We start from the raw sequence: 72,089 nt of genomic DNA, 5'->3' as shown, positions 1-72,089 counted from the left end.
ACGCACAAGGAAGTAGTTAGGGGCATTTTGGCACCATTTTTAAGGGTTTACGGCCTAAGAAGTTCTTGGGCCGTAAACACCTTGTTCATGTCATTTTTGCGTGATTTAAATGGTATATTGACATGTAGTAAGCTTTAGCACAACCTAGGATAAGAGAACTTACAATTTGGGGTTGAAAACTTGAAGATTTTTGGAGAATTCGGGTCTTGAAGAGAGAGAGGGTAAAGAGAGAGGGGAAAGAGTATGAATGAGGTGCACTCAACCCTTATATAGGGTGAGTTTACTGCCCCGGAGTTTACCGCTCGAGAGCTCCATGTTATGAGGTTTATGACATGATTTTTGGTGTTAGGGCTTTAGTGGTTACCTTCTAAGACTTGATCGGTAAGTGTAAATAGCTCGAAATCCTAAAACGGGTTTTTAAATTGCTAGAAGATCGCATAAATGAATTTGACTTCCAAATAAAATGTTTGACTGTAGAAATTATATATATGAAATATCCGGGTTGTCACAACATACATCCGAAAGATTGTATGACTACATGGAGTGCCAATATCCATTATCTCCGACAGAGATAGTAGATTCACCACGCGATTCTAGCAGTCACTGCAAAAATCTCTAGGAACGAGACTAGACATGAGTACCGCTTACCATCCACAAACCGACGGTCAAAGTGAGAGGACTATACAAACCTTGGAAGATATGCTAAGAGCTTGTGTAATCGATTTTGGTAAAGCATGTGATACTCATTTACCATTAGTCGAATTCTTGTATAACAATAGCTATCACTCCAGCATTAAATTTGCTCCATTCGAAGCCCTCTATGACTGCAAGTGCAGATCACCATTGTGTTGGGCTGAAGTTGGTGACATGCAACTAGCCAAGGGACAAGTACCTGAGAACGCTCTCACATTCCCGAAAATTATAAGAGAAACAATTGAGAAGATTGTACAAATTCGAGAACGACTAAAGGCTTCAAGAGACAGACAAAAGAGTTATGCAGACAAAAGACGGAAGCCCTTGGAGTTTCAGGTCGGGGACCGAGTTCTATTGAAGGTCTCACCCTAGAAAGGGTTAATACGTTTCAGAAAATGTGGGAAACTTAACCCAAGGTATATCGGACCATTCGAGATCCTTGCAAGGATCGGCCCGGTACCATACAAACTTCGACTACCGCAGGAACTCAATAACATACATCCTACCTTTCATATATCAAACTTGAAGAAATGTTTTTCAGATGAGACCCTCGTCGTCCTTATAGACGAAATCGAAATCAACGAGAGTCTCCACTTTATAGAAGACCCAATTGAGGTCATGGATAGACAAATTAAAAGAACAAAACAAAGTCGCATACCCATTGTGAAGGTCCGCTAGAATGTAAAACGGGGACCTGAAAACACTTAGGAGTGCGAAGATCAGATGAAGCAAAAGTATCCGCATCTTTTTCCCTAATCCACAAATATTTATCCTACATTAAATTTCGAGATGAAATTCCCTTTAACGCGGGGATGATGTGACAACCCGATATTTCGAATCAATGTAATGACCTAAAAAGTCAAGAATTGTAATCTCTTTTGATATAATGGAAATATTGTCAAAATAAAATGTTCAAAAATCTGTATTGGGTTGGCTAAACTGATAGTTATCATGTCAAGGTTTTCAGAAATATAAAGAACACTAAAATCTGAGTTATAACGAAGAAGTTATGATTAATCAAAAATTTGTGTCAAAACCGGTAAAACACTAGCAAATGTAAAAAGTGAAATTTCAATAAAATACTTTTTAGTCTTAGGTATCTAACCGAAAGTCATAGATTATACTAAAACGTGAGTGTGCATAAAAAGAACGTCAAAATCCGACTTCGTATAAGGAAGATATGATTTTTCTAAGTTTCGGGATAGCGGTTGGCAGCTAAAAACTCAAAATAGAGATCGATGGATTTTTGGCTGAAACAACCTAAATAAGAGTCGAGGATGTCAACAATAGTACCGCAACGGTAAAAAGTCTGACGAAAACAGACACCGGATGAAGAAGTTATCGATTTATAACGGACTTTTCCTATCCCGGCCTGTTAAAAATATATTATTAAAAATAAATTCAAAATTAGCCGACATAGTCTAAACGAGAGTTGTAGAGCATAATCTCACCTACGCGTGGATATAAATAACGTCGAAAATGGAGCTCGTATGCGGAAGTTAAGGATTTTACAAGTTCAGGACACAAAACTCGAGGCTGTCAGGCAGCTCACGACGTGAGCCACCCATACTCACGACATGAACCTGTGACTGATGGGTTCCAGAGCCTATCAACGAGTTGTCAAGTCTACGAGAGGATCCAGGTCGAACTCACGACGTGAGCCACCCATACTCATGACGTGAACCCTTAGATTTCACCCCAATAAATAGAAACCAGTGTTTTAGTGTTTAGATGCTCATTTCTCTTCCCTCTCGTGCCAAAGCTCTGCGTTTTAACTCTCGAAGCCATCCCAGCACTCCGGTCTTCACATCAAAGTCACGAAGGAAGGTTTTACACCCCTGAGATTCCCTAGAAATCCGTTTTCTCCTGTTGGAGTTCTACTTGGTTTTCATCTCACTTTCTTCAATCCATCAAGTGAGTTCATATCCCTATAACTACGTTTTCAAATGCTCTGTAAATGATTTTATACACTTTTAGGGGGGGGGGGGGAATACAAGTAAACACACGATTATCCTTATGTGAATAACATAAATCTTTTGCTATACTTTTTGTTATAATCAATCATATATGATTTATAACTATCATACGAAAACGTTCTCATGAAACATATCACGATAACACTTTGTCCATTTTGAAATGAAACATGTTATATAAATATCAACCACTTTATTTATATTTTGAGTATAAATATTCAATGACTTTATTACAAATTTTATACTTTACGTACAAAGTCGACACTACACTAGGGTTTACCATACAAGCGAAACACACTTTTGGAAAAACTATAATAGGTATAGTTTACAGGGAAATCATGAGATTTTACATACTATAAGCACTATATCAAGGAAATACATTCAAATACAAGAACAAGTGGACTTTTCATACGTAAATCTATTTGATACTAAGTTTTGTGAGACATTCAATTTCACGTACTTTCAAGTATGCCGTTAAAGTCCTTTATTATATACCATAATCTCTTGTAGGGAGAGCGTGATACTTTTGTATAGATCTATACAGGATTAACAATCCCACACCTAAACTGTTAGCTACAGTTAGACCGGCAGGTCTGGGGTGACAAACGTCATAACATTCCAACGCCTGAAGAACGCTATTACAGGCTGCGTTGGTCAATAGCATGGTTATAAAACTCACATGAAGTATTAAAAACAAAATGATTTAAGGGGTTATCAAATATCTTAGTGATTTTATACATACATAAATCTATTATTCTAGGCATGACAATTACTAATGCATTACAGTTTTGGAACATTTAAACTACCACACACTCATGGAAAAATATTGGATTTTTCAGAAGTAAACACAGTGATTTATACCAAACTAACAAATTTTATACATAAACGCTTATGAACTCACCAGCTGAATTGTTGACACTCTTTCAAAACAACTTGTATTTCTCAGGGATTCAGTAATACAAGTAGACTTCAACTTTTGGAGTAGTAACGCTATGTCGTCAGTTTAAAGCTCATTTTGTCACCATATTGTAATTTGTTTTGAACAATTATCATTCGGTAATGTAACTTTTAAATTATATATATGATGGTTGTTTTACTTTCTTTGCTATGTATTCAATTGTTACGATACTTCATGAAGTCATCTGCCCTCGAACGATTCCGCCGTTCTGGTTTGGGGGTGTGACACATTGTGAATGAAACTTTGACTAAATTTGAACAAATCAAAATTTTGAAAAGACCGAGAATTCGACATCTGATTCTCATTCTAATTTTGCTGATATTGAAGACAATTCTGATAAAATTAATGAAATTAGTGAGCTTAAGGATGTTGATTGTTCTCAGTTGTCTGTCATTAATGTTACATCAAAATCTAAAGGAAAAGAAATATGTAAGAATTCGAATGTTAAGATTGACACTAAAAAACCTTCAACTTCAAAGGTTTGTGATCCTGATTTTGTGGATATCTGAGATAGTCAAACAGATGACAGTGATGATGAAAATGATGACGAAGTTCAACAGAAACTTACTTCAAACAACGATTCAAAAGAAAATGATATTCCACAAATTGTAGTTGATCATGTGTTTGGAGATACTGAAAAATTCGACAAAGTGTTGTCTGAGAAAGGTGCTCATTATTTGGAAACCAACACTGTGGTTTATCCGAATTTTAAGTGCACTGATGATGTTATATTCCCAAATCAAGTATTTGTTACCACTGGGAATGTTGAGAATGTCTAACCGGAATTCTAGAAATTAGTTGAAGAAGACAACAAGAAAACAACCGATGAAGGATTCGTTTCAAACCAAAGAACTTTCGAAAATAATATAACAAAGAATTTGTATGTTTTTCAAAGACAAAAAACTCAACGAAAATGGGTTGATAAATCTAAAGTTGTGAATGAGGTTTTAAAACTAGTTGTTGTGGAAAAAGAAAATGTTGTCAAATTAAATTCAAAAGAATTCAAAGAACAAATTGACAAATTTTCGAAAGAAAATTAAATCTCAAAAAGGAAAGCACGAAAGAATATTTTCTGGCAAACCATTGAGTTTCACAAGAAACAAAATGGTTTGACATTGAAAACATATGAAGACACAAAAACTAAATTTGTTAAGAACAAGTCTTCGTATTCAGAAAAAAAGGAAAAACCCACTCAAAGAAATAAATCAATGTTTGAATTCACTTCGCACAAGTATTCCAAAGGTCTGAAAACTTCATTTTCCTCAAGTGCTAATAATTCTTCAAACAAGTTTTAAAATCAAAAAATTGGAAATCGTGTTTTGAATCATCCACAACAAAGATTTTCTCATAATCAAACCTTGAAACCAAAATCATTTTCTATTAAAAAAAACATTTTCAAAATCGATATGTTCCAAAAAAAAAAATAATGAAAATAAAGCTCATGGTAGATATGCTCAGGCATTTTCTCCAAAATCCATTGTTGATTTTATTCCATAAAAACCGAATTTTCCAAAACCTTTGGTGAAACAAGCTTCAAAAGTTTCGTACACAAAAGGGTTGTCTCGAGAGAAAAACATTGATCAATGGGTTGAAGGAAAAGGATGAAGGTATCAATCAAGGAATTATTCTCAATAACAAATTCAAGAAGCTTATGAGAAGTATGTGAATACTTCATAAATTGAAAGCTCATCTTCAAAAGATTCAAATGTTTTAGTAAAGAAGTGGAGACCAGTTGTGAAAGCAAAGAGTGTTGAACCACAACCTAAGAGGACGAAGGCCTTTGTCAGTGAAACTCCCAAACTCAAGATAACTTATGTTTCGATTCCTTTACCTAGTGATGTGGACTTAATTGAGAGTTTCAATACTAAAGTTTGTGATTGGGTTAAGAGTTCTGCATTTCATTATGTTCTTAAAACTAATTTCCATGGATCCAAACAACCTTGGGTACCTAAATTCTTTCAATGATCGTAGGTACTTAGTAACGAGTAATATGATGAGAAATGGAATATCGAAAATGGTTGCTTACGTCACATGACTGGACAAAAAGAAATTTTGAGAGATTTTGGATGTTTGGAAAATGCTGGAGTTGTGAAGTTTGGAAATAATCACAAATGTCAAGTCAAAGGATACGAAAAAGTAATGAATGGTCAATTCACTATAAATCGTGTTGCTTATGTCGAAGGCCTTAAACATAATTTGATTAGTGCTTCGCAACTAGTTGTGGGCACTTGAAATCAAGTTGTGTTTAACGAAGCAGGGAATATTATTTCAAAGATTGAAACAAACGAATTGTTGTTGATATCAAAACGATATGGCGATATGTTTACTCTTGATATCAAACCGATTGATGGGAAACCTTCAATTTGTTTACTTTCGAAAGCTACATCTGATGTTAGCTGGTTATGGCATCGTCGTTTATCTTATTTAAATTTTTGAAATTTAAATAAGTTGGTAACTAAAGATCTTGTTCGAGGCTTACCAGTGTTAAAATTTGATAATGATACTTTATGTGCAGCTTGCGAACAAGGGAAACGGGATCGACAAGGCCATCCAACTGTGATAGATTCGAAAATTGTGAAACCGTTGGAACTTTTTCATATTGACCTTTGTGAACCATCAACTATTGAAACTCTCAACAAGAAACGATACATTTTGGTTATTGTTGATGATTTTTCATGATTTACAGGGGTGTATTTTCTCAGGTTAAATATGAAGTCGCTCAAACGATGATCGAATTTATCAAGCAAATTGAGAAAAGTTTGAAGAAGAGTGTTTGAAAGATTAAGAGTGATAATGGACAGAGTTTAAGAACAAGATTCTTGATTCATTCTTAATTGAAAAAGGAATTTCTCATAATTTTTTGTCACCATATACACCACAACAAAATGGTGTAGTTGAACGAAGAAATATGTCACTTTGCGAAGCAGCCAGAACAATGTTGACATATGCGAATCTTCCTCAATACTTTTGGGCCGAAGCGGTATCAACAACATGTTTTACTTAGAATCGTTCTTTTATTCATCGACGTTTTAATATCACTGCATATGAAATTATCAATAATCGAAAACCAAATGTTAAATTGTTTCATGCGTTTGGTTGTAGGTGCTTTATCATGAATCTCAAGGATAATCTTTCGAAGTTTCAAGCGAAGGCTGACAAAGGAATATTTTTGGGATATTCGCACAATTTGGTTACATACAGAGACATCACAAATCCAAATTTTTTCTATTTGATTCTTATCTTTTTCTTTAGAAAACTGTACTCACGAAATCCTTGTGGTTCTGAGTATTACCAACTTAGGCTGATGATTTCGAACGTCTGGCACATGACTTCGCTTTAAATTCCAAAAGTGAAAATGCCTTACCTCCATCTAAAGGTTGATGACGATTCAAATTCTATTTGGAGAAATAAACAGGTTGTTAGAAGTGATGTCTTGTATTCTATCCGATTTTCAAGGAGAATTGACAGTTACTTTTTCACACATGGCTACTTTATCGGAATAGTGGTGCGAGTTTCAAGGTGCCACATCGGATTTCATTAAATAAATGTCCCGCTTCAAATTTAAACTTCAAAGATACATATAAAAGGGGATTTAAGCGTTCTTGATCATTTTACGCTTTCAAAAGAAAAATTCCCAAATTCTGTCTGCAAAATCGATTTGTTCTCCAGAAGATATCAAAACCCTACTCATGGCTACTCATGCAAATGTTGATGCACCATCCCAAACCACAGAAGACATTACTTCTCAACCGATCATGAAGATACAAGGAACTAATTATCAAGTCGAAGAAGACGTATCTCTTTATCCTGATGATTTGAAGATCTTGGTGGTTGCTCTTAAAAGTTCCGTTCTTTCAACCGTAATGTTTAACTCTTTTGTTGTTCCTCTATCTTGGATTTCGATAGCAAGGATCCACTACAACGTACAACAAAGCCCTAGATGTCATTACTCTCAATCGAGTAAGTGACAAGAAGGTTAGATTGACGAAGAAATTGTTTTTCTGGATTCTGGAAATTCCAAACACACCACCATTTACTCCTTTTTCGTTCGCCCAAGTAAATCATATGTTTAATGAGATGGGTGATCAACCCCCACTCACCAAGATAAGTGATTTTAAGAAGTCTGGTCTTCCGACTGTAAGGAGTTTTTTATTCGGAATCTTCTTACGATGCTTGACTGGTTGCATTGTGGGTATTGATAAAGGAAGAATGGAAGTATATGCCATGGTTGCAGGTGTATACTATGATATTCTGTTGGACTACTCAACTCAGTTGTGGAAGAAATTTCAAAAGAATGTGGAAAACACGAACGTGGTACAAGGTATTTCGTGTGCTAGATATTGGAGTCTTATTCTTAGGTATTTCTATGATAAAGAAGGGTTCAAGTGTCTGTTGATGAGGAAGCTGCTGAAGTCATGAAGTATCACTTTTCGAAGGAGGTTTCTGATGATGCTGAGATATTTACACATGTTGCATGAATTCCTGATGCAATGTTAAAACATGTTGATCCAACAAATTCTGTATTATTGGAGTATATGACGACTATTGATCCCAAAATTGAAACCTGGAAGTTATTGACAAAAGAAGATGCAGGTCCTTAAAAGAAATCCAAAAAATCAATGAAGACTGTTATAATTACTCCGGAGAAAATGGTTCAAGAACCAAGGAAAACGAAGTCTCCTAAGAAACCAACGAAGCAAGATGATCAAGTTTCGACTATTATGGTCATGACGATTGAACCTGTTGTCGAAGAACCAGCTTCAGTCACTATTCCATCAAAATCCGCGATTTTTTGAAGACTGAAGAGGTATAACGGTTCGCAAATATCTCCATCATCAAGAGTGGTTCGAAAACTTCATCTTACTCATCAACGAGTACTCATACGAGAAGTTCCAGCTCATGTTTCTCCTTCATAAAAGAAATGAAGAGCTGAAGAGATGGCCAAGAGGATTTCAAAGAAGATGAAGAAGACAAAGAAAAGACAGCTAGTTGTTCCAATGACATCTTCTGAAGACAAAGAAGTGCCCGAAACTTCCGAATCTATTCCTATCATCGAACCTTCATCTCCTGAGAAGACTATAGTCATACCACCCGAAGATTCGTCTTCCAAATCATTTCATGAGGAGGTACAAACTTCATACATCAATACAAACGTATCTAATATGAATGTAAATGTCAAAACAGGTGAAGGAGATATGCATCACGAAGCTCGAAAATCTTCCCAAGGTACTCCAGTTGTTCTTCCTATTAAACCAGTTTCTAGTGCTTTCGTTTCTTTACCTCCATATATCCTACCTACCACTTCCACCACTGAGTCACCTACTTTTGAAAACATGATTAATCAACCATTCACATCTATTTTCTCATCACAATCCATTGATCTACCAAAACTTATGGATGAGTCTGAGAATGAAGAAGGAGGTTTTGGAGGAACATTCGAAGCCTTGGAATTTGATGATGAAGACGAAGATTTTCCTGACCATATACTTATGTCCATGAAGCAGTTTAAAATTCTGAATAAGAAGATGAATTCTATTATTCAGATTCAAGCAGATATGGGGGGAGGTAGTTCAGTTTCCTGTTTTGAACTTGATGGTTTGATGAAGGCATTTGAAGCTCGAATGGTCAGTAAAGTGTTGGGCATGATTAAAGACTCAGAATCGAGAATATTAGAGAAGGTTGATCATGCTGATTAAAAAACTGAGTTACAAGTGAATTCTCTTAATTCAAAATTTGTGGGAGCAGTAAAGGAGTTGACCAATGTTCAAAAAGACAGACATACTTTATTTGTTCTTGATGTGAAGAAGGTTCTCGAAGATGTCAACTTCAAGCTTCAAGAGCTTCGTGAAGATATGATTAAAGAAGTTGCTAGTGTTCAACAAGACTATGCAACTCTACATAAGAAGGTTGACATTATTTGTGATGCAGTAATGAAGTATGTCAAATTGTACGAAAGTTTGAGTCCTCAAATTACTCAACTTTCTACAAGTGATAGTCAACAGTTTGGGGAGGTTCTTTCCTTGTTAAAAGAATTAAAACATCCAGTGCTCAAGCCTGTTTCATCTTCCATTATTACCCCAGAGTTCCTCTCTCAAAAATTTACTCAATTTGAAGCAGTTCTCCATAAGCAATTGGCTCCCTTATCTCACATATCGAATCTACTGCCAACGAGTGCCCCACCTGTTCGTACAGGGGTGCAAGGGGGAGAGAAGAAAGTTGGAGAAGCTTCACATGCGAAGTTTGGGGGTGAAGCTTTGCATGGAAAGATTAAAGTTGTTGGAAAAATTTTCCCTTAGAAACTTCCATCAACTAAGCCAATAATTTCGATTGTTGGGCCAGTTACTTCAACTGTTGTGACGTCAATGCCAACCACAAAGCCAATATCGAAGGGTATTATAATTGGTTCATCTACTGGTCAAGGTGATGCTTCAAAAACAAAAGATGTTATAGAAAGTTCAACAGATAACGGGAAGCTAATTGTTGTTGAAAAGTCAAAGGAGGAGAAGAAAGTTGAGGCCGAAGCTGAGATTGAAAAATTAAGAGTTGTTCAAAGCATCTTGAGGCAAAGACCAAATGATCCTCCTAGGATAAACAAGGGAGATTCTTTAAAACATTACAATGATGAGACAATAGAAGTGAAAGTGGCATATAACCACATGTATGCATTTGAGAAGAAACCAAAATAGATTTCTGTGGTTTCGAATGCAGACATGAGCCAGTTTGACTTCCCAATCAATGAGATGATGTTCTTAATGCCTTAGTTCAAAATTTCTAATAAATTCAAGAGTGAAGGTGAATACAACTACATGAAGCTTTGTTTTCATGTTGTTCTTAGGAAGGCTCCAGAGGAAGTGTACTCTTTTTTCAAAATAAAGAAAGTGATCAGCATCAAGATGGATGTGTTGTTCGAAGATATGATGTCAAATCTTCGATTCTATGTGATGAGGGCTAATGCACAAGTCAATGATTTCATCGTGGCAGAATTTCCACTAATGAACTTGTATGATCTTATACAAGTTGCATTACTCTTAAAATAAAAAAATTTCATACCTTCAAGAAACTGATCCTGAAGTTTTTCGACTTGGAGTTGCTCACATCAAGATCTTTTTGGAAATTACTATGAGTGTTTAGCTCTAATAGATGTGGATCTAGCAACTGTGAAGTGTTTAGAAGTTAAAGCTCCAATGGAACCTACAAAATCCAAATCTAAAATGAAGAAGTATACAAATGGGGAAATTTGTTTAAGACCTTTTTGAAAGGTTTTTGTTGGAAAGGATAGAGGTGGAAAAGCCAAAAGATTTTTGTTCCAAACTTGTGAAGTCGAAAGATATACGACGTCCCAGTATACGAACTTCATTGTTTGTATGAATAATTGTAAGAAAAATAATGAAGGGGACAAGAAGGAGCTTAAGAAGATTATTACATGGTACATAGAAATCCATAGGGTGATGATGTATGTTATATAGATTCTCACGAACTGAGAGAAGTAGACTTCATTACAAAAGGGGAGACTGTAAGGGTCGAAATTATGTTGTAATGAGTCGAAGTCTGTACCCTTCATATATTTTGTAATGTATTTACTAAGGTATCTTATGTTCGAAGCTTACTATCTATGCCTTAGTACTTTTTGTATACTTTCACGTCTCCTATAAATAGGAACATTACTTAGAGTTAGATAAGGGTCTTTACAGAACTTATCTTTGTTACTCTCTATAAATCTGTTGGAAGTATAATTGAGCTGAAACTAGATTCTATTTACTCATCGCGTTCATTTCATATTGATATTACTGTGATTTGATTCTCTTTACTCCATTATCACTTCATCAATTTATACCAATTGTAGTGACATAAGAACATGGTTTGGCATGCGGAATTAAAGTTTGCACAATGAATATGGTGATTTGGGTGCTAAAAGATAATTCCGATCATAGTAAATGAGTACAAAAAGGGATCTAGTCTAGAACTTCATAAATATCTCACTCACTAATCACTATGAACTACATCTCTCAAGCACACCTCTACAAGTGGTATGAACCCACCTTATATAGAGGTGTTTACAGGTCTCTCTCTCACTCTCTAACTCATTAGTCATAATGCTAATGCACCACATGCAAGTGGGTCTACAAAAATTAAACCATTACAAAGTCATACATGGAAAACTTTGCACCCCAACATTGTGCCAAGAAGATGTGCTAGGGGAAGGTTGCAAGGTTCACTAGGGAAGGGTGGGTTGGCACAAGAGGGAGTGATGGAAGAAGGCTGCAAGACCGAGAGTTGTTGTTGCGCCAAGAGACTTGTTATGACAAGGAGAGTTGACTGAGGATGAGGCTTTTACACCAGGTAGCTGCGAGGCTAAAGTTGTTGCGCCAAGGGGTGTTGACCGAGGGTGATGTTTTTACGCCAAAGAGTTGTGAGGCCAAAGTTGTTGTGACAAGGAGCTTGTTGCGCCATAGCTGTCTGAAGAGTTAAGTTTGTTGTGCCAAACCAAAGTTGAAGCTTGTTGCACCAAAAACAAAATTTATAGGTGAGTAAGAATTTGTGAGAAGGAGAAAAAAGCAAGAATGAGAAATTGAAATGAAGTATTTATAGGTGAAGGTATATAGGGTTTCTCAGTGAGCTGAGATAGGGATTGCATGGGCCAACTTGTGGGCCCAGAAGACTTGGATGACACTCATGTATAAATTGGAAAAAAAATCAACTTGAGTCACGAGCAAGAAAAGATGACTTGAGAATCAAGAAAGAAAAGGTGGCACATGCATGGAATGTGTCTTGGAGACGTGAATAGCTTGTAAAGAATGTTCATGACCTACTCGAGACGTACATGACCTACTTGAGACATGCATGGCCTATTCAAAATGTGCATGACACATTTTTTATGAGCTATGTGAACTTGATGATCCACATGGATGCGATGCACCAAGTGGTTGATGATGCTCTAATTTCTTGAACATGCACCAATGTGCTTAAACATGCTCCTAGTTAGTGAAGATGGTCCAAGTGATCAAGATCCTTCAAGTTGTTGAAGGTGCTCCAAAGTACTTCTAGCTGGTCCAAGTTAATGAAGTTGCTCCAAGAGAATATAAGATGCTACAAGATGAATGTAGTTGCTCCAAATTTGGTCAATGCACCTGAAGTTGTTCCATGTTGGTCAAAGTTCATGAAGTTGCTCCAAGATGTTTTCAGTTGGTCCAATATGGTTCACAAACGTCATTTAAAGCTTTTGATCTTGTCCTTCTTCGCTATATATAAGAATGCTCCATGAACCAATACAAGAACTTATGGTTTTCTTGAAGGGGATGGTTCACTTGTCATAAGATGCTACACTTGCCTAAGCATGTTCCATGATCAAGTAAGTGATATTCTTTATCTAACTTAGTTAATTTACCTAGATTCTAAGGCATGATTTAAACAAAAAGTATGAAATTGCAAACATTAAATAATCTAATTTTGAAAGTGATGTGTATGCATGTGGATTGAGAATCTGAGAATGGAATAGTAAAATACAGTGAAGTGTGTGCATGTGGAATAAATAATCTTTAGGAAACATTAAAACTTAGAAGGATGACTGATTTAGAAGCATTGTGGATTATCTTGCTGTCACTTTCAGATTTACCAAGCAACTAAGTTTTGTATATGATCCTTCAATTCACACCAAAAAGAATTTCATTTGTTGGTTAATTCTTTTGAATTTATTACCATCACACAGAATAACCTAATTTCCATTCACCAATTATCTCTCATCGCAATGCATATATTTGTGACTGAGGACTATTTACTTCCCAAACCCTAAATACTGGCAATTCTCATAAATGTTCCCCACTTATATTGAAAAACATTTATTTTTGGCATTCCTACCACCTATACCTTTTTGTTTACCCCTTTCGTTTCAAAAGGTATCCCTAAATTCCAAGTGACATGACTTTAAAAGAAAAAATACTATAAATAATAATTGACCTAAGAATATATCTGTAAGTCACAAATTTCGCTTGATGTATCAATCAGATCCAATTGATGGTGTGGAATCCCAATCAATTGGATGTTGCAAGATCAAAATAAGAAGAAGGAGAAGAAGAATAAGATGAATCTTGAACGATTTGATGATTAGAGTGAAGTTCCTTACAAGATTCACACACACTCTATTCCTCTCTCTCTAGTTTCTCTCTTTAGGACACCTTGATTTTCACACACTTAGAACCATTCCAAGCCGTATAGACTCTCTCATGCACTCCTCACCCCTTACATGTTGTTATATGGAACATGGGTCGTGAACAAGTTCACGGCCGTGAACCAGTTCACGGCCGTAAACACCCACTTGGGCCATGAACACACAACTACAAACACATATTACTTGAATGAAAACCTAATTGCATAGAAAAGCAAAGTATAAACCATATTTTTGACCCAACAATCTCCCCCTTGGTTTATATCTTTCTTTTCTAAATGACCCAACAAACTCCCCCTAAAAAAGTAGCTGGCTTTTCTTGTCAATCATCAGTTGGAGCTTGGCTTCAGCGTTAATCTTTAAATTTTTCACAACTTCAGGATGAACTTGATGAATCTTCAATAAAGGACTTCATCTTGAGCAGTTGGGCTTTTCTTCAAAATTTAACTTTGAACGCTCGTTGGGTGTAGAGGCTTCTGGAAAAGATTCTTTGAAAATTTAGCGCTTTCATCTTGAGAATCTTCAGAGAGAAAAACATAGAGAACAAATCTTCTGCATCACTTCAGCAGGTACATAGATATCAACAAATTGATTGAGGAGACTTCAATGCAATCTGTCACATAATCTTCTAGTGCAGCTTCACCTCGTTTCTGGGGTTGAAAGATTGAATGCTGAAAGAATAATATTCATTTCTAGTTCCTTCGAATGAATGTTCTTGAATGATTACAAATGCATTTGAGAAGTAACCGTGACTAAAAAGTCCCTATGGATCACAAAAAGAATCATAAAGACCCTTCTTAACACAGTTGTTCAAGAATGAATCCTTGGCTTAGAAAGAGACTTCTTGCAGTATCTATGTAAACTCGGAGGAACACACTGTGATTTGTTAAGTATCAGAGAACTACTTGTGGCTAGTTTTGATGTTAGCCCCTATATATCCTTGATCATAGATCTCAATACAGTTATCAAGTTAACGAGTTAACTTGGCCCTTGACGAGACGTTCAACGGTACCTGTTTCCCTGTTGGGTGAATAACCTTGGTTCCATGACAGTTCTTAGGTAAAGAAAGCTAACAAGACCAATCTGACAATTTGTACCATTTTAGCCTTTCAATTCCTTATATACGACAATTCTTTTAGAAAGAAGCTGCCTGACTGGCATTTGTACAATGTCAAACTAGATATGAGCCATTATTCGTCAATTCATGGGTGAAATCTAGAACATTGAAAATCTTCACCGTCAATTCATAATTAAATGGTTTTGGATTTTGGGTTTCACTTAGAGTCATGGTGACAACGACATCTAAGATCATCAACACAGACTTTTTGGGTGTTTCACATTGGTCATGATGAAAATGACCTTTAATTATTAACATTTGATGTGAAGACTGCTATTAAGACTAGTATATATCTCAATATGAAAGAGTCTATCACTTGCATATGAAACATCTGTCAATTCCTTGTTAAAGTAGTGTGAAGTGTAATGACCGTCAATTCCTTTTTGCTTTCAAGTTTCTTCTTATTGCTTAGAATATTTTGATACAGTCTCCTTGAGTCTCATCTTCTCCAGAATTCACTTTTTAAGACAAATGAAATTTTTTGAGATAAACACAAAAAAATAAAAGTGAACTTAGCACACACAAAAAACTCTTTTTTGGATTTTTGATTTTTCTGAAAAAGAAATAAAAACATAAATGAAAATATTTTTGTATTTTTGAAATTTTATAAATTTTGTTTGTTTGTTTGTTTGTTTTGTTTTGTTTTGTTTTTTTTTTTAAATTCTCCCCCTAAATTTGTGCATATAAGAAAATATGAACAAATTTAACCAGAAACAAAATTAAAGTACAAAATGTAAATTTTTTATTTTTGATTTTTCTAATTTTTTTGTATTTTGATTTCTCCCCCTTAAATTGAGCATGGGGAAGAAATAAAATAAATGCGCAAAATTAAAAGAAATTTGTCTTTGAAATTAATCAATTTAAGAAAAACTCTGGAGTATCGATAGAATTCAAACCGAAAGTCAGCAATTGAAGACGCAAGCAACAACAAATTCAACCTTAGCTGTGTTTCAATCTTGGAACAGATCCAAAAATTCTTCACATCATTAAGCACAAACCCAATTTGTGATTCTCTCCTTTCTTCCTTTCCTGCAAATGACACGTACTCTCACTTAAAGTTCTAAGTGTTGTACAGTTAAGAGATGTCACCTATCATGTGCTTGGAACAACCACTATCAACAAATTGGAGTTTGATGATATTCCTCCATAGCTGCTCCAACACTGTGCGGGATTAGTTGGTCATTGGAACCCAATCCATTTTGAAACTCGGTCGACCTTTGTTATCCTTGCACGATACTCTCTCCCATGATATATCATGTTTATCACAAATAGAAGATGAAGAAATATTAGTCATTAGATGATTTGGGAGAGTGAACCTTTGGAACCCATCTATAGTCGAGTTTAACCCATTTCTTTTTTGAACGGATGGGTGTCTCGGCACTTGATTTTGAACTGGAAGTCGATCACTGAGATGACTTTGACCTAACCGGTCTTGTTTTCACTGGAGCATCTCTTGGATTGGTCTTTTGTCCGTGATTCCCTTCTTGAAATTGGGATTTTGATTCTGTTGCGCATTCCAGTCACCATTGCTTGAACATGGCCTCGAAGGGTTTTTTTTTGAAGTATCTCCCTCTTGGCGCGTTTTGCTAGCCTTGTGCGTAATGTGGAACGTATGCGCAATTTGTACAGTTTTAGGCAATGTGTCCAGGTGTTCCACAATGAAAACATGTCTTTTTCTTCACATAGGAATTGTTCCTTCTTGCCCCTGGTGACATGCCCTTTCCTTGTCTCTTATTGTTCCCACAAGCACAGTCACAGCAGGCACTCTGATTTGCTTGTTTTGGTGGCCTGTATTTACGAACAACAAGTTGATTAGAAGCAACAGATTTAGAGTTCAAGGAGTCATTTGTTTATTCAGTTGTGTTTTCCTTGTTTTCATCCTCTACTAGTTTACCTGCACATGAAGTAGAAGCATCAGAAACATTCACCTTTATAACCTCAGTAGGCCCAGATGGTTCAGTCTTAACTGAAGCTGGTTTACCAAATTGAGTAGCTGTCTCTACCTCATTAGTCTCAAGGGGTGGGTTATAGTTGTCCTTGAAAGGAGGCGGAACACTGTGATACCCTAACCGCTTAGATCGATTATCTTTGAATGTTAATTGTTTTCAATCATTGTTGCGACTTTTTCACTTGACATATCATATTTTTTAAAATGCAAGTCAACATTTTAGAAACAATTTTTCAATTTGTCAAGTTCTTCAGTTACAATAACAAGTTCTTTCTGAAGATATCTATAATGGACACACTTGTTGTTATAGTCCTCCTGTAGTTTCCTGAAGTCCTTAGTCTTGGCATCTAGTTGTTCTTTCAATGGCTTCTAGCATTTCCTAAGTTGGTACCCCTCCCATTTAAGGTCCTCGTTCTCCCCTTTTATTAATTCAATTTCCTCACGTAAAAATTTAACAGTGTTAATGCAAGTTTGAGAACAAGTAACTTCATTTACCGGACTGTTTGAGGAACTCATTGTTTTAAGAAATTTCCCTTTGACTTGAAAACTCAAAAGTCAACCTTATAAGTGAAATTTAAAAATCAAACTTAAAATTCAAACTTAAAAGTCAAACCGAAAAGCTAAATTTGAAATTTTGAAAGTTAAACAAGAAAGTCAAAGTTTAAAGTCAAACGTCACATTTGGAAGTCAAAGTCAAAAATGATAATAAAAAATTAAAAACCAAAATTTTGGGTATAAAATGGAATTTAAAATTTTGAAAATTTTGAATTTTAGGCAAAAAGTGTTAAAATTGCGAAATTAGGAGCGAAAGATTAATATTTGAGTTAAAACACAAGGGCTTGTAACAAGATGCTTGGTAGATCCACTGGAAGGGGCGTTAGACTTAAAAGGCAGGGGACCCGAGTTGGATCCTTGAAACCCCGAAGATTTTTTGAATAAACGCTGATGCGCGTGCAAGGATGTTGTGTGCGAGGACCAACCGCAAACGAGGATGACCGGGAACCCGATGTGAGGACAGTTAACAAGGCGAAGAGCATGAACAAGTGAAGACCTCGGACCGCACACAATTCTCGGTCGTATACGAACTGCAGATCGCAAACCCACCGAGGACCGTGAAAGCTATGAGGACCGTTAAAGCTTGTTCGGTTCATGGTCGTGAAAGATGCTTCGGTTGGCCGAGAACCCTTCTTCGGTGGCCGAGAACCCTTCAACGTATTGCAAAAAAATAGCGTTTTTCACCACTTTTTGCTCCAAAACTCGTTTTTATGAAAAACTCAAACAACAAAGCGCCACTATTTTGCAAAGAACTATCCAAAAACAAAAAATCTCTCAAGAAAAAGATCAAAAATACTCTAGATCTAGCCAAACTGATTGATACAATCCAAGCTCTGATACCAATTTTAAGTCCCAAATTTTGCTTGATGTATCAATCAGATCCAATTCATGGTGCGGAATCCAAATCAATTGGATGTTGCAAGATCAAAATAAGAAGGAGAAGAAGAATAAGATGAATCTTGAATGATTTGATGAATAGAATGAAGTTCCTTATAAGATCCGCACACACTCTATTCATCTCTCTAGTTTCTCTCTTTAGGACACCTTGATTTTTACACACTTAGCACCCTTCCTATCCGTACAGACTCTTTCATGCACTCCTCACCCTTACATCTATTTACATGGAATATGGGCAATGAACAGGTTCAATGTCGTAAACACCCACTTGGGCGGTCAACACACAATTGCAAACACATATTACATGAATGAAAACCCACTTTCCTCGAAAAGCAAGGTATAAACCATAATTTTGACCCAACAATAACTACGCTTCTTTATATTTTTGTAGATTTTTTTTGATTTTTTTGAATCTTTTCTGATAACTCTAACTTTGACAAAGTATAGAAGAAAATAATTCCTAGCTTTACTTCTATTTGTACTTTAGTTCCTAACTTTCTAAGAAATTCATTGGGGTGCTCAGAATCTCTTAGGTCACTAATGGAGTCCATGACTTTCTGCGAAACCCTTTTAAACGATAATTCTTCCCATCCATCCAAGATTTTATAGTGAGGTGGATAGATATACATATATCCCCCGGGGGAATACTCATCGAGTCCCAAAGGTCACAGATGGACTCCACTCCTGAACTATAAGTTATTGAATATATAACTAGACTCAAAGTGTAGAAATTAAATAGATAAACTTGGAACTTGAATTGCTTTGTTTTAACTAAGAATCTTTTTAGTGGGTATAGATATTCATAAAAGAAAACTTTTTATGTTCCTCAAACTACACAAGTTCACACTTTTGTCTCATGAGTTCACTAGGACAAGGAAGCCACAAATATACTATAACACATTGGCTTAACTAAACATTAAAGTTCGCCTCGAAATATCCTACATAACATTAGTACTTGATGTATGTTATAACTCTAAGTATAGTATAACACTGAAGCTTGTTAATGGTCACCAAAGTACTAATATTAGTTGTGTACTAAAGCAAACTGAAGAACCACAGAATTTGGTATTTTGAAAAATTAGTAAAGTGTGGAGCAAATAACCTTTTTCATATGCATAGTTGTGATCACAACATGCATTATCTTAGAAAAAATGAAAGATAAAATACTGTTGGTATTTTCTTTTGTTTAAAGTAAAGACAAAATACAGAAAATAAAATATTTTTTGTTGTTTTCTCTTGTATAAAGTAAAAATGAAAGTGAAATCTTTTTGGAGTTCTATTTTGTGTAAAATAAGAATGAAAGTAAAATCTTTTTGGAATTTTATTTTTTGTAAAAAAGGCAAAAAAAAAAAAAATTAAATATTTTTGGAGTTTTCTTAAAAATACTTTTTGAAAAAAAATAAAGAATCTGGAGTAAGCATGCCAAATCTTCCAAGAAAGTATAAGAACTTGGATTCATCCAGAGGTTTAGTGAATACATACGTAGTCTCTTCATCTGTAGGAACAAAATGAAGCTCAATATGGCATTTCTGAATATTATATTTTTGAAAGTGATACTTGATATCAATGTAACGCCCGTGTTTCTAGGTTTGCCATTTTTAGCAATGTAATAGTCTAGGTTAACCTTGTAACTCAACTTGAAATAATAAGAATGTATTATTTGTGAATTATTTGAATTATGTGGTTTATGTGTGTATTTTCTTAATTTTTATAATTTAATGAATTAAGAATAAAATAAGCATCAAAATTAAAGTGTGAGATAAGCCCGACATCTTTGCATAAAGTTGTAGTGGTTGAAACAAGGATTCCGGAGATATAAGGAATGCCAAAATCCGAGTTATAACGAAGAAGCTATGACTAGTCGAAGTTTCGAGACAGAACCGGCATGACGCCGAGTGATGTAAAATATGAATTTAAGATAGAGCGATATTTAGCCTTAGCGATCTAAACGAAAGTCGTAGATTTCGTTAAACTGAGAGTGTGCATAAAAGGAACGCCCAAATCTGACTTCGTATGAGGAATTATGATTTTCTGAAGTTTCGATGTGGTAGTATGCAGCCCGAATACTCGATTTGAGATCGAGCGGTTTTTAGCCGAAACAATCTAAATAAGAATCGAAGATCTCGTTGTTAGTAGCGAAACGATGACAAGTTAGGTGAGAACGGACGTCAGACGAAGAAGTTATGAATTTATAACGAAGTTTTTCTGTCCTGGCCTTCTAAAAATAAATAATAAAAATAAAAGTCAAAATTAGCCAATGGAGTCTGAATGAAAGTTGTAGAGTATGGTCTGACCTTCGCGTGGATATAAAGAACGTTGAAAATGGAGCTCGTATGCGAAAGTTACGCAATTTAGAAGTTCGACGAGTCAATTACGCCCCGCGTAATTTGAGTACGCCCAGCGTACTCAGTCGGATGCAACTTGTCTGACCAATACTCGAGTGCCACCAGTCGACGCACGCAGTGACGTCAAAGTACGCCCCACATAACTCGAGTACGCCCCGCTTACTGAGTACGCCCTGCGTAATTTGAGATTACGCCCCGCGTAATCCTAGACCTTCAGCCTATAAATAGAACTCGAATTCAGCCATTTTCTCCTGTTCAAACTCTTCCCTCTCTCTAAGTTTTGCCTTGTTTTGCGTGCCATTTATACCCTGAAGCCCCGGTAATATTCCCGAACCCCGAAGCAAGATCTGAAGCCCCGAGGATCCCGAAGAGCGTTATTCCCGAGCCGAAACGCTGCCCGCGAGGAGCCCGGTTTTGTGAAGATCTTCCAGATCTACAGAGAAACACCTCTTTTGCAAGCCGTAGTGCTGCCCGATCATCTTCTGATCAAGTGAGTGTGTAGTTATTTTCATTCCAACGCAATATTATGAAGTATTTCCTATAAAATACGTGTTATGTGTATATATTTGGTTGTTATACGTGTGAGTGTATATTCACTCTCTTCTATCTTATAGATCTGATGTATTCTCTATGATATATGTGTTATGTGTGTATGCCTCATCTGTTATGTGGAGTATGTATTATTGGAATAGTGTCTAAGGCTGCAACTATATTATGCAAGTATTTGATCCGGTTGTGCATGGTCCTTTTGGGTTGCCTTCACCATAGCAACTTGATGGATGATTTGTTAAGAAAGAGTAAATATTATAAGGAATAATATATGGTTATTTGATTAATATATAAGTCATAAATTAATTGGAATTAATTTGGTGACTTAAAGAGATTAATTAAATAAAGGGGTATAAACTGTCAATTTTTTGATAGTTAAACTTTAGACTATAAATCCATTGGGATATGCTTTGGACGAATTCTATGAGATATAGGATAGCTAAAATCGTCCAAAGGCTTATCTATGGAATGGATTTGGATAGCCTTAAGAGAAGATTATCCAATTAGGGTTTAGGTTGTAACCCTTAAGGAGTCTACAAGTATAAATAGACCCTAGGGATACTCTGGCCGAATTCCTCCCCTCTCCTCTCTCCTAAATCATCTTGCTTGCTATTGGTGTTTGGAAGCCATTAGAGGGTGACATTTGTGACTCTAGAAGCTCCAAGACAACAAGATCAACAAGGAACTCAAAGGTATGATTCTAGATCTGTTTCAATGTTGTTATTTAACCTAATTAGCCATTGGAAGTCTTGGATTCAAAGCATGTTTAATTAGAAAGCCTAGATCCAAGCATTAGGGTTTTGCATGCGCACATAGGAAAGTTCTTATGGATAAAACCCATCAGTGGTATCAAAGCCTAGCTTGGTTTTCTTTAAATTGTTACTTGATTAACTGAAACAAACCTGCAAAATTCGATTTTGGGTTTATGGGTCATGTACTCGGCGAGTTCCAAAGTGGACTCGGCGAGTAGGCCTGTACTCGGCGAGTCCGACCGTCTGGATTAGGCAAAACCGGGATTTTTTCATGTTTATCTTATGGAAACTTACCTTAATCATATTAGATCAACCCTAATTCGATTTTTTGATATATATATATATGACTATTATCTTGATCTAATTAAAAATATTTATCATCTAATAAAATATTTAATTTCCTTATGTGATAAATGATTAATTATTTTGATAATTATCTTAAAAGAAATCTTGGATAAATCAAATAAAGATAATTAGGATATTAATTGTTAATTGGAATTATTTGTTATTTGATCCTTCATGTTTTAAATGTTTAAAACCTACCCTAAAGTTTTTGAAATTTATATTTGTGATTAAAAGTTTTAATTTAGACAACTTAAATTTCAAAACCTAGATTTTGAAAAAAGTTTTAAAATACAACCCTATACTAATATGATATTACTAGAATAATATATATATATATATATATATATATATATATATATATATATATATATATATATATATGTATATGTATAACTAAATGCTAGTCTTACCGTTAGTAGGCCTCATTCACGAAGCCGATCTATAAGGTGGGTATAAGGTTGCGGCCTATAAAATGGCGCTTAATGGGTGTACACTCACACCCACCGCTTGCTTGATTGGTGGAGGGTCGTTAGCCGAACGGGTAGGATAGGGCAACCTCATCTTCTCATTAAAAGTATAATAAGAAATACAAAGTAACTACACGTTTTAAAAATTTCCCAATCTTAGTTACTTTAGGAAAAGTGAATTGATGCAATCCCATTAAATTACACTTTGCACCTTGCTAAGAAGTTAGTGGAGCGTGTGTGGTTTACCGGCACACTAATTGGTTCTAAGCGAAGGTGGCAAAGGGTGATTCATTGTTTATCATAGTTCGATGGAGCGTGTGTGGTTTACCGGCACATCGAATAGGTGATCGTTACAATGAAGGCACCATGTGAATTTGCATGGTAATTCACACCCGCTTTGTGATCCTCGGCATCCCAGTCACAAACGAGAGGGGCATATCGAGATTTAAACATGCCATTGAATAGTTTCAATGAATCTCATCCGAACCTAGGAATTCTCAAAAACACTTAGGACTAATAGTTTAAGTTTTGTGATGGAGAATTAGTGAATCGTCATTCACTTACCTTCAATTTATTTGAATGTTAGATTACGGCATCCCTTTTCTAGTATGTAAATGTTATTGTTGGATCCTAGCCCTAATTTTCTTATTGGGTGATAATTAGGGATTCTTATTCTAATCTATCTTTGTCCTTTCTATAGATGTCGAACGCAAACAACGCTGCTGCTAGTTCTTTCACGTTGATGAGCCTTTGCCAAAAGGTCACCTTCGATGGAACGAACTTTAGCGAATGGATAAGATACATTCGCACCATTGCTTGCTATGAGGATAAAGAGTATGTCCTCGATGAGAAGCTCGAGAAATCAACCCCGAAGTTGCTACTCCCGAAGAAATCACCGCCTTTGAAACTCATGAGCAAGATGCAACGAAGGTACATTGCATCATGATCGCCACCATGAACTCCGAATTCCAAAAGTCCTATGAGGACATGTATCCATACGAGATGCATCAAGACTTGTTGGAGAGATACCACCAAAACGCGAGACAAGAGCGTTACGAGATTTTCACTAACATGATCTCCGCTAAGATGGGTCATGGAGAATCTCTTACCGTGCACCTGCAAAAGATGCAAAGGTATGTCGACCGCCTTCGCAAGTTAAATGTTGACTTCGGTGAAGACTTGGCGATCGACATGGTGCTTCACTCTTTGCCTCTGATGTACAACCAATTTAGGATGACCTACCACATGAACAAAGAAGAGGTCACCCTAAGCAAACTCCAAGGTCTCTTGAGGGTCGCTGAGAGCAACTTCAAGGACAAGTCTGTTGCACTTACTCCCAATCCGTCCGCTGCTCCTGTCTTGGCTATTGGTCAAAGGAAGGGAAAGAAGAGGAAAGCTTCATCGAATAACTATCGCAAGGTGAAAGCCCGAGATGGTGCCTCTTCTAGTGGGACCAAAGTTGATCCCGCTAAGCCCTGCTCCAACCCAAAGGAGGCAGAGTGCCACCACTGCCACAAGATAGGACATTGGAAGAGAAGTTGCCCGGATCACCTGCAAGCGATCAAAGAAGGAAAGATCAAGCCATCTTTCGCAGGTATATACACAATCAAATCTAACGATTCTAATCATGCTATTTCTTGGGTTCTTGATACCGGTTGTGGTTATCACATTTGTTCTAATGTGCAGGGACTAAGAAGAAGTAGGGATGTAGAGCAAGGAAGGATCAATCTAATCATGGGGAACAGAAGATTGTCGCCTGTGACCAAGATTGGAGTGTATTCTTTAGTACTTAGGAATAGTTTGGTTTTAGATTTGAACAATTGTTGCTATTCGCCAGAAATGGCTAGAAACATCATTTCATTTCATGGTTTATACAGACAAGGATTTAGATTTTCTTTTAATAATGAGAATGGTTCTATTTTGGCTTATCTAAATGGTGTCTTTTACTTTGAAGATATACCATTTAATGGAATATATGAAACTGTTATGATTGTTGATAACTTAGGAAATGATGTTTTGAATATTGATTCTTCCACTAGTATGGATAAAGCATCCTTGTGGCATTGTCGTCTTGGACATGTCAACAAGAAACACATAGCACAACTCCAAAAGGATGGAGTGTTGGAGTCATTCGACCTTAGGGAAGATGACACATGCGAGTCTTGTTTACTTGGAAAGATGACTAAGTCACCCTTCACGAGTAATTGTGAAAGGGGTGAGGGGCTATTGGACCTAATACATACCGATGTCTGTGGACCCTTTAGATCAACCACGAAGGATGGGAACCGCTTCAATGTGACTTTTACCGATGACTATAGTAGATATGGGTATATCTACTTAATCAAGCAAAAGTCAGACACCTTTGAAAAGTTCAAAGAGTTCAAGAATGAAGTGGAGAATCAATTGGGCAGGAAAATCAAGATGCTTCGATCCGATCGAGGAGGAGAGTACCTAAGTCTTGAATTCCATGATTATCTCAAGGAGTGTGGAATAGTTTCGCAATTGACGCCTCCTAGGACACCGCAGTTGAATGGTGTGGCAGAAAGGCGTAATCGAACCTTATTGGATATGGTTCGCTCTATGATGAGTCGTGCTTCACTACCTATCTTCTTTTGGGGGTATGCCTTAGAGACTGCCACCCATATCCTTAACCGAGTCCCTACTAAGAAGGTTACCAAAACACCTCACGAGATGTGGACAGGGAAAGCTCCCTCGTTGGCACGTATCAAGGTTTGGGGTTGCGAGGCTTTCGTAAGACGATATACTCACGACAAGCTTGAAACTCGAAGTGAGCGATGTATTTTCATCGGCTACCCGCAAACATCCTTTGGATATCTCTTCTATAGACCGAAAGCCAATGTTGTCTTTATTGCGAGGAGAGGAGTTTTCCGAGAGCGAGAACTCATAAGCCAAGGAGACAGTGGGAGGCAAATCGAACTTGAAGAGATTCAAGAATCGATAGATGAAGGAACCTCTACCGCTGGCATTCAATCCGAGGAGGAAACTCCGGTTGAACCGATTGACGAATCCCTACCTCTTAGACGTTCCGATAGAGTTAGAGTTCAACCCCAGTTTTATGGTTTTCATATTACTACCGAAGGGGACACGTATATTAGTGATGGTACACTAGTAAATCTTGATGAACCTAATAGCTATAAGGAAGCCATGGCAGGCCCGGAGTCTGCGAAATGGAAAGAGGCAATGGATAGCGAGATCCAATCCATGTACGATAACCAAGTTTGGAATTTGGTTGATTATGTGCCCGAACGTAAGACCGTTGGGTGCAGATGGATCTTAAAAAAGAAGACCGACGTAGATGGGAACGTACACACATATAAGGCGCGATTGATCGCGAAGGGCTTTACTCAAACTCCCGGAGCTGACTATGATGAGACCTTCTCACCAGTTGCGAAGATTAAATCTATTAGAGTGATGCTAGCAATTGCCGCATTTCATGATTATGAGATTTGGCAAATGGATGTCAAGACCGCTTTCCTTAACGGAAACATGGCTCAGCCAGAGGGGTTTGTGGATCCGAAGCATCCGAATAGAGTGTGTAAGCTTGAGAAGTCCATTTATGGACTTAAGCAAGCATCTCGTAGATGGAATCTTTGCTTCGATGAGAAAGTCAAAGAGTTTGGATTTGTATGAAGCGAAGACGAATCTTGTGTATATGTCAAAGCCAGTGGGAGTATAGTAAGCTTTCTCGTTCTATATGTCGATGACATATTACTCATAGGGAATGACATCCCGACTCTGCAGGAGGTTAAGTCTTGGCTCGGGAAGTGTTTCGCTATGAAGGACCTCGGAGAGGCTTCTTACATTTTGGGAATAAGGATAGTAAGAGAAAGAAGTAAGAGACTAATTGGACTTAGTCAGAATACTTACTTAGAAAAGGTACTAAAACGTTTTAGTACGGAAAACTCAAAGAAGGGAGAATTACCGATACAAGGAAATGCCAAGTTGAGTAAGACTCAAAGTCCGAGTACCGAAGCTGAGATAGCAGAAATGAGCCGAGTACCATACGCTTCTGCAGTTGGCTCAATCATGTACGCTATTACTTGTACTTGCCCTGATGTAGCCTTCGCTTTGAGCATGGTTAGCAGATATCAAGGGAACCCTGGCAAAGCACATTGGATTGCGGTGAAGAACATCCTTAAGTACCTTCGGAGGACGAAAGAATGGTTCTTAGTCCTTGGAGGGAGTGATGACTTAAAGGTGAGAGGGTATAGTGATGCCAGTTTTCAGACCGATAGGGACAACTACCATTCGCAGTCGGGCTGGGTCTTTACCCTAAACGGAGGAGCAGTAACTTGGAAGAGTTCCAAGCAAGAAACTGTAGCTGATTCAACGTGCGAATCAGAGTACATCGCAGCGAGCGAAGCGTCGAAGGAGGCAATATGGCTAAAGAACTTCATTGGTGATCTTGGAGTTGTGACTGCCATAAAGGAGCCCATGGAGATTTTCTGTGATAACGAAGGTGCGGTTGCCTTGACCAAGGAACCGAGGGATCATGGTAGATCTCGACATATCGACAGAAAATATCACTTCATTAGACATCGTGTAGAAGAAGGACAACTCGTAGTGAAGAGGATATCATCAGAAGATAACCCAGCAGATCCGCTTACGAAGGGACTGAGTAGGGTTAAGCACTTGCAACATGCTAGGAGTATTGGGCTGAAGGATGATATTAGTATAGATTAGATAGTGTTAGAAACGTATAATAGATAAATGTAATTAACATTTGATGATTAAATAAAGGAGTTTTATTTATGAGTAAAGTTACTGTCACATGTTAATTGTTTAACTATTGTTTCACTTTGCATGTTTTGACTTCCAGAATAATTGAGTTTATTAGGAATAATCGAATTATTCAAATGGTCCACAATCGTTCATATGTTGGGAGTAGATATGAATGAAGATTGTCATGAATTGGTGTGTAGAATGTCTAAATGGTGTTAGACATAGCAAGGGTTGCTGCAACGTTCATGAGTGCTTATGAACTGGTTTTGAGCATTGGAATAAACCCGCGCTTGCTGGAATCACCTTATGGAATACGATATAAAAGGTGATCGCAAGACGATAATATCATATAGTCTTAAAACCTAGATATATGGTTTATTATTTGTTAATTGATTGTACATTGATAATGCGAAAATGCATCAGTAACTTGGTGTTATAAAACGCATTGTTGTGTATAGTTGGTTAATGAATAAGTAAATGCATATAAGTCGAAGTTTATCTGTAACTTTTATCTAAGAAGGTAAAAGCGATATCTCGGCCGCTCGATGATTTGATTTGACTTATGTGCCGGGCCCGGTCAGAACTGAATTGATGTGTTTGATTAAGTTCTATGTCAAATAAATCAGAGATCGAGAAATCTAAATGCTTGACTAACCATTCCATAGGATTGTCGGCATGATATCTAACAGAGGACTGTACGATCCCTTATCTAAAGGACAAGATTGATTAGATCAGAGTTGACAGCATCTTTGAGATCTACGATTGCAAACCGAATTGTACTTGTATAGTTACTAGACTTATCCAAGTGGGAGACTGTTGGAATAGTGTCTAAGGCTGCAACTATATTATGCAAGTATTTGATCCGGTTGTGCATGGTCCTTTTGGGTTGCCTTCACCATAGCAAATTGATGGATGATTTGTTAAGAAAGAGTAAATATTATATGGAATAATATATGGTTATTTGATTAATATATAAGTCATAAATTAATTGGAATTAATTTGGTGACTTAAAAAGATTAATTAAATAAAGGGGTATAAACTGTCAATTGTTTGATAGTTAAACTTTAGACTATAAATCCATTGGGATATGCTTTGGACGAATTCTATGAGATATAGGATAGCTAAAATCGTCCAAAGGCTTATCTATGGAATGGATTTGGATAGCCTTAAGAGAAGATTATCCAATTAGGGTTTAGGTTGTAACCCTTAAGGAGTCTACAAGTATAAATAGACCCTAGGGGTGAGGGAATTTGACACACCATCAAAAGTAGAGATACTCTGGCCGAATTCCTCCCCTCTCCTCTCTCCTAAATCATCTTGCTTGCTATTGGTGTTTGTAAGCCTTTAGAGGAGTGACATTTATGACTCTAGAAGCTCCAAGACAACAAGATCAACAAGGAACTCAAAGGTATGATTCTAGATCTGTTTCAATGTTGTTATTTAACCAAATTAGCCATTAGAAGTCTTGGATTCAAAGCATGTTTAATTAGAAAGCCTAGATCCAAGCATTAGGGTTTTGCATGCGCACATAGGAAAGTTCTTATGGATAAAACCCATCATGTATTGCTTAAAGCATGTTATACAGGTTTTTAAACAATGTATAAAAATGTATATTTTTATCTGCTAATATGTTGGGTAGAACATGGGTAGGTAATTGGTGTGTAATAAACAGATGAGAGGCCTCGGTGTTATTGGTGTTATTCTAGTCATTCAGCAGAGTGTGGATGACGACCACAGACTATTCTAGACTATTCTGTGGAACACTAGCAGGCTCATTACCTGTAGGTGTTGTGAACGACGTGTTCACCGGTGTACTCTATCCCCCACATGGTTGCCTTTAGGACACTTATTGTTGAGGAAGCCCCTCTGCAGTGATGTCCGTCCCGATGAAAAATCCTGAAATAGGTTCCTTATAATAGACGTTATTTTTAGGAACGTAAGGTGAGGATAACGGGAATGGGTAATCGGGTTTATTGTTGATTGTTGAAATTAAATATAATTATTGTGGGTTGAAAACCCTATATGCTCACCAGGCTCCCAAGCCTGACCCACTCAGTTGATTTATTTTACAGGAAGTGGTGCAAGAGCTTAAGATGGGCGAACATCAAGTTTTTTTGTTTACAAGTTTGTATATGTATATATTTGTTGAATGGCTTGTAATGCTATCGTTTATGCTTTATGATCTGTATCGGAACATGACATCCCGACTTTTGATTATGAAATGAAATCAGATTTCTTTATGAAATGTTTTGATAAATATCTATTTTATCATGTTTTGTTTTTGGGAACAAATTCCGCATCTCTTTTAAAATTAAAAGGATTTACTCTGAAAATTATTTTAAAAAGCATAAATGAAATCGGTCTTTTCTGGCCGAGATTTTGGGGATGTCACAATTCGTATCAGAGCATTAGTTTAAGCGAACTAGGAATTTGTAGGATTTCTAGACTTAAACTTAGGATGCTAAGTGGAGATTGTGAGGTGTGTGTCTGATAAATTTTAGACACGAGCACTAGTTTATTTTAGGAAAGTTGCCTAAAATGCTTTTATGTGCTAAATGTTATATGTTGCCATATATGATATTATTTGTTCGGATCTACGGTTTGTTGCCAACCAGATCTGAAGGTTTATGTGTTTAGGATTCTAAGCGTATATATACGATATTAGAACTAGCATGTAATTGTTTGGAGTAATAAGGTGAAATTATTCGGTGTGTATATCAAAAATGGTGAGAACAAGAAGCGGAGTTGGAAATGCTGATGAAAACAGGAATCAACCGCCTGTAAATCGACAAGTACCTATCGTAGCTGCTGCACCTGAGCCGATAACAATGGCTGGTGTACAAATGATGATTCAAATGATGTTGGATCGTCAGATGGAAGAAACAAGATGCCTGCTTAGACAGAATCGTGAAGAACCGTCAATTCAAGCGGAAGAGCCCGAGGAGAATGGAGGGCAGTCTGAAGGAGAAAACTTTAGTGGGATCATTGGTCAAGACGAACAACCAGTGGTTAGACGCAATAACCAGTATGGAGGAAATGATGATCGTGGGTGCAAGTATCAGGATTTCATGGCATCCAAACCACCATGCCTACCCGGAAGCTCAACGCCGGTACAAGTTATGGACTGGGTCTCCGAAATGGAGACTATGTTTGAAAGTTGCGAATGCAGCAACAGGCAGAAGACCGCTCTTGCGATCCCTCTGCTAAAATCTGGCATGTTGAGTTGGTGGAAGCTGTTAGCTGACTCTATGCCCAAGGGAGAAGCAAGCAAAATGTCTTGGGAAGACTTTGTGGAACAACTAAAGCTACAATACTGCTCCGAACAGGACCTTCTGGAAATCAATAATGAGTTTTAGAATTTGAAGAAAAGGAAATTGAGCGTTACTGAATACGCTACAAGTTTCACGGAAAAGATGAAGTTTATCCCATATTTGGTGCCTACAGAACTCTCTAAGGTCAACAAGTTTGCCCTTGGACTACCAGCGGACTATGGTCCAATGGTTAAGCAAGCAACCACATTGAAAGCCGCCATATGGGCTGCTAGAAATGTTGAGACCCAGATCAGGGAAAAAGGTCTGGAAAGGTCAGAGGTTGGTGAGAAAAGGAAAATCGATGGATTTTCAGGGTCCAGCAAGAAAAGTAAATTCTTGAAGTCTAGTTCGAGAGGAAGTGGAGGAAAGGTAGAGGCGAAATGGTGCGACAAGTGCAAGAAGAAGCATCATGGGAAGTGTGGCGGGGAAAGCACATGCTTCAAATGTGGAAAGCCAGGGCATTATGCCAACAACTGCACCTTCACCAAGAATGTTTGTTATGGTTGCGATGAGGAGGGGCACATCTCAAGATATTGTACGAAAAAGAAGGAAGCAGCAAGACCCAACATTCCGCCAAAGCCAAAGGCGAGAGCATTCCAGATGACACTGGAAGCTGCTAAAGATGAAGTTGATGTCGCTTCAGGTACCTTTCTCGTTAACAATTTGCCTGCCCAAATTTTATTTGATTCTGGAGCCAACTACTCCTTTATATCGCATGAATTTGGTAGAAGACTAGCTTTTCCTGTTGTTAGACTAGATAATGCTCTATTAGTCGAAGTTGCTAGTGACAAGTTTGTACCTGTTAGCTATTGTATGAAAAACATCTTAATTGACTTGAATGGGAATAAGTTCCACGAGGAATTATTGCCTATCGAACTTAATGGTTTCGACATCGTTTTGGGAATGGATTGGCTTAGTGCCAATGATGCCAAAATTTTATGCAAGAAGAAAATAGTGAAAGTGAATCCGCCTGGAAAGGAATCGCTTATGGTGTATGGAGATAAACGCTGAGTAAATTCTGGAATCATTTCCCTAATGAAAGCCAGAAAGTGTTTGACCAAGGGATGTACATCATATTTAGCATTCGTGATCGATGCTAAGAAGGAAAAGAAGGTGATGCAAAATATTCCTGTTGTGTGTGATTATCCGGAAGTATTTCCCGAAGATCTTCTTGGATTACCGCCTGATCGACAAGTGGAATTTCGTATTGACTTGTTTCCCGGAACAACGCCAATTGCAAAAGCACCTTATCGATTAGCACCGACGGAGATGAAGGAGCTGATGATGCAACTTTAGGAGTTATTGGACAAAGGTTTCATTAGACCTAGTTCATCACCCTGGGGAGCTCCGGTGTTATTCGTAAAGAAGAAAAATGGAAGCATGAGGATGTGCATTGATTACCGAGAGCTGAATAAGGCAACAAGAAAGAATAGATATCCGTTGCCGACGATTGATGACCTGTTCGATCAACTACAAGGTTCAAGTTATTTTTCAAAGATCGATCTAAGGTCAGGATATCATCAGCTAAAGGTGAAAGAGCAGGATATAGAGAAGACTGCGTTCAGAACTAGATATGGACACTACGAGTTCTTGGTTATGTCGTTTGGACTAACCAATGCTCTGGCAGCATTCATGGATTTAATGAATAGGGTTTGTAATCCGTTCCTTGATAAATCTGTGATAGTGTTCATAGACGACATTCTGATTTATTCAAAAAGCCAGGAGGAGCATGGCAGACACTTGCGAGGAGTGTTAGAAGTCTTGAAGAAGGAGAAGCTGTATGCTAAGTTCTCCAAATGTGATTTTTGGATTCGTGAAGTCCAATTCTTGGGTCACGTGGTCAACCAAGAAGGGATAATGGTCGATCCAGCAAAGATCGAAGCTGTGATGAAATGGGAACAACCGAAAAGTCCCACGGAGATTCGAAGCTTTTTAGGATTAGCCAGATATTACCGAAGGTTTATCCAAGGCTTTTCTTCGATCGCTAGTCCATTAACAGCTTTGACCCACAAAGGAGCTACTTATGCTTGGAATGATAAGCATAAAGAAGCATTCGAGAAGCTAAAGAAGAAACTATGCGAGGCACCGATACTTTCTCTACTCGATGGAGTTGAAGACTTCGCTGTTTATAGCGATGCGTCTGGTGTTGGATTGGGTTGTGTTTTGACCCAAAGAGAAAAGGTGATAGCATATGCATCTCGACAGCTGAAGGAGCATGAAAAGAACTACCCGACTCATGATTTGGAGTTGGCAGCGGTAGTTTTCGCTCTGAAAATATGGAGGCATTACCTCTATGGCACGAAGTGCAAACTTTTCACTGATCATAAGAGTCTCCAATATCTCTTCAATCAGAAAGAATTGAATATGAGGCAACGATGCTGGCTGGAATTACTTAAAGACTACGACTGTGAGATACTTTACCACCCCGGTAAAGCCAATGTTGTTGCTGATGCTCTCAGTCGGAAAGTCAATCTTGAAAAGAGAAGGCCAAGAGCGTTGAGAATTGAAGTTGTCTCAACCATTTTGGAAAGTATAAAGAAAGCTCAAGGGGAAGCTTCGGAGAAGAATGACCGAAAGGAGGAACGTTTGGGCAAAATGTTGGTGTTCGGTGTAAACAATCACGGACTGAAGGTGTTCCAAGATCGGATTTGGATACCTAAGACAGGAGGAGTCAGAGATCTTCTGATGGAAGAAGCTCACAAGACCATGTACTCAATTCATCCCGGTAGCACTAAAATGTATAGGGACCTGAAACCCAATTATTGGTGGCCGACGATGAAGCTCGACATTGCGAAGTACGTGGCCGAGTGTGTGACTTGTGCAAGAGTCAAGGCACAACATCAGAAACCATACGGGAGTTTAGAACCTTTGCCTGTGCCTATGGGAAATTGGGAGGACATCACGATGGATTTTATCACTAAACTACCCAGAACAAAAAGCGGTCACGACATGATTTGGGTGGTCGTTGATCGATTCACTAAGAGTGTGCATTTCATAGCAGCCAATGAGAAATGGTCTATGGAAAAGCTAGCGAATTCTTACGTGAAGGAAATTGTGAGGCTTCACGGTGTTCCGATAATGATTGTGTCGGATCGTGATAACCGTTTCACCTCACGATTTTGGAAAAGTCTACAAGAGGAATTGGGTACCAAGTTGTGTTTAAGTACAACTTACCATCCGCAGATTGATGGTCAGAGCGAACGGAAGATACAAACACTTGAAGATATGGTGAGAGCGTGTACCTTGGAATTCCTAGGTAATTGGGATGAACATTTACCTTTCGTAGAATTTTCCTATAATAATAGTTTTCACTCGAGCATAAAGATGGCACCTTATTAAGCTTTGTATGGACAAAAGTGTCGTACGCCGTCTTGTTGGCTTGAGGCTGGGGAAAAGCAGTTTATGGGGCCGGAGATAGTCCATCAAACTAATGAAAAGTTGAAAATAATTAGGGAGAGAATGTTAGCAGCTCAGGATCGTCAAAAGAGTTATGCTGACAAAAAGCGAAGACCAATGACTTTTGAAGTTGGAGATTCGGTTTTGCTTAAAGTCTCGCCGTGGAAGGGACTTATAAGATTTGGAAAAAGGGGAAAGTTAAGTCCAAGGTTTATTGGACCGTTTAAAGTTCTTCAGAGGATTGGGAACCAAGCTTACAAGCTCGAACTACTAGAAGAACTGAATGGAATTCATAACACTTTCCATGTCTGTTATTTGAGGAAGTTCACGGGAGAAGTTCCCGACATAATTCCACTTTCAGAGTTGAGGATCGATGAGAACAAAAGGTTGATTGAGGAACCGGAGGCAATTGTTGACCAAAAGACTATGAAGTTGCGACATAAGATGGTTGAGTTAGTGCTTGTCTGATGGAAACACGCGAATGGGCCGAATCTCACCTGGGAGACGGAGAGTGACATGATGAGTCACTATCCGCATTTGTTTGCTGGTGTGTGATTTCGGGGACGGAATCATTCTAAGGTGGAGAGAATTGTAATGCCCGTGTTTCTAGGCTTGCCATTTTTAGCAATGTAATAGTCTAGGTTAACCTTGTAACTCAACTTGAAATAATAAGAATCTATTATTTGTGAATTATTTGAATTATGTGATTTATGTGTGTATTTTCTTAATTTTTATAATTTAATGAATTAAGAATAAAATAAGCATCAAAATTAAAGTGTGAGATAAGCCCGACATCTTTGCATAAAGTTGTAGTGGTTGAAACAAGGATTCCGGAGATATAAGGAATGCCAAAATCCGAGTTATAACGAAGAAGCTATGACATGTCGAAGTTTCGAGACAGAACCGGCACGATGCCGAGTGACGTAAAATATGAATTTAAGATAGAGCGATATTTAGCCTTAGTGATCTAAATGAAAGTCGTAGATTTCGTTAAACCGAGAGTGTGTATAAAAGGAAAACCCAAATCTGACTTCGTATGAGGAAGTTATGATTTTCTGAAGTTTCGACGTGGCAGTATGCAGCCCGAATACTCGATTTGAGATCGAGCGGTTTTTAGCCGAAACAATCTAAATGAGAATCGAAGATCTCGTTGTTAGTAGAGAAACGATGACAAGTTAGGCGAGAACGGACGTCAGACGAAGAAGTTATGAATTTATAACAAAGTTTTTCTGTCCCGGCCTTCTAAAAATAAATAATAAAAATAAAATTCAAAATTAGCCAATGGAGTCTAAATGAAAGTTGTAGAGTATGGTCTGACCTTCGCGTGGATATAAATACAATTGAAAACGGAGCTCGTATGCGAAAGTTACGGAATTTAGAAGTTCGACGAGTCAATTACGCCCCGCATAATTTGAGTACGCCCAGCGTACTCAGTTGGATGCAATTTGTCTGACCAATACTCGAGTGCCACCAGTCGACGCACGCAGTGACGTCGAAGTACGCCCCGCGTAACTCGAGTACGCCCTGCGTAATTTGAGATTACGCCCCGCGTAATCCCAGACCCTCAGCCTATAAATAGAACTCGAATTCAGCCATTTTCTCTTGTTCAAACTCTTCCCTCTCTCTAAGTTTTGCCTCGTTTTGCGTGCCGTTTATACCTCGAAGCCCCGGTAATATTCCCGAGCCCCGAAGCAAGATCTGAAGCCCTGAGGATCCCGAAGAGCGTTATTCCCGAGCCGAAACGCTGCCCGCGAGGAGCCCGGTTTTGTGAAGATCTTCCAGATCTACGGAGAAACACCTCTTCTGCAAGTCCTAGTGCTGCCCGATCATCTTCTGATCAAGTGAGTGTGTAGTTATTTTCATTCCAACGCAATATTATGAAGTATTTCCTATAAAATACGTGTTATGTGTATATATTTGGTTGTTATACGTGTGAGTGTATATTCACTCTCTTCTATCTTATAGATCTGATGTATTCTCTATGAAATACGTGTTATGTGTGTATGCCTCATCTGTTATGTGGAATATGTATTGCTTAAAGCATGTTATACAGGTTTTTAAACAATGTATAAAAATGTATATTTTTATCTACTAATATGTTGGGTAGAACATGGGTAGGTAATTGGTGTGTAATAAACAGATGAGAGACCTCGGTGTTATTGGTGTTATTCTAGTCATTCAGCAGAGTATGGATGACGACCACGGACTATTCTAGACTGTTCTGTGGAACACTAGCAGGCTCATTACCTGTAGGTGTTGTGAACGACGTGTTCACCGGTGTACTCTATCCCCCACATGGTTGCCTTTAGGACACTTATTGTTGAGGAAGTCCCTCTGCGGTGATGTCCGTCCCGATGATAAATCCTGAAATAGGTTCCTTATAATAGACGTTATTTTTAGGAACGGAAGGTGAGGATAACGGGAATGGGTAATCGGGTTTATTGTTGATTGTTGAAATTAAATATAATTATTGTGGGTTGAAAACCCTATATGCTCACCAGGCTCCCAAGCCTGACCCACTCAGTTGATTTATTGTACAGGAAGTGGCACAAGAGCTTAAGATGGGCGAACATCAAGTTGTTTTGTTTACAAGTCTGTATATGTATATATTTGTTAAATGACTTGTAATGCTATCGTTTATGCTTTATGATCTGTATCGGAACATGACATCCCGAATTTTGATTATGAAATGAAATCATATTTCTTTATGAAATGTTTTGATAAATATCTATTTTATCATGTTTTGTTTTTGGGAACGAATTCTGCATCTCTTTTAAAATTAAAAGGATTTACTCTGAAAATTATTTTAAAAAGCATAAATGAAATCGGTCTTTTCTGGCCGAGATTTTGGGGATGTGATAATCAATGTGCTTGGTAATTAAGTGGTTGACTGGATTGTGAGAGATTGCAATTTCACTCTTAGAGTCACAATATATATACGGACCTGTTGCATTTTGAATCAATAATCTCTTAGTTGTCTTTACATCCTGATCACTTGAGAAAAACAACTGACAGCAACAATGTATTTAGCTTCAGCAGTAGGGGTTGAAACACATGTTTGCTTCATTGAAGTCCAACTAAGCAATCTGCCTCCTAAGAATGACAGCTACCAGAAGTGCTCTTTCTGTTGAGCTTTCATCCTCCATAATCTGAGTCAGTAAAGGCTTGGAGATAGAAGTTGTTTTTAGCAGGATAGAATAGACCCAAATATGCAGTTCCTTTAAGATATTTGAAAATTCTTTGACTGCCATGAGGTGTGATTCCTTGGGATTGGCTTGAAAGCGTGCACATAGATATTAAGAAAAAATGATGTCTGGTCGACTAGCTATAATGTACAGTAGTAAGCCAATCATTCCTTTCTAGTGATTCTAATCTACAGATTTCCCATCAAGGTCTGAATCAAGCTTTTAGGATTGTAACAACCCGTTATTTCAAGTCAGTAAAAATCGAGTCCTGTAACCTCTTGGAGGAAGGAAATAGAATATCATCGAAAAATGAAGTATTCAAAAACTCTATTTGGAGTACACTATGTGGTAGTTATCGTCTTAAGGTTTCCAAACATATAAATAACACAAAAATCCGAGTTATAACGAAGAAGTTATGCTCATTCTATGTTTTCCGACAAAAACCAGCAATGCGAAGTTGCGTAAAAACGCAAAGTTTCAATAAAACACTTTCCGACCTTAGGTGTCTAAATGAAAGTCGTAGATATCGTTAAACTACAAATATGCATAAAAAGAACGCTCAAATCGGACATCGTATGAATAAGTTATGAATTTTTAAAGAAATTCCTTAATCACGTCATTTTAATAAATAAATAATAAAAATAATTTCGGAATTTGCCAACGGAATCTAAATGAAAGTTGTAGATCGTAGTGTCACCTTCGCGGGGATATAAAGAACGTCAAAAATGGAGTTCGTATGAAGGAGATATGAATTTTTGAAGTTTGATAAATAATTTATATATAATTTTTATTAAAAATTCGGTATTATCCGAAGGGGAGTCAGCCTAGGGCCGTAGTACGCGCTGCGTACCCTCGTACGCCCCGCGTACTCGAGGCAACGGCCTCGGATCGTCCACGTCGCCCCTATGCGAGCTACCCCCTCCCCCATCCCGTCCGAAACGCTGCAGCCGATGATGCGGTCAGCGATGACGTCCCGTACGCGCCGCGTACGGGAGTACGCCCCGCGTACGCATGCTGCTCAGCCCCCTATAAAAGGGATGCGAGGGCTCCCAGGAAAAGGGCTCATTGTCTCTCCTTTTTCTTGCGTTTTACCTCGTTTTCCGTGCTCGCACTACCCCGAAGCCTTGATCATTTTGTGCAAGTCTCAAAGGTCGATTTTTCTCCCGAGGAATCCCGAGAATCCCGAGGAAAATCCATTTCCCGAGACGAAACTCTGCCCGTTTTTCCATCTTGCTATCTTCAAACTTTCAAGTGAGTTCATACCCCTTTCAAACACACTTTAAATACATTTTAAATGCTTTTGTACTATTTTAGGGGGGGGGGGGGATACAAGTAAACATACGGTTATTATCGTGTATTTTCTAAAGTTCCACTTCACTTGTTTTATCGAATAAATCACTTGGAACTCATTACTATTATGGAAAACTCCTTTAATACTTTGTGTGCATTAGACATTATACAAAGTATATAATGATTTCAAAGTAACTTTCATTGTTAAGTCGTTTTATACATTCTAAAAAAACTTTTCATTTTGCTTTGTCAAACATTGTGAAAAAGGATAAACTTTGCATAGAAAACTATCACTTTAATACGGGCTTAATTGAGAATCCATGAGACGTGTATATCTTCAAACGTTACTTTTCTTTATTAGAAAGTAATGCTGCAAGTCCTGTCTATAACCAGAGTCTCCCGTTCGGAGAACGTGTCAAATGTGTATAGATCTATACGGGAAGTCATGATCCCGCGCCCTGACTGTTAGCTACAGTCCGTCTTTTGGGGTGACAGTTGTCATAACGCTGCGACGCCTGAAGAACGTCGTTACAGGCATATTATATTTAGTATGGTTATAAAACTCATCGGATATACAATTATTATGGTATTATGCTTTTATGAACGAGTAGCTATTAAAACTATTCTTCATCTAATAAATGCGATCTTCGTATAGTTTTACTATATAAAACTATTACACAACTTTTGAGAACGTCGGTTTCTTGCGATTTTCGGTCTTAGAGACTGCCAATTATATTAGGAAAATAAGGGTTTCTCCTGCATACAAACCAAACAACTAATAGGAAAATAAGGGATTTTCCTGGTGCAACTATTTACAACTTATAACACGAACATTTTTATGCATTTCATACTTTTATAAGAAAATAAGGGTTTTTCTTGGAAAACACAACAACTCGTATCTCAACCATTAGGGAAACTATGGGATTTTCTGGATCTAATACATTCACTTTCAACACAACAAATCACAACTCTTTACATTTGAAATGCTGCGTTTTCTGGAAAATATACACCCGTTTTGGAATGGCATCCAATTTTTCTAAACTACTTATGAACTCACCAACTTAATTGTTGACACTTTTTCTTTGAAATAACTTGTATTCTTAGGGAACCGCTAAGCAGGTTTGGGAATCAACTTTTGGGATTAACGCGCTGGCGTTAATTACTTCTTTTGGATGATGTTTATGTATTTATCTTTGAACATGTAATGAATACAATTATGTAAACATCTTAGAAACTTTAATATATATGGTGGTGTGTACTTTCCTTTCTATGAAATGTTATGATACTGAATATGACGTCCTCCGCCCCCGAACGTTTCCGCCGTTCTGGTTTGGGGGTGTGACAGATTGGTATATGTTGGGCTGAAGATCATTTTTGTTGATTGCGTCTTTTGGGCTCGCTTTGCCTAAGGCTTTTTGTGTACCGGTTTGGGCCTGTCCAACCGTGAACCTTTTTATGTTTTGTATATATGTTTACGCTTGCATTCATATTAGGTTAAGGTTTTAGAGATCTGAAAATAGCGATACATCTAGACGACAACAAGTTTCGTTGATCGTTCTTGTAACCTTCCAATCCTCTACAGTTGATGTTCTTAATCGAGCTCTTCTGAGGATTTTGTTTAATCATTCGACACGTTTGATTCAATCTTGTCTTGTTCTTTTATTGTGTTCATATCGTCATTGTTTACCTACTTGTTCAAGATCTAATCGATGTTTATAGATTAAAGGTTTGTTTAATCTCATCAATTGGTATCAGAGCAGGAGGCTGTGTAATTGATACACATCTTTTCTGTGAAAAAGATTTCCATTAGGGTTTTTCCGCAATCATTAATATTTATTGAGCCGTCATCTCTTTATTGACGTATCTCGATATTTATTACTTTGCCCTAATCTGCTTTATTACAAGTCTGATCTTTGAACAGGTTTTTACGATCATAATGGAAGCGACACAATCAAACCTTATTAATATTTCCAACAGCATTGGTTCGACGACAAAGATTCCGATCTTATACACCCATGACTATGAAGTATGGGCACATCACTTCGAAGACTATGTTATTGGATCGGAGGAGAATGGGTATCTGATTTGGGAAGCCATCACTAATGGACCGTTTTCTCATTCTGCAACGTCCAGAATCATCAAGACTCAAAAAGATTACAATGATCTGCTAAAGGACGTGAAAGATATTGCACAAGATGAAAAGGATAAGTTCCAATGCAATATCAAAGCATTAAGATTAATCCAGTTCGCCCTTCAGTCCGATACTTTCAGATTGGTTAGCTCATGCACGACAGCAAAGGATGTTTGGGATAGACTTCGCGAACTGTATTCTACAGACGAAGATCTTGAACATTCGATTCAAACTTTGCTTCTATCTGAGTTTGGAGAATTCAGGCAAGGGGATGAAGAATCTGTGACGCAGACGTTTGATCGCTTCAATCATCTTCTCAGCAAGATGATCAAACATGATATTGAAAGGAAGCTCATCGAACAAAAGGTTACATTCCTGAATGGTCTGAGGTCTGAATGGAGAGCAGTAGTTTCCACAGTTAAAGCCCATGAGCAGTTTAAATCATACTCTTTGGCGAAACTGGTGGGAATTCTCAAGTCTCAAGAGAAGATAGTGGTGCAAGAAAAGAACGTCGTTTCTAGTCTCGGTTCGTTGGCCCTCTTGTCAAAAAGTAAAGTTGTTATGGAGGATGAAGACCTCAACCTGGAAGAATATGATCTCACATCAGAAGATTATGCCTTGATGGTATCCTATCCCAAAAGGTTCATAAAGAAGAGATTTCCCAGCAATAAAAACCGAAACTGGCAGGGGAGTTATAGCTCTGAAAAGGTGATTAATGAACCGAAAGCTGAGGAGCACAAGAAGGAACCTAAAGTGGATGGCGACTCTGGAGTGAGCTGTTTCTATTGTGGTGGGAAAAATTATTATACTAAGGACTGTGTCCTTAAGAAAATGGCTGAAAAAGATGATGGGAATGACGAGGAAGCCGTGTTGCTGAAAAGACTGGAGGAGCTGAGAAAGAAGAAGTCTGCTGCTAACCCGTCTATTAATGCTCTTATTGTGCAGGGTTCTGTTCTAGGTGATGAGTTCGGTAGCACTGAAGTTTGGTCTACCGACTCAGAAGACGAGGAAGTGAGGCAGCCTACTCATGGAAAGGCCTACTTGTCTAAGGAAGAAAGCAGTGGTGGAAAATGCCTCATGGTTTCTGACGTATCTCAAATGAGGGGATACAACACCGATGGAGGCATTGATGGACAGAAAGCAAAGGAGGACATGTGCTTTACAGCCAAACCGCTCAGCCAGCAGTTCAATGAGCTCGATGAACTGATAAAGAAGGTACAATCTGTTTTTATTTCATGCAATGTACCATCATCCTCTTATGAGAAAGAACTAAAAAATGTCAATACAAGAATTTCACATCTAGATAGTAGCTTAACTCAAACTCGAGTCACAAATTCTAACCTAACTGATCAATTGAGCAGGGTGGCCTCGAAGAGTGAGGAGCGGAGAATGTGGATAGAGTTAAAGGAGTCGGAATTAGTCAAAGTTAAAGATGAAAACATTTATTTGCAAAGAGACAATTTGAAATTGTTAAAACAACGAAATGTTTTTTGTTTAATTGCTAAACGTCTGTATTCTAATATTACTCAGCTTCATTTGGATTGTGAAATAGGCCAAAAGATCCACCGCATGATCTTGCCCTTCCTAGAGTTTAAGGAAGATGAAATCGATGCCGAAGCCTATAATTGTGAGAGTGTGATATCGTCTGATGATGTCAATCCAACCTACATGTAAGGACTGGACAAAATTGAGTCCTTCATTAAATCCAAAGACCACAAGAACATGCTTAAAAATCTTTTGGATGAAAATGACAGACTTAAACTGAGAACCGAAACCATGCAAAAATTTGACTCTTTAAACGCCAACGTAAGCTCAGAAAACAAAATTGATGTTGAAAATACATCTGAGCTTAACGAGGACGATTACATGAGCGAAATTTCTGTAGAGGACACAGTTGACTGCTCAGAATTTATTAAAACCGAACCTGAAAACCACAAGAATCTTATATCTGAAAATTCTGTGGAGTTCGCTCGGTTGTCCCATCAAAAGTCCCCAAAATTAGTTGAGAAAGCAGTTGTGTATCAAAAGGTCAGGACTATTCCAAACCAAGTATACCAGGTAACAGGAGTAACCGAACATCAAACAGCTGAACTTGTAGCCATTGTAAACAAAGACAATGCTGATGGCTGCGATGAGTACTTCTGGGAAGCTCGAATTGATAATGCAGACGAAACCATTGGTTTATCTGAAAGAACTTCCTGGAAGAGCAAAGGTAGATACATACCTGAACCCTTGAATAAGCCGAACAACTTTGGTGAGCCGAGCACCAGTGGTACAAAAGATATTCCTCAGAAGAATGATCACTCGACAAAAGAAGACATTCCCTCAGCTCCTTCATCTCAAAGTAAAACTCCTGCAGTTCAAAGGGAACCAGCCAAGGAGTCACCAGAAACGAAAGCAAATGTTCATCATCAACCTTCTCAGATGAGGAATAGGAAGATAGAAAGGAACAATAGATACAGGAAGAATCTTTCTGAAAGGAAACAATTCTGGCATTCCCAGAATGCATATTTCTCTCATCAAGACAAGAATCTAAAGTATGAAAACAATCCTGAAGGGAAGCTTGAAAGTCACAAAAACCGAAAGCCAAGGTTCGGTTCACAAGAAGATATCAACCGAAAGCCAAGGTTCGGTTCACAAGAGGATATCAACCGAAAGCCAAGGTTCGGTTCACAAGAAGATATCAATCGAAGACAAAAGTTCGGTTCTAAAAAGGACTTCAACCGAAACCAAAGGTTCGGTTCCAAGGACAGTTCCAACCGAACGCAAAGGTTCGGTTCTGAAGTCAAAAGAGAACAAAACTCTAAGGTCATTCCCTCCATTGATCAAAAGCAAAAGGGTCACCTAGAGTCTCAAGCCCGGAACTTCTCTCAATCCAAACCCTCCTGTTCAAATTCTTCTCGTTCTTCTAATTCCTCTTCTCAGTCTCATAATTCTTCTACTACCACCGATACATCTCCATCTTACTCTAAAGCTGATTTCTCTTATTTTCAAAAATCTTATTTGTCAACTAAGCAAAAGTGGAAGAAAAAGGTCACTGAATCCCAACCAGAATTCAAACCTAATTCACCCAAACCCAACAATATAAAAGTTTTTACCATTAAAAGGAAAGATGCAACAACTCTTATAAAACGAACTTATCTTGTTGATGTCTCTCTTATTGTTCCCGTTCCCATGCAAAGCTCACGTGGACCCAAGAAATTTTGGGTTCCTAAATCTGTCTAATTTTTGCAGGTTATAAATGACGAGCAGTTCGACGAAGAATGGTACATCGATAGTGGCTGCTCACATCACATGACAGGGAGGAAAGAGGAGCTCAGGGAATACAGATCTCTTGCAAATGGTGGCAATGTCAAATTTGGAAACAATTCATTCGGCACCATAAAGGGATACGGGATGATAACCAATGGGGACTTCTCTATAAGGAAGGTGGCTTATGTAGAAGGACTCCAACACAACCTCATTAGTGTATCTCAGCTTGTTGGAGGTACAGGTCTCAAAGTCTCGTTTGATGATGAAGGTTCTGAAATCATAGAGTAAAAGTCAAAGAAAGTGATTCTCAAGTCAGAGCGAAAGGGTGAAATGTTTCCCTTAAACCTTAAACCCATCAAAGGAAACCCAACTATATGCTTGTTGTCAAAAGCTCAATCCGACGAAAGTTGGTTGTGGCACCGAAGGTTATCTCATCTTAATTTTAAAGATATCAACCGTCTTGTTACTGGAGGTCATGTTAGGGGCCTTCCATTGCTCAAGTTCGACAGGGATCATCTGTGCGCTGCATGCGAAATGGGGAAGCAGAGTCGTCAAAGACATTCATCTATAATCAACACAAAAGTTGTTGAACCACTCGAATTACTTCATATCGATTTATGTGGTCCTTCATCTATCAAAAGCATCGGTGGTAGCAAGTATATTCTTGTTATTGTTGATGACTTTTCACGATTTACATGGGTGTTCTTTCTAAAGCTCAAATCTGAAGCGACTCAAAAGCTGAAAGTCTTTATTAAGCAAATTGAAGTACAGCTTAAGAAGGTTGTTCGCAACATCAGAAGCGACAATGGTCTCGAATTCAAGAACAGGGAGTTTGAAGAGTTTCTTGCAGAAAAGGGAATAAGTCACAATTTCTTAGCTCCCTACACACCGCAACAGAACGGAATAGTCGAAAGACGAAACCGATCTTTGTGTGAAGCTGCCCGAACCATGCTAAGTTTCGCTTCCTTACCTCTTTATTTTTGGGCTGATGCTATTTCAGTTGCTTGTTTTACACAGAATAGGTCATATCTCAACAAGAGGTTCACACTCACTCCATATGAGATACTGACCAACAGAAAGCCAAATGTGAAATTTTTCCATGTGTTCGGCTCAAGGTGTTTCATCTTTAATTCTAAAGAACAACGCAACAAGTTTGACGTCAAAGCCGACGAGGGAATTTTTCTGGGTTATTCTCTCACATCCAAGGCGTACAGGGTCCTAAACAAGCGATCGAGAAGAATTGAAGAAACATACTATGTGACCTTTGACGATACCTATGTCAAGAAGCTGCAGGCCAAAGAAGACACCGCAGGGGAAATCTTTCCTCTAACTGGCCAAGTCACAGTCTCAGTAGCCAATATATACGAGAAATTTCTGGAGCTCTTTGACGAACCAGAGAAAGCTTCACTCTCCGAAGCAGGTGCAGTAGACAACAAAGTTGATCACATGAAGCAGATTGTCGAAGATGCTGCAAGAGGAATGCATGAAGAAGAATCAACCTCTGACGACTCTCCATCCAACAACGCTCAAGTCGAGGGGGAGCCAAGCTCACAAGTCGAGGGGGAGACAAGCTCACAAGTCCAAGGGGAGCCAAATTCTACATCTTCAACCGAAGGTCCTTCATCAACCGAAGAGGCTTCAACACCAGGAAGCTCAGTACCACAAGAAACACCTGAACCTCATGTTTTTCAAAGCTCATCAATTGAGGGGGAACATAATGATATGACGCTTGGTTACGATAGCCAATCTGAGCCAGAAGAAATAATTAATGCTGAACTAGACCCAACCTTTGATTCAGATTACCCTCCTCTTATCAAATGGACCAGAGATCATCCTGTTTCTCAAATAGTTGGAGATATCTCTGAAAAGGTCTTGACCCGATCACAACTGAAAGCAAAACAGACTTCCTTATTCTCAAAGGTTGATTTTTGCAGGTTCAACTCATTCGTATCAAAAGTTGAACCAAAAACAGTTAATACTGCCCTCGATCACTCTGATTGGGTTCAAGCAATGCAAGACGAGCTGAACGAATTTGAAAGGAACAAAGTCCGGCGCCTCATTCCAACTCCTCCAGATGCTTCGGTTGTTGGTCTCAAATGGGTTTTTAGGAACAAAATGGACAAGGAAGGTAATGTTATACGGAACAAGGCTCGTCTGGTGGTAAAGGGATACTGTTAGGAGGAAGGGATAGACTATGAAGAGACTTTCGCTCCAGTAGCGCGGCTAGAATCTGTTAGAATATTTCTGGCTTATGCTGCTCACAAGAACTTTGAGGTTTTCCAAATGGACATCAAGTGTGGATTTCTCAATGGAGAACTCGAAGAAACAGTGTACGTGGAGCAACCTCCTGGATTCGTGAACGAAAAGCATCCAAATCATTGCTATATTCTGGATAAAGCTGTGTACGGCCTTAAACAAGCTCCGAGAGCCTGGTATGAAACGCTCACAAAATTTTTAAAGATGTCTAAATTCAAACAAGATTCGGTTGACCCAACCTTCTTTCGCAAAAAGGAAGGTAACCACCTTATGATAGTTCAAATTTATATCGATGACATCATCTTTGGCTCCACGAATCCCAGCTTAACAGCTGAATTCAGAAAGCTGATGGAGACTAAGTTTGAAATGAGCTCAATGGGTCCAATTAACTTTTTCCTGGGTTTAAACATAAGACAGGGACCCGAAGGCATCTTTATTAATCAGGAAGCTTACACGAAGACTCTCCTAGCAAAGTTTGGTATGATGGGAGACTCAAAAGTTAAAGTCCCAATGGCATTCGGCACCAAGCTTACCCCATCCCTAGACAAACCGGCTGTTGATATCACGCTCTATCGTCAAATGATTGGCTCATTAATGTATCTAACCGCTAGCAGACCTGATATCATGTTTTCTGTTTGTTACTGTGCTCGATTTCAGGCAAACCCACGCGAACCTCACATGCTTGCAGTGAAGAACATCCTACGCTACCTCAAGCGAACCACCTCCTTAGGTCTATGGTATCCATCCAACTCAGGCTTCTTTGTTCAAGCCTATTCTGATGCTGACCTTGGAGGATGTGGACTCGACCGTAAAAGTACAACTGTTGGCTGTCAATTTCTTGATGGGAAGTTAGTCAGCTGGCAATCCAAGAAACAAACGTGCGTGTCGCTATCTACTGCCGAGGCGGAATATATTGCAGCTGCATCATGCACGTCACAAGTGATTTGGATCCAAAGTCAACTTCGAGACTACGGACTCAATATGAAGAAGATCCCACTATATTGTGATTCTGAAAGTGCAATTAGGATCTGTCATAACCCAGTGCAACACTCCAAAACCAAACACATAGCACTGAGGTATCACTTCATCAAAGATCACGTGGAAGATGGAAACGTCGAAGTTCACTTCGTAAGAACCACTGATCAACTGGCTGACGTCTTTACAAAAGCTCTTCCTGAAGCATCATTCAATAAAATCTTGCAAGGACTAGGTATGATGGAATCGGAGTCAGTACCTCACGCTACCTCTCAAACTCAAACATAAGAACCGAAACCAACCGATCGTTCGGGTTCGGTTCAACTATCTCACCCACTCTCTTCTTCAAAGATATTCTTTCAATGTTGAATAATTATTGTACAATTCTGTTTTTCCTCGTTTGTTTAAAAAAAATACCTTGTTTTCCTAAATTCCCAGGTTTTTCAAAATTATCTAGAACTGAAACCAACCAAAGGTTCGGGTTCGGTTTTTCAAAATTTTCTAGAACTGAAACCAACCAAAGGTTCGGGTTCGGTTTTTCAAAATTTTCTAGAACTGAAACCAACCAAAGGTTCGGGTTCGGTTTTTTCAAAATTTTCTAGAACCGAAACCAACCGAAGGTTCGGGTTCGGTTTTTCAAAACTTTTCTCAACCGAAACCAACCGAAGGTTCGGGTTCGGTTTATCTCAAAAATTCCAAATTTTTTTTGTTAATGTTAGTTTATGGGGATACATTTGATGCAATACCTAAATGTCCCTAGAAGCATGCTGCTGTATGTGTCTCAAGCCTCATAAGATTTTGAATAATGGCCTTCATGACCTGGTATACACAAACCTTGTCTTCCCAATAAGGCCAATTCATTTATTCTAATCGTGAGCTACCTCATTCTTTTCTCACATGAGTTCAGAATTTCCTGCTTGGTCCTTCTTTTCGCAGTAGAGGTACTTTGTTCTCTTACACCATCTCTTCATTACTTCTCCACTTCATTCATTCCATCATGGTAACCCTTGAGACTCTCAGAAATTACCACTGAGGTTTATGGTTACACAACATCTGTGTTTATGATCTTAGTATTGTGTCACTACGAACTAAGTGAAACCCAAAATTCCACACCTAACGAATTGACGGTGAACAATTAAATTGCTCAAGTTCTCACTAAAGAATTGATGAATGTACCCTATTAAAATCTCCAATTTTATGTGATTCCTATGAAATTGTTACAAACCCATAACATTTCTTCCCTTGGGATCTCGTTCTTATTTTTCTTTCTGAGATTTTATTTTCAAGCTAGTCGTTTTTAGCCTAATTAAAAGAAGCCTTTCAACATTTCTTTATAAATGGTTGATCGTAATTTCAACGGACATTCTTTTAAACCTTAAGTTTTTTTCTTGTCCTGTGGCATTCAATGCGCGTGGTTAAACAGTAACGGCTTGTCCCTATGAAACGGCGCTTATTGGGCGGCGTGGTCCTAGGAACCTGACACTCTCTCTCCTACGTGATCATCGCACGTTCCAACTGTCATCCATAAGAAGATTTGACCCGATTTTTCTCTCTCCTATCACCCACTATAAATAGCCCGTTACACCTTCTTTTACCTCTTTACCACTTTCAAAATTTCCGAAACGCAAACACTCTCATACAGTTTCCTGTTCATCATCTTCTTCTCACCTGCATCAATGGCTGACTCCTCTTCAGTTCATGCTACCTCACAGATTCTTCCCATTCGACCACAACAATGTTTGGTCATTGATCTTAACCCAAAGGCATACGACCCCTACATGTCGCCAATCATAGAGTGCTTAAAGTATTCCCAACTCGTTCCAGCACTTTCATGAATCGAATCGGTGCCGATGGTGGCCCTATCGCAGGTCTACGCGACTGCATATTACGACAAAGCTGTCGACCGGGTCTTTTTCGAGATTGGAGACCACAAAACCTCCGTCTCTCGCCTGCGTTTCTGCTCTTTGCTCAGGTTTGCCAATGACCATTCCCGAGTTCATCCGAAGTCGATACAGATTGGTCATCTGTACAACATGTTTTACAACATGGGATACACAGAAGTTCTTACCTCCGTTGCAAAATTCAAAAAGTCTTGCTTGCCGCCACAATGGAACGGTTTATTTACAGTTCTTTTCAAGGGATTGTCGGAGAGAAGTTCAGGTTCAGATGGGGCAAGTCGTCTGTTCCTCACTATCATGTACGGCGTTTACAACGGGATCAACCTGGACTATGGGTTTGTTCTATGGCAACAACTTATTCAAAGCCTCTCTTCTTCATCCCGACACTCTGAAGTTTCGTTGGCCCGATTCTGGATACTGATAACTAAATGGGCCATGGACAGATTCGATGTTCCCACTGCTGAAGGTGCATCGATGTCTTCTGTTGGTACTTTTCATACTAAGAAGATCATCGTCTCAGATGCATCAAAATTCTCCTTTATTGGCTCTATCCCGGAGTCAATGTATGGTAATGTGCCTTCGGATAGCAGGTTGATTCGGCAGCTCAAGGAGCTAAGGCCATCTGGTCCAAGGGATCTGACCCCGAATATGCTCAGGTCTATTCATGATGCAGATAAACCGGTGAGCAGGGGTAAAAAGGCAGAAAAAGGAAAGCAAGCTTCCAAAGCTTCAAAGGGACCTTCACCTAAAAAGAGGAAACAGCCGAAGGCCGCACCTTCCCCACCACCGAAGAAGAGGAAGACCCAACCGAAGAGAAAGCTTGTTATACCCTCTTCTTCGAGTGACTCTGAGGGTGAGAGTTCGCGTTCTGACGACTCTCAAGGGGATGCATCTCCTCAAAGAGGCAATACACCACCTCGGTCCCCTACCCCAGAGATTGAACTACCTATTTCCCCAATTCCTTCGCCTCCACCAATTATTACAACTACAACCGAATCACCACATGTAACCGAACCTCCTCAACCCAAAACCCACAGAACCGAAACTACTCTTACTCAACCACCAACCGAAACTATACCTTCACCCACTCAACCTGCTCCTACCAAACCCTCAACACCCCCAACCTCTCCACCCTCTTCATCTCATGAAAATGCATCTGAGGATGAACAACCTTATCTTGGGGGAGAAAACCTGATCTTTGATTCGGTCTACTATAGTCTGTTTCAAGTTCAAAGTGATGAGGAGGATGATGCTCCAGTAACCAAGAAACATCTCAAACAGGTCAACGAGAAGATTGACCTACTTCTCGCCTCCTCGTCTAACCAACAGTCATCTTTGTCTGAACCTGCCCTTCAGAAGATTGTTGATGCCTTCTCCAGGGCTCAACATGATTCTGCAGCCTCAGCATCTGCTGCAATTCAGGCATCTACCAGGGCATACGAGGCAGCGACCGAAAAAGTCGATAAACTATTTTCTGATTCCTCTACCCTGCTGCAGTCCTTGCAGGAAAGTGCAGATACCACAAAGGCATCTTTGGAACCAATTGTCCAAAAATTGGCCAATTTTGTCTCATCGGAGTTGCCTTCGTTCGCAACTCTACGTCAAACCATACGCGACGACAACTCGGCATTTACTGCCTCCATTGATGCTCGCCTCGCCAAGCTACAAGCAGATCTGGCAACCGAGCGTTCGTTAATGGACGATCTAGCAATCAAAACTACTGCACTTGAGGTCAAGACAACTCAACTCTCTCAATCCCAACAACTGGAAGATCTTCACTCTGAAAGGGAGGTGGTCAAGACGTGTGTTTCGGATGTCCACGCTATTATATCCAACATTCTGGAAGCACACGATCCCATCCTAAACTTTTCGGTGAGGCGTTCCCTTGCTGAAAAGCTCTCTCCAGCCATCGATCTTCTCAACAAAGTCGAAGGTCTCCCAAGTTTTGTGTCCATTCCGAAACAAGGGGAGATGAGAAGACAGGATCAAAACCACCTCCTTCCTCCAAAGCTACTCACACGACCGAACCATTTCCAACTGATCAAACTTTAGGTTCGGGTGTGAAGAACAAAGGCAAAAACATAGCTGAGGACGAAGATGAAGAAGGCGACAAGGAGACCATTGCTGACATTTTAAAACGAAAGAACAGTCGCAAGGTTGGTGAAGACGCCAGTTGTGTGGCGCGTGAGGCTGCCGAAGCCGAACGCAAGCAAAAAGAAGCCCACGATCTCCTTGAGAGCCGAAAGACTCTCTTTCCTGAATGGACCAGGGAACGCTTAATCAAAGAGGCCATTGACACTCCAAGCATCTTATGGCTCGAGCCGGTTATATCGTTTGACTGCAGCAACACTGTCGATTCGCAGTTCGATATGCCGCTGACTCGAAAGGCATTCATCTTCCACGTCTTCTCTAACATCTTTGAAGTCCCTCACCCGAACACTGAGCTTGACAGGGAGCTCATTGACTTCTATCTGGCGGCTGCTCATCCTCAATTCCTTACATGGAGCGCCCAGAAGATTGTCAACGTTCAGGTGCTAAAACCTTACACTGAGGGACGTTTTATAAACGTTCGGTTCAAATTGATTCGGGGATCTGCAAAGACTGCTCATCTTATCTCCCTGGCAGATCTACCGAATCTAAATCCTCATGATTGGATCGTCCTGTATAATATCCTTTTGACTAATGAAGCTGAATATGGTCCCATTCTAGACCATGTCAAAAGGATGTTAATCTGCTACATCATGGAGGTTGCCCTAATGGATCAGGATCGACCCAAGACGCAACACAGTTATGTTCACTCGAGCGGAAGGACAGAAATGTCTCTTCGCTTTAGCTGACAAGCATCTTTACACCACAACCTGTTTGGAGCATGTGCTGTTCATTGTCAAACGGTGTAAAGAGAACTCGGCCGATGATGTCAAGTATTTTGAAGATATGATTAACTGGTACATCCAGTTTAGATCGACCATTCTTTCAATAACCAAATGTCTGTTTAGTACCGTGAAGAAGGTACCAGTTTCAGTTGCCGACCCAAGTAATAAGTGAAGGTCTCGCTCCAAATTGACGCAAAGGGGGAGATTGTTGGTCTGAAGATCATTTTTGTTGATTGCGTCTTTTAGGCTCGCTTTGCCTAAGGCTTTTTGTGTACCGGTTTGGGCCTATCCAACCGTGAACCTTTTTATGTTTTGTATATATGTTTACGCTTGCATGCATATTAGGTTAAGGTTTTAGAGATCTGAAAATAGCGATACATCTAGACGACAACAGGTTTCTTTGATCGTTCTTGTAACCTTCCAATCCTCTACAGTTGATGTTCTTAATCGAGCTCTTCTGAGGATTTTGTTTAATCATTCGACACGTTTGATTCAATCTTGTCTTGTTCTTTTATTGTGTTCATATCGTCATTGTTTACCTACTTGTTCAAGATCTAATCGATCTTTATAGATTAAAGGTTTGTTTAATCTCATCAGTATCAGAGCTTTGTTTATAGGGAATTAAGTATATCAAAACCATTCCTTTTTGATATACAACTATAAACTCAACTGGGTAAAAACACTCTTAGAAAAATTCATACTTTTGAAAGTAAACCTAATTAGTTTTAAGGTAAGCATGCACTCATTTTTATACTAATAACAGTTTCATAGTAAATAACTTTAGAAGTATTATAAATAAGTTGTGCAGCACAGGTACGCCTTGGGACATCTAATCGGAACTGGGAAGAATATAGCCTGATCAACTATATTTGTCCAAGAGGCGACTAACGTATGCCAAGGAGTGTCTGTAATGGACAACAAATTTAAAACTTACCAAAGCAAATCGCTAAAGAATATTGAGGGAGTATTCGAGTGCCGTCAACCATTAAACTTAAGGGTAAGTTTCATGTGCTCTAGCTTATAGTAAACTTTTAACTCTATTCTCGTACAGCCTAAATGGCGGGATTCCATCACCCCAATGACCCCTACTACCCCAACCAAGGTAATGGAGGGTGGATTGAAGAAGATCCTGAAGAAGACGAAGAGCCTATAGAGTTGGAGGGAGGGGATGACTCTGGCATGGATTCGGAGCCAGAAATTATAAATCCACCAATCCCACAATCTCCCGTCCACGTGAGGAATTTCCAAGGACCCACTCCAGTTTGGGGAAGTCACCTCCATCATTGGAGCCAACAACAAAGCTTACGCCCTCCTTACGGCATGTGCCGAGACTTCTATGATGTGAGAGGCGGGGGATCAGCCGACCGTGCACTTCCGGTCATGGTTGGCAAACTCGCCAACCAGTGCTATCAATCCGGAGTGCAAGCCAACCGAATCCAAGAGGCCAATGTGGAAGTACAAATCCACACGGCCAATATCAATCGCCTAGAGTTGTTGCAGAATGACATCCACATTCGCATCGAAGCGTTTCAAGCACAAACAAATGCGGCCTTCGCAGAATTAAGAGAACAAAAAGTTGCGTTTGATAGACGCCTCATGGAGTCGAAGCAGTCCAACACGGAGTCGAGCTCCAAACGCAAAGCGCACCGCAAGTAGTACTTGCCCAACTCTCAAATTTTGTTATAAATTAGGACTTCGGATAAAAGTATTATTTTCTTTAAATTGTTCTGTAATCGGAGGCCTTTAAACTTTACTTTTGTCTAGACCCCGCTGTAACACAACTATATGTTTAATATATATAAGGGTATACCCATTTTCTTGTTGTTGTTAATCATGCGCAAACCGTTCGATTCATTGGTACAGCTATTCAAACTTTACTTTCAAGCTCAAAACATTGTGTCAGTCAAACCCAACTTCTTAGAACTATTAGAAGTTAACTCAATATCATTCAACTTTGAACTGCCAAAACTTATAAATTTTTCCATATTTTTTTTTCTTTTGGCAGCACGATGCCTCCCCGTCCAAACCTAAGGCCCAGGCCAGGCATGGTACCACCACCACCTCCACCACCAGCTTATGATCCAGCCATGGTCCAGGCTGCTATCACAGTAGCAGTAACTGCAGCCTTCTCGCAAATAAACTCTCACGGAAATGGAGGGGCGGGAGGCAGCACGAATCATCCAAATCATAACACTGGTCATGGTCAAGGAAGAGAATGTACTTACAAGGAGTTCTCTAACGCTAAGCCAAAAACTTTTAATGGAACTGGGGGAGTCATTGCACTAATGCAATGGTTCGAGAAGACTGAAACGGTCTTCGAGATCTGCTCATGCCTAGAAGCAAGCAAAGTCAAGTTCGCTGCTTGCACTTTCGTGGATCGAGCCCTCACTTGGTGGAAAAGCCATGTGAATTCAGTGACGCTCACTGTCGCCAACGCCATGAGTTGGGACGATCTAAAGGTTCTACTACTGGAAGAATACTGCCCAAGGGGCGAAGTGCAAAAGCTGGAGCAGGAGCTCTGGAATCTGAAAATGACTGGGTCTGACCTAGTCACCTACACAGCTAGGTTCAACGACCTCGCTGCACTGTGCCCTACCATGGTCAACCCAGAATCAAAGAAGGTTGAAAGGTACATTTAGGGGTTGTCACCCCAGATTTAAGGGCATGTCTTAGCTTCCGGCCCTGTTACTTACAACAGCGCTAAACGCCTGGCTCAGCGACTCATCGACCACGGAGTAAAACCCAGTATCATTTCAACAGCCGCAAATCCACCTAGGGAGGCTCAGGGCCAGAGTAGGCCTTGGAACAAAAGGAAGGGATAAACTCTCCAGGAAAACCCCAAGAAACAACAAGTAATAGCGACCCACCCCACAAGCTCATATAATGGGAAACTTCCTAAATGCAACCGATGCAGCTTCCACCACCACGGTCCTTGCCCTGACCTTCAATGCACCAAGTGTAATAAGAAGGGACATACAGCCCGCTATTGCAAAGGGCCAACCCAACCATCCGTCCCCACTACTAATACCGGGGTAAGCCTCGCCTGCTTTGAGTGCGGAGACACGGGGCACTACCGCAGGGACTGCCCAAAGGCAAACAACCGGAATACCGGCGGAAGGGGCCGAGTTTTCGCAATGCGACAAGATGAAGCCATTGTGGACCCTACTATTGTTACGGGTACATTTCTTCTCGATAACTCGTATGCATGCATTTTGTTTGATAGTGGATCAGAAAGGAGTTTTGTGAGTCATGACTTTAAAGGCCTGCTAAAATCAATACCACAATCATTAAGTGAACCATTCATAGTAGAAATGGCCAACGGGAAAACTGAAGGCACTAAGGAGATATACTTAAACTGCACCCTAACTTTAAACGATAATCCCTTTTCAATTAACCTCATGCCAGTCTCGATTAAGAGTTTCGACGTCATCGTTGGCATGGATTGGCTGAGTTCTCATCATGCGGACATTCTATGTTACGATAAGGCCGTTCGCCTTAATCTGCCAACTGGCGAAACTTTCATTGTCTTGGGCGACAAACCAAGTACCACTCTTCGTATCATCTCAAGTATCCAAGCTCGGAAATGCCTACGCAAGGAGTGTCACGCATTCTTGGCACATGTTGTAGATGCGAAACGTGAAGTCCAAGACATCAAGAGTGTGCCCGACGTACGCGATTTTCCCGAGGACCTTCCGGGAATACCACCCGCGAGACAAGTTGAGTTCCGAATCGATCTAGTTCCCGGAGCTACCCCAGTAGCCAAAACACCCTATTGATTAGCCCCGGCAGAGATGCAAGAGCTATCCAGCCAACTGAATGAACTACTTGGAAAAGGATTCATCAGGCCGAGCTTCTCGCCATGGGGAGCACCCGTACTGTTCGTGAAAAAGAAGGATGGATCATTCAGAATGTGCATCGACTACCGAGAACTCAACAAACTTACCATCAAGAACCGATACCCCCTACCCCGAATCGATGACTTATTCGACCAACTCCAAGGAGCCAACTACTTCTCCAAGATCGATCTGAGGTCGGGATATCACCAGCTGCCAGTCCTGGAGAGTGATATTCCCAAGACGGCCTTCCGAACACGATACGGACATTACAAGTTCGTAGTGATGCCATTCGGACTAACCAATGCCCCGGCCGTGTTCATGGATCTAATGAATCGGGTATGTCATCCATTCTTGGATAAATTCGTGATAGTATTCATAGACGACATACTCATTTATTCAAAGAATAAAGAAGAGCATGGTCAACATCTGAGGCAAGTTTTAGAGACGTTACGGACTGAGAGACTATATGCAAGATTCTCAAAATTTGAATTTTGGATTAGAAAGGTGGACCTCCTCGGTCGCGTGGTCAGCAAGGAAGGAATCCACGTGGATCCATCAAAAATCAAGGCTATCAAAAACTGGTCTGCGCCAACTACACCAACAGAAATTCGCCAATTTCTAGGTCTTGTTGGGTATTACCGAAGGTTCATCCAGAATTTCTCCAGCATCGCAAAGCCTCTTACCGCCTTAACCCACAAAGGTGTGACCTACAATTGGGGAGAAAAGCAAGATGCTGCATTTCAGACTTTGAAACAGGTTCTTTGCAGCGCGCCCATCCTTTCTCTCCCAGAAGGGACCGAAGATTTTGTGGTGTATTGCGACGCTTCGAAACAAGGGCTGGGTTGTGTACTAATACAGAGGGGAAAGGTTATTGCATATGCCTCACGACAACTGAAAACGCATGAGGTCAATTACACCACTCATGATTTAGAACTTGGGGCGGTGGTCTTCGCTCTTAAAATCTGGAGACGCTACCTATATGGTACCAAATGCACTATCTTTACAGAACACAAGAGCCTACAACACATCTTCGACCAGAAGGAGTTGAACATGAGACAGCGACGTTGGGTCGAATTGCTTAACGACTACAAATGTGAGATTCGCTATCATCCAGGAAAGGCTAACGTTGTGGCAGATGCCCTTAGTCGTAAGGAGTACTCTGGCCGAAGAGTGAAGTCATTAGCCATGTCAATCCATTCGCACCTGTCGACACAAGTCAAGGAAGCTCAAATAGAGGCCCTGAAACCCGAAAACGTGACAGGTGAGACCCTTAGGGGAATGGATAAGAATTTAGAAATCAAGAGTGACAGAGCACGCTACCTCATGAACCGAATATGGACGCCCAAGTTTGGTGGACTTAGAGAGGTAGTTATGAGCGAGGCACACAAGACTCCATACTCCGTACACCCCATGTATCAAGATCTCAAACAACTCTACTGGTGGCCAAACATGAAAGCAGAGATCGCTACATATGTGAGCAAGTGTTTGACTTGCACCAAGATCAAAATAGAACACCAGAAACCCTCAGGACTACTCCAACAACCTGAAATTCCTGAGTAGAAATGGGAGCAGAACTCAGGGTGGCCAAGATACTATTTGGGTAATCGTCGATAGATTAACCAAGTCCGCTTATTTCCTACCGATCAAGGAAACTGATAAAATGGAGAAACTATCGAGAATCTACATCCGAGAGATCGTATGACTACATGGAGTGCCAATGTCTATCATCTCGGATAGAGACAACAAATTCACGTCTAGATTCTGGCAATCACTGCAAAAATCCATGGGAACAAGATTGGACATGAGTACAGCCTATCGCCCCCAAACTGACGGGCAGAGCGAAAGAACGATCCAAACCTTGGAAGACATGTTACGAGCATGTGTAATCGACTTTAGTAAAGCATGGGATGTTCACTTACCTTTGGTTGAGTTCTCTTATAACAATAGTTATCATACTAGTATCAATACTGCTCCATTTGAAGCCCTTTACGGCCGTAAGTGCAGATCACCTCTGTGCTGGATGGAAGTGGGCGACACACAACTACCAAAAGGTCTAGTCCCTGATAGCACCCTCACTGGTCCAGAGATCATCAGAGAAACTACTGAAAATATCGTGCAAATACGAGAACGACTGAAATCCTCGAGGGATAGGCAAAAGAGCTATGCCGACAAAAGACGTAAACCCTTAGAATTTCAGATTGGAGATCGGGTACTACTGAAGGTCTCACCCTGGAAGGGCATGATACGCTTTGGAAAGCGTGGGAAGCTAAATCCTAGGTACATTGGACCCTTCGAAATCATTTCAAGGATTGGTCCAGTAGCCTACAAACTCCGACTTCCAATTGAGCTTAACAAAGTACATCCAGTATTCCACGTATCAAACCTGAAGAAGTGTCTGTCCGACGAAACACTTGTAATTCCACTCAATGAGATCGAACTAAATGAAAATCTTAACTTTGTGGAAGAACCCGTCGAGATCATGGATAGGGAAGTTAAACGAACTAAACAGAGTCACATTCCACTAGTAAAGGTCCGATGGAATGCTAAGAGGGGACCTGAGTTCACGTGGGAACGAGAAGATCAAATGCAACAGAAGTATCCACATCTCTTCCCCAGCCCCTAAGACTTTTTTTTTTGTATTAAAATTTCGGGACGAAATTCCCTCTAACGGGGGGATGATGTAACAACCCGTTATTTCAAGTCAGTAAAAATCGAGTCCTGTAACCTCTTGGAGGAAGGATATAGAATATCATCGAAAAATGAAGTATTCAAAAACTCTATTTGGAGTACACTATGTGGTAGTTATCGTCTTAAGGTTTCCAAACATATAAATAACACAAAAATCTGAGTTATAACGAAGAAGTTATGCTCATTCTAAGTTTTCCGACAAAAACCACCAATGCGAAGTTGCGTAAAAACGCAAAGTTTCAATAAAACACTTTCCGACCTTAGGTGTCTAAATGAAAGTCGTAGATATCGTTAAACTACAAACATGCATAAAAAGAACGCTCAAATCGGACATCGTATGAATAAGTTATGAATTTTTAAAGAAATTCCTTAATCACGTCATTTTAATAAATAAATAATAAAAATAATTTCGGAATTTGCCACTGGATTCTAAATGAAAGTTGTAGATCGTAGTCTCACCTTCGCGGGGATATAAAGAACGTCAAAAACGGAGTTCGTATGAAGGAGATATGAATTTTTGAAGTTTGATAAATAATTTATATATAATTTTTATTAAAAATTCGGTATTATCCGAAGGGGAGTCAGCCTAGAGTCGTAGTACGCACCGCGTATCCTCGTACGCCCCGCGTACTCGAGGCAACGGCCTCATATCGTCCACGTCGCCCCTATGCGAGCTACCCCCTCCCCCGTCCCGTCCGAAACGCTGCAGCCGAGGATGCGGTCAGCGATGACGTCCCGTACGCGCCGCGTATGGGAGTACGCTCCGCGTACGCATGCTGCTCAGCCCCCTATAAAAGGGATGCGAGGGCTCCTGGGAAAAGGGCTCACTCTCTCTCCTTTTTCTTGCGTTTTACCTCGTTTTCCGTGCCTGCACTACCCCGAAGCCCTAGTCATTTTGTGCAAGTCTCGAAGGTCGATTTTTCTCCCGAGGAATCCCGAGAATCCCGAGGAAAATCCATTTCCGGAGACGAAACTCTGCCCGGTTTTCCATCTTGCTGTTGGGTTATGAGCATTCTAACACTCCTAAGTGTACATGCAACCCTAAATACCTTGGATCTATGTTTTCTCTATTATACATGCAAATATAAACGTCCAAGGTATTATCCTAATCTAGTATACAAAATTATCAATATAACAAGATAGAATACATACCTCTTTGATGGTGCTTGTCTTCATGAAGCTTGAGTGCCAAGTGCCCCAAGTGTGACACCTCAAATGGTTCACAATCATCAAAACACTTAGAATAACTTAGAGAGAATTCTACACTTCATGAAATCGGCTAGCCCTCTCTAGAAATAATACTAGTCTCTTTAGTGGCCGATTTTCCTCAAGAATAAGATGCTTATATAGTTATACAATTAGGGTAAACCCTAATTGTCATGACTTTTCATTTCCTTGGATCCATGGGTTCAAATACACCATGGAGCATCCATGGAGCATCATATGGGTTTTGGCCCAACTAGATAATCCATGGAGCATTAGCCCACTATATAAGTATGGATGATTTGCACAATCAACCCATATATTTAATTAGTCTTCTTTTGATCACTTAATTAATCCTAGATTAATTCTTGATCAATACTAATTAAATAATCTTATTATTCTTATTATTAATATACTAGAACTTATAATATATTAATAACCATAAGTGTCTTATTTCTCTCATTTAGTCTATCCAAGTGCATGATGGTATGCAACCCAAATGGACCATGCCGGGTCGGGTCAAGTCTTACCAATTATAGTTATGGACTTAGACATTAATCCAACAGTCTCCCACTTGGATAAGTCTAAAACTATTATTGCGTATGACTTCAGGAACCAACTAGCAATCGTAGCTCTCAAAAGCTTCTGTCGAATTCTGACCTTGTAGATGAACTCTGACCTTTGTTAATGACTTGTCCATTAGATAAGGGATCATATATTCCTCCATTCTAGATATCATATGGACTGAGACATGGATTATAATCATTCTCTCTGTCCATTTGTTGTTTCCCGATTTCCGATTTATGATGACGGACTAATTGAACAAATCAAATCAGTCCTGGCCCGGCCGAGCACTTCCATTTGTCATCATCAAATCATCGAGGGGCCCACAGATATCGCTTTTGTCCCGAAGGTAAAAGGAATGGATAAACTTCGACTCATATGGATTGTTCTACTACTTGTTGAATCATACACAAAGACACGTTTTATAACATCGAGTTACCAATGCGTTTTCGTGCAATCAATGTACAACCAACTCATAGTAACAACTCATATCTCTAGGTTTGAAGAATATAAGATATTATTGTCTCATGATCACTTGTGATAAAATCCATGAAGTGATTCCAATGAGCGCGGGTTGAATCCAATACTCAGAACTTATGAGCACTCATGAGTGTTGTAGCCCTTTGTCCAACACCTTAGACCTCTACAAGCCAACCCATGACAGTCTTAATTCATATCTACTTCCAACATATGACCGACTGTGGATGGTTTGAATAACTTAGTCATTCCGGAAGAATAACCTAGTTTATTCGGGAAGCCAAAACATGCAAAGTGAAACACAATAATAATTGAATCCAATATGGTCTCAGAACTTATGAATATAAATAAAACACTTTTTATTTATCACCATATGATTACACATTATTCATTGTATACTGTTTCAGCTATCAACTTTATTATTGAATTTAAAACAATAGTTGTCCCATGCTCCAAGCATGTACACTACGTTTTCTAAACACTAGTCATGCCACACCAAGTATGCATACTATGTTTGTCTATGATCTTTACTTTGTGAACTAGATCAATTGAACATAACTTCAATGATTCTCCTTTCACACTCCCAAATCCTTACTGCAAATGCAAGAATTCCAAATTCATGCCAGTTACTAAAATCTGTTAGATTCTAAAATTATATGCATTGATCCTCTTGTAATGATTATGCACAAATTCACAAAGGCTTGGCAACAATCATTACAAAGTATTCCAAAGGAAATCAGCTCCTTGGAAACAACCTTCTTGCGTTAAGTTTCCTAATCTTAAACAGATTGAAAATTCTAACTTTGAAACATTGCCAGATTCCATTTTGACTATCACTTCTGAACAAGAGTTGCCTCCTTACAGATTATGTCAATATGGTCCTTCCAGAATTATCACTATACTTCCAATTGTCCTTGAGCAACCAATCTTTGGTAAGCCTTAGATTGTCCTCGACAATTGTTTAATCCTTTTAGTCATATCCAGTTCTAAACCTTTTCCCTTCTTAATGCCCCAGGCATTTAGAAACTTTTAGAAAGGATAAATAGAGCACATGTAATCGATCCTATATCCGAAGCATATGGGATACGATTCATGATGTCTCACATAAAGACTAAACCAGTCTTTTGCTATAACATTTCCATTTATATTTGCCAAGTTCTCATAATTCAGATTATGAAAAGGGATGCTGTAATCATAATCGAATTTTAGAACGCAAATAATGAACCCATATACAGAATTTCCTTATGTTGAGCCATTCCAACATGAAATTCATATATATTTCCTTGACTAAATGATTAAAACCTCACGATCTAAGCTTATAGATTTGAGATGAAGTATAATTTCCTCTCCCTTAATTATAGCAAAACAACTTTTCCCAATTGAAACATTTTGTTTTCTATAATTAACATTGCTAGCTTGCAATACTTTATCATAATTATCATGCTCCCACTAACATGATGATTATTAGCATAACACTTATGCTCCCACTAGCTTTGACATGTACTCAGAAATCAGCTGGACTTCTAGAAATCAATACTTTATTGACTTTCTTACCAAAGTTCAGATTTCTGACACTTGATTGTTTTGATAGAACTTTATCAAAATCATACACCTTCCCTTAGATAGCACACTCGTGTGTCTACACAATTATGAAGAGGGATGCCATAATCATAATGGTTAGACCTTTTTGCCACTTCTCACAAGTCCAGGTTAGTGTGCCGGTAAACCACACACGCTCCACTAATGACTTTGAGAATGCAAATATCACAATTGCTATCTAACTAAAATCTACTTAGTGAAAGTGTTTCCTCACCATCATTTTCATGAATCGGAGAGAAACTTTATGACACTTAGATTTAATGGTGTATGTGTTCTTATCCATGTGAATTGTCAAAACCATAGTCACAAGACAAGGATAATGACAAATCCAAACTCATATGGACTGAACTCAATCTTAATTTCTTGCCACCTGGTAGCTCAAGGGCCTACCATTGCTTCCAAGTTGTTGTGCAACAAATTGAGAACTCTAAGAACTCATATGAAAAGCCAACTTTAACTGGAATAGGCACAGAATATGTCAACACGATAGGTTATAAACCTTAAGTCATGCGCTAGTGAAGAACTTTAGGTTTTATTCTTGATTAGTTCTTGAGACTTTCAAGACCTTTAAGACTCCCACTGTCCTCTTGACATATAAGACTTCCTTTTCAAACATTCAAGAGATAGTGTGGATTCTAATCAAGACAAACACTTCACACAATTGGCCTAAGTTGGTCTTTGTTTTATCCAAAACATCACAACTTACCAATTTCAAATGTACAACAGTAGAAAACTTTTACTCTTACATTTGTCAAGTGTTTTAAACCTTCTTTAAGACATGTCACTAAAATTACAATCTTGGAGTATGACTCTAAGACTTGTATTGGAACGAAGTATGACTCATCTTCTTGATTTAACCATTTCAACAATTCAAGATCCCTTCTTCTTAGTCATAAGAATGCACTAAGACTTCGTTAGAGAACTAATTTTGATATGGTTTCTTAATCATTAAGATGATCACAAAACTGATACTAAAGTATTCTCCCATCTTTTCAGATTTGAGAAACTTTTATCTTTCTGCCTAAGTTGATTCTTCTTATTCGCTCTGCCATGCATTGGAACCTTTTCCAATGTCTCAGAGTTACACTTACGCTTGTAAGTATAATCATATTTACTAAGCTTTAGTAAACTATGACGAATAGCCTTATATCTTTTGTGGTGGACTTAATCAGTGCACAAGACTATGTACTTGATCCCTTAGTCCATTACTTAACTCACACATCCATGTGAATAAGTAATTAGTCTTAATTTTCCAATACTTGAAAGTTCTCATTCATCATGCTATACACGTTGCATGATTCCAAGTTCCGGTCCAATTGAGACTTGGGTGATGAGAATCTTTCCTTTATTTGATAAATTTAGACATTACCACAAATGAAAGAATCAATTTCATATTTCCACTCTTGCTATTAATGGAATCATATAAGCAACAATTTTTCCTCAAATGCCATTCTAAGGATATTTAAAATAAATAAAATCAAAAATTTCTTTTATTTTAAAACTATACGGAAAAACTTATCCTTACAACCGATATGAAAACTTGTTGTTATCTATTCCTAAGCAATATCTCATAACTCCTAAGAAGTAGCTCAAGAATCCGATCTTCAAATCATGCGATAGAAATCCATCTACGCGATCAGATTCAGCATATTCTTTCTTTAAGTTCCTTTACTTTTCTTTGATTCTTAAAACATTACCATGTGACCCAGTCACATCATGTATCAGGAATCTCAGAATAGAAACTTAACAGAGTTAGATAGTGGACTTTACCTGAAGTAGAGTCAAACTTATTGACTTTAAGATCCTTAGGTAAATTTGGAAGCTTCACAACTAATGACCCTTCCTTTGGCAATATAAACATATGGACCCTTTGAAAATGGTACACGCGACTATCACAAACTTAGCTTTTTTTCTTTACCATTTGGTCAACCTAGTTGACCATGGTCAATCCCTTTCCTTGGGAAGAGAATGTTTTTTTTCTGTATTTCCAGTGTCACCATTGTCAATGTCCATAAAGTTTCAGGAAGTTGATCTTAGCAAATAGATAAGATCATTAAGGGTCTTGTCATAGTCTGTTTCATAGGTGTCCCAAAGGAACTCACTATGTGACTTAGAAAGTGATTGAACCACCAACTTTCTCAAGACTTTGACACCCAACTCTCCCGGCTTGTCAATATGTGACTACATCTCCAAGATGTGATCACACCAAGACCTTTACTTGCCAATAGGGCTCGAGTGACTTTAAACTTTTAAAGAACTTGTGGGGTAGGGAGAATAATTGGAGGAGGTCAAAGAAGTATGATATCCATGGGACATCATCTTCATTAGGAAAGCTTGTTTCAAGAGATTTGGGAAGATCATAAATGTCTAAACCAGACATGTTATGGGAGATATTCAAGATAGTTGATCTAAAGTCCTTAATATGACACCCAATATGAAATATTAAGGCTAGGACCCAACAAACTATTTTACAACTTAGAAGAGGTATGCCGTAATCCAAGCTATAAAACAATTTGAATGTAGGTGAATGACGATTCACCGATTTCCACCAAGATAAACGAAAGGTATTATTAGCTTTTAATTGGTTTTGAAACTCCTAGATCTTTTGAGATTCATTGAACTGTTCAATGGCATGTTTCAATCTCGAGTGTGCCCTTCAGGTTTTGTGACTGGGATGCCGAGGATCACAAAACAAGGTGTGAAGTAACCATGCAAATTACTTGGTACCCTTAAGTTTTTACCCCTCAATCGATGTGCCGGTTAACCACACACGCTCCATCGATACTATGATAAACATTAAGTTACCCTTTGCCTACCTTGTTAAATACGAGTTAGTGTGCCGGTTAACCACACACGCTCCACTAACCGACTTAAACAAAGTGCAAAGTGTAATTTCATGGATTAGCACCTTATTCACATTTTCCTAAGTAACTAAGATTGGGTATTTATAAGAGTTTAGTTACTTAGTATTTATCATTAATACTTTTAATGAAGGGAGAATTATAGTCCTGCCAAACCCGTTCGGCTAACGACCCTCCACCAGTTAAGCAAGCGGTGGGTGAGAGTGGACACCCGTTAAGTTGCCATTTTATAGGCAACAACCTTATACCCACCTTATAGACCGGCTTCGTGAATGAGGCGTACTAGCGGTAAGACTGACTTTACTCTTATACATATATAAATATTATTAACTTATAATATTATAAAGTATAAGGGTTGAATTTTAACTTTTAAAATTCTAAGGGCTAACTTGGAATTAAAGTATTCATAAGAGAAAACTTTACAAATTCCAAAACTTGAGGGCAAGTTTTGAAACTATTCAAAACTAATTAATTCCATAACTTATGTGTTTAAAGTAGTTTTAATCCAAAAACTCTTCAAGTTCCATAACTTGTGGACAACTTATGGAAGACTTTAAACTAATAAAGAATTAACTTTTCTTTATTTTATAACTTATGGAATTAATTAAGGTTACATTGTTTTTTTTATTATTATTATTATTATTTTTTATTTATTTAATGAAGAGACTCTTGGTCCTCCATAACTTGAGGACAAATTATGGAGTCATAACTCCAATTAATTAGAACTAGACTCTTCATTTTTTGTAACCTTTGCCAATTTTATGAGTTTTATAAGTCTTTTATGTGACTCTTCATGTAACTTGAGGACAAGTTACACAAACACATTTTATACTCAACTCTTAGATTAAAATGGATTGAAAACAACTATTTCAATTTACTTTTTCTATTAATCTAAGCAACTCATAAGAACAAGATAATTCAAATCAAACTTTTTCATGTAATTAGTCTAAACCTTAAACTAATACAAAACATGAATCTATTGACAATTATCTTTGAAAATGGATTAGCATGAACATTACCACATTAAAAAAACAAGTTTATAAGTTCAAAAACAACTTAGGGTAATGTTCCTAGTCCATTTCTAGCCAAAAAACTCGAAAATATGCTGTCTGGGGTCCAACTCGTCGAGTGCATGAACACAACTCGGCGAGTTGGATGCATTTTGCCTTGGACTCGTCGAGTCCCTTCATGGACTCGGCGAGTCTGCTGGGCTGACAGCACCAATTTCGATTTTTCAGCTTCTATTGTAGGTATAACAAGAAAACAAGCCTAGGCTCTGATATCACTGTTGGGTTATGAGCATTCTAACACTCCTAAGTGTACATGCAATCCTAAATACCTTGGATCTATGTTTTCTCTAATATACATGCAAATATAAACGTCCAAGGTATTATCCTAATCTAGCATACAAAATTATCAATATAACAAGATAGAATACATACCTCTTTGATGGTGCTTGTCTTCATGAAGCTTGAGTGCCTAGTGCCCCAAGTGTGACACCTCAAATGGTTCACAATCATCAAAACACTTAGAATAACTTAGAGAGAATTCTACACTTCATGAAATCGGCTAGCCCTCTCTAGAAATAATACTAGTCTCTCTAGTGGCCGATTTTCCTCAAGAATAAGATGCTTATATAGTTATACAATTAGGGTAAACCCTAATTGTCATGACTTTTCATTTCCTTGGATCCATGGGTTCAAATACACCATGGAGCATCCATGGAGCATCATATGGGTTTTAGCCCAACTAGATAATCCATGGAGAATTAGCCCACTATATAAGTATGGATGATTTGCACAATCAACCCATATATTTAATTAGTCTTCTTTTGATCACTTAATTAATCCTAGATTAATTCTTGATCAATACTAATTAAATAATCTTATTATTCTTATTATTAATATACTAGAACTTATAATATATTAATAACCATAAGTGTCTTATTTCTCTCATTTAGTCTATCCAAGTGCATGATGGTATGCAACCCAAATGGACCATGCCGGGTCGGGTCAAGTCTTACCAATTATAGTTATGGACTTAGACATTAATCCAACACTTTCTATCTTCAAACTTTCAAGTGAGTTCATACCCCTTTCAAACACACTTTAAATACATTTTAAATGCTTTTATACTATTTTAGGGGGGGGGGGGGAATACAAGTAAACATACGGTTATTATCGTGTATTTTATAAAGTTTCACTTCACTTGTTTTATCGAATAAATCACTTGGAACTCATTACTATTATGGAAAACTCTTGTCATACTTTGTGTGCATTAGACATTATACAAAGTATATAATGATTTCAAAGTAACTTTCATTGTTAAGTCGTTTTATACATTCTAAAAAAACTTATGATTTTGCTTTGTCAAACATTGTGAAAAAGGATAAACTTTGCATAGAAAACTATCACTTTAATACGGGCTTAATTGAGAATCCATGAGACGTGTATATCATCAAACGTTACTTTTCTTTATTAGAAAGTAATGCTGGAAGTCCTGTCTATAACCAGAGTCTCCCGTTCGGAGAACGTGTCAAATGTGTATAGATCTATACGGGAAGTCATGATCCCGCGCCCTGACTGTTAGCTACAGTCCGTCTTTTGGGGTGACAGTTGTCATAACGCTGCGACGCCTGAAGAACGTCGTTACAGGCATATTATGTTTAGTATGGTTATAAAACTCATCGAATATACAATTATTATGGTATTATGCTTTTATGAACGAGTAGCTATTAAAACTATTCTTCATCTAATAAATGCGATCTTCGTATAGTTTTACTATATAAAACTATGACACAACTTTTGAGAACGTCGGTTTCTTGCGATTTTCGGTCTTAGAGACTGCCAATTATATTAGGAAAATAAGGGTTTCTCCTGCATAAAAACCAAACAACTAATAGGAAAATAAGGGATTTTCCTGGTGCAACTGTTTACAACTTATAACACGAACATTTTTATGCATTTCATACTTTTATAAGAAAATAAGGGTTTTTCTTGGAAAACACAACAACTCGTATCTCAACCATTAGGGAAAATATGGGATTTTCTGGATCTAATACATTCACTTTCAACACAACAAATCACAACTCTTTACATTTGAAATGCTGCGTTTTCTAGAAAATATACACCCGTTTTGGAATGGCATCCAATTTTTCTAAACTACTTATGAACTCACCAGCTTAATTGTTGACACTTTTTCTTTGAAATAACTTGTATTCTCAGGGAACCGCTAAGCAGGTTTGGGAATCAACTTTTGGGATTAACGCGCTGGCGTTAATTACTTCTTTTGGATGATGTTTATGTATTTATCTTTGAACATGTAATGAATACAATTATGTAAACATCTTGGAAACTTTAATATATATGGTGGTGTGTACTTTCCTTTCTATGAACTGATATGATACTGAATATGACATCCTCCACCCCCGAACGTTTCCGCCGTTCTGGTTTGGGGGTGTGACAAGGATGTAGTCATTGGTGTCTTTGTAGTTGATGCATTCTCCATGGAGTATCTCTTCAATAGATTTTTGATATACTTCTCTTGACCAATAAAGATTCCCTTCAGAGATTGACGAACTTGTAGTCCTAGGAAGTAGTTAAGCTCACCCATCATACTCATTCTAAATTTGCTTTTCATCAACTCAATAAACTCATCACTAAGGTCCTTGCTGGTTGAACCGAATATGATGTTGTTAACGTAGATTTGCACGATGATCAAATGGTTGTTGTAGATTGTCCTTAAATGAGTGGGATCGATAGAACCTCTTTGAAATTTGGAATCTTCCAAGAATTTGGACAATGTTCCACACCATGCTCTTGGAGCTTGCTTCAATCCATAGACAACCTTTTGAATCTTATGGTAGTGGTTGAGGAACTTTGGTTCTTCGAATCCAGGAGGTTGTTGAACATAGACATCCCTATCTATTTCACTATTCAAGAATGCACACTGCACATCCATTTGGTAGACCTTAAATTTATTGTGTGCAACAAATGCCAAGAAAATCCTAAAGGCTTATATTCTTGTAGCAGGTGCAAAGGTTTCATCATAGTTTATACCTTCTTGTTTCAAGTAGGCTTTGACAACTAGTCTGGTTTTGTTCCCGATGATGAATCCATATTCCTCACTATTGTTTTCGTATACTGATCTTGAACCAAAAAATGATACTCCTTATAGTGTTGGCACTAAGTCCCACACATTCTGTTCAAATTCAACTAACTCTTCTTGCATTTCGTTTACCCAATCTGCATCTTGTAGAGACTCTTTGATTCCTTTAGGCTCTGTCATGGATACAAAGATTATGTATAGACATTCATTCTTGGTTTTTGAACGAGTCACTACTCCAAAATCTAGATCACCTATGATTTTTTCAGTTGGATGATCCTTTGTCCATTTTGTGAGACGAGATTACATAAGGATTTGTGGATTGAAAACTACCTCATATTATTCTTTTAGACGAGGTGGGTAGTCATAAGTGAATGTTCCTTCAAAAAGTTCATCTTGAAAGAGTCTAGAACAACCTAAAATAAGTGGTTCCCCCTCAACTATTACATGCTTGAATTCAACAGATGGAGTAGATATGAAGGAACTTGAAGGACTGGAACTAGTCGAGTGGCATTCCACCTGAAACCATGGGCTAGAAGGTTGGAAGATTGTAAAGTACCTTTAAGAATGGAACCATCCAGAGATGGTTCCCGCTTAAAAGATGCAGTGATGATGGGAGGTTGGGGTAGATGGTTCAAAAGATTCTAAAGGACTTTTAGGAATATAATCATTCGAAGATGGTTCTCCCTCAACTTAAGATTTGGTGGAATTGGAGTCTTTTGATGGTTGATGAGGTTGAGAGACATCCAGAGTACCTGTTTTTTGTGAGCTTTTTTTATTCCCTGGCTGAGGGTTGAGCTGGAAAGGGGAATTTAGAATCTACTTCAATAACATGGACTGGAGTAGAAGCATTAGCAGGTGATGGCCGGTTCATTTTATCAAAAGGTACTACCATTTGAGGACCAAAGTTGCTTGGATCCAGAATCCTCACATAACTTTAATCAAATGTGACATCACTACTTTCCTCTATCACCTTGGTTCGCTTGTTCCGAACTCTATAGGCTGCAACATGAAGGCAATATCCAAGAAAGATACATTCATCAACCTTGGGTGTGAATTTGCCTAGTTGATCCATATTGTTCTTGATGTAGCAACGACAGCTGAAGATGCAAATAAATTTGACATCGGGCTTCCTCTTGTTCATTACTTCATAAGGAGTGATTTCAAGTCTGTTGTTGATCAGGGATCTGCTTTGAGTGAAACAGTCGGTTGTTGTGGCTTCACACAAGAACTATTGTGGTATGTTTGCGAAGATCAACATGGATCGAGCAGCTTCACATAGTGACTGGTTCATCCTTTCAACTATACCATTTTGTTGTGGAGTGTAGAGTGTAGAAAAGTTGTGCTTAATGCCTTTGTATACAAGAAATCTATCTAAGGCGTTGTTCTTGAATTTACCACCATTTTCACTTCTTAGACTTCTAGTTGGCTTGCTTACCCTAACTTCTATGTAATGAATGAAGTTAATTAGCTCATTGGTGGTTTCAGATTTGTTTTGCAGAAAGTACACCCAAGTGAATTGGGTACGGTCATCCATAATCACAAGAATGTATTTCTTACCTCTTAAGCTAGGAACTGTAGTAGGACCACATAGATCGATATGTATAAGCTGGAGAGGTTCAAATGCACTATTTTCTGTTATACTTTTGTCAGGTGATTTGGAAATTTTTCCTTGTTCACAGGAAACACAAAGTATATCGTTTTCAAGTTTTAACAATGGTAGTCCTCTCATAAGATCCATTCCAATGAGTTTGTTGATATAACAAAATTTGAGGTGAGAAAGTCTTCTATGCCACAACCAACTGATGTCAAAAGCAACTTTGGAAAGAATACAAATATATGGGGTTCCCTCAATTAGCTCAATATCAAGAGGATACATGTTCCCATTTTGTGGGGAATTAACAAGGATGTGCTTGTTGGTATCCATAATCAAACTCTTGGTTTTGGTGAACAATACCTCATGACCATTATAACAAAATTATGCAACACTGAGAAGGTTATGCTAAAGACCATCTACCTGTTGGATTAATATTTAAGTCCATAACTATAATTGGTAGTACTTAAACCGACTCAACATGGTCCATTTGGGTTACATAGCATCAGAACATTTGGATAGACCGTTTATGAGAAGAAGACATATGTGACATATTAATATATTATAAGTTCTAATATATTAATATGAGATCATGTTATTTAACTAGTATTGATCAAGAATTAATTTGGACTTAATTTAGTGATAAAAAAGAGACTAATTAAATATATGGGGATTGATTGTGTAAACCTTTCATTCTTATATTTGTGGGATTATGATCCGTGATTCCTTATGTTAGGTTTAATCCATGTGGTGACCCATGGATACTCGATGGAGGTTAAAACCCATGGAGCATAAGGAATGGGTAAAGTCATGGGTTACATGGTGTAACCCTAATGTGCACACCATATAAGGACCCATTTAGTTCAAGAAATTGACACTAGTGCATAAAATGGAGGGCAAGCCGATTTCCATGTCTCATGTCTTCTTCTCATGGTTGTTCCAAGTGTTGATGATGTTGTGTGAACCATTTGAGGTGTCACACTTGGGGCACTAGGCTCTTGAGCTTGATGGAGTCAAGCTACATCAACAAGGTATGTATTTCTATCTAGTTTATTACCCAAGTATCAAAGAATGTATGCTACTTAGGGTAAT

The sequence above is a fragment of the Lactuca saligna genome, chromosome 9 (assembly GCF_052625555.1).
Source record: "Lactuca saligna cultivar CGN05327 chromosome 9, ASM5262555v1, whole genome shotgun sequence".
NCBI lineage: Eukaryota > Viridiplantae > Streptophyta > Magnoliopsida > Asterales > Asteraceae > Lactuca > Lactuca saligna.
The sequence above is the reverse complement of the archived record's forward strand: the minus strand, read 5'-3'. Positions refer to the sequence as shown.